Source organism: Tenebrio molitor, chromosome 8 (genome assembly GCF_963966145.1).
Source record: "Tenebrio molitor chromosome 8, icTenMoli1.1, whole genome shotgun sequence".
NCBI classification, from domain to species: Eukaryota; Metazoa; Arthropoda; class Insecta; order Coleoptera; family Tenebrionidae; genus Tenebrio; species Tenebrio molitor.
In genome coordinates, this window is record NC_091053.1 from 11,450,720 (window position 1) to 11,522,808 (window position 72,089).

Below are 72,089 nucleotides of genomic sequence, written 5' to 3' on the forward strand. Positions count from 1 at the left end.
TGATTAATAAGCGATAGTGACATGCAGCTGACCAACATAATACGAATTTAGCAATGCTCAATCCAACGTGAACGGTGTTTACCTGCATGTCATTATTTACAAAACATAATTACAGAGCCAAAATATAGTTACTATAGTACTAACGATGGTAAAAAAAATACACGTAAGAAAATTACCCCATATCAATTTTTTGAATCAATTATAGAAAAAAGTACTAGAACTTGTCCGACAAATGTTTTACTACTCAAATAGTAGAAGTTGTATCATAAATGATTAGAGTCAGCCCGTTATAAGAGTAAAAAATATTGTAAAAAGAGTTTAATCATTATAAAAAGGGATATCCAGTATTCACTGTCTGTATTATCATGTTCACTTTCACTGAATTCGTCAGAGTCACCAGTATTTACGGTGAAACTTAATTCGTCGAATGCTTGATCAAACATATGTTCTTTTTGTAAGTATTCCGCAACAATCTTGTCAACATGTTCGCAAATTTTTGACCTGCCTTCAGCAGTAATAGCTTCGAATCTTTTCTTGGTCAATTTCTCTACTTCCTTTGCCTTAAAACTTACATTTCGAGTTGCCACCCAATTTTTTACTAAGGTCCATATTTTTTCAATAGGATTTAGCTCCGAGTTATAGGGAGACAGCCGAAGAACACGATGTCCATGGCTTTCCAGTTCGGTGTTCAGCACGTATTCTCAATGTCTCGGTTTATTTTGCTTCATTAATTCGTATAATTCAGGCTTCGTTCTGTGTGAGTCGTGGGTAATATTCCGTCGTATCAACCAAGAAAAATCATTTCATTTTTTTTGGTAGCGGTTGTTGGGTCTATTGATTTTTACGTTACGATAGGATGCATTGTCTATAAGTAAAACACCTTGTCGAGGTAAATTTGGCAACAGCTTGGTTCTAACCCAGGTCATAAAATTAGTGATTCATTTCGTCGTGATAATCTCCCGACTTAGTACTTGTAATTTCAAAGAAAGATCAACCACTTCGTTTATTTTTATTGGAATTTACCTGAGCGAAACATTAGCAAAGCATTCGGGATGAAACCCGCATGAACCATTATCAGACGTTGTCCTTTGCCGATTGGCTTATTAAAATTAATTAATTAAATTATGAACCATCAGTCCATGTTTTTGCCGACCTGTGGCTAGAGTGAATATATTACTCGTCAGTGAAAATTAGTGGACGATTTTCATTAACATATTGCTGCAATTGTTTTAAATATATGATCCTTTGGTCTCGGGTTAAGAAGTTACAAGTTTAGGTTATACTTTGTACGAGCCTTTGAATAGCTCTTTAGGTTTGTCTCCTTGAAAAAATTACATCCTGTACATTTATTTTGGACGAAGAATAAATCCTTGTTTTCCATACAAACTTTTTATCGTTTTCTTATCGGAAAATATATGGTATGCTGTGCGATAACTCACTAATGTTTGACTAACTGTTTTTGCAATAAAATCATTGGGTATAAATATTAGTTGTTATTTCAATTAAATTCCCCTATTTCCATCCTACACGATACGCCAATGGATTCACGCGCAGGAAAAGGCCACGCCTCTTGATGACGTACATGTTCTTCTGAAATAATTCTACCTCTACGAATATTTTAGTTTGTGCACGTACTTTTTTAACAAATCATGGCATCCATGTTTGCAAATTTTTGTAAACTTTTCGATTACTCTAGTTTACAAATAATTATTTTTTTTATATACCTTTTATCAAAACCTTATTTTTATGTTTAGTTGTCTTCTATAAAACACAAATGATAGTCAAAATCTTTTTATCACCTCACAGTTTTTTGCTAAAAAAGATAATATTTCTGCTTCTCTGCACGAATACCTGCAATTTAAATTTCATTGTTTTAAGACATCTGGTATCAGAAAGTGTTCTAAATTGTACAAAATGACTAATAGTAGATCTGTAAGTTACCTTCTGATCATTTTTGTTGCATTTGTGGACAATTTATATTTGCAAAAAAAGGAAGACCTATATCAGAAGCACTGAAATCAGGATATCTGCATTAATTTGGTTTTGCAATAACAAATCAAGGGCAGAAATGGGTTTCACACGTTTTTTTGTAAAAGCTGCAGGATAACTCTAATACGATGGGTATCTGGAGAAAAAAAAAATCTTCGATTTGGAGTTCCAGTATTTTGGCGTGAGCCCGTGAATCACGAAAACAACTGTTATTTATGCATGACACGGATTTCAGGTATAAATTCCAAAAACAAACATAAAATTCCTTGTCCTGATGTTCTGTCTGTTACAAAGTCGATTCTACGTTCAGAAATCCTACCCCATCCTGTTTGTCTTTGAAAGAAAAAAATGCTTGGATATCCTTTAAAAATTTTGTCGAAGAATTTTTAAGAAATAAAAAAGATGACTAATATCGGGAAATTGTCCCTGAATTATTGCAAAATTATCAGCAGATGGGTGTAAATATGTCTCTTAAAATATATTTCCTTCACTCGCATTCGGACTTCTTTCCTGAAAACTTAGGTAACACGAGTGACGAGCAGGGCGAGCGGTTTCATCACGATGTGAAATTTTTTGGAGATCGGCACAAAGGCTTTTGAAATGAAAGTATGTTAAGGGATTACTGTTGGTCTGTTATAAGGAAAACTGATGCAGAATATTATAAGAAACAAAGTAAAATAGGTAATTTTTAATTTTCTTGATTTAGGAATTTCTCTTGTATTATTATTGTTAATGATTAAATAGTTCTTTAACCTGACGTGATAGAATTTTTTGAATATTTTTTCTGAACTCAGTGCCCCAAAATCTACAAGAAATTACAATTTTCAGCTAAGGTATATAAACCGTGTAAACCAGTGTTATTAGAGAAAATGTTAGTGATGCGTTAATTTCTGGGAGCAGTGTAGTTGCCATATTTATCCACAATCATTTTGAATCACCCAATAGCTTGGACAGACAGTTATGTTTTGAAAACTTCTGAAGTTTCAGGTTTTGCCGCTGAAATGGCTTGCAAACGCAAACATAGTAAATATAGTTCAATTATTTCGTGAAATTACATATTTAAAGATTTATAGTGCTATTCTCTAAAATTTCACTACATAATGTAAAAAGTTACAGTATGTAGCTAACAGAGCAATGTAAGAAACGTTCTTACAGAGATACATAAAATTCGTATTCTCTAAATACCTCTGTAAGCATTTGCCTTACAGAGCTATTTAATACATTTGAAAACTAGTGGAGCAAGCTTTTCCCAAGTGAACAATGCAAATTTTGTACCTTTCAAAAATGGAAAGTGTCAAAATGAACAATTACAAAACGAAAAAGGTGTCAAAATACAATTTCCGAGCAGTACGAAGAATATTCGAACTTAATGGAAACGGATGATATTTTTCGTTCTGGCGAAACATTTCCTCAAATTACATTTGGAAGTTGTTCAGGCCTTTAGCCCTACCACTGGTGGGGGTTACCACCCCCCAATTCAAACTCAAACTAGTTGTTAGTTATAGACTATACTCTACGGCACTTGTAATCGAGAAATAAACGAGAAGCATCCCGCAAAGAAGTATTTACTTTACTAATTTTAGAAGCGCAAAATGATATCGCAATAAATCTGGTCCTTTGAGATAACGCGAACAGAAGTCTTGATATAAGTTGTCCAAGAAATTAAATGCAATTGCAATTGGTACTGGTCCCGTTTTATCGCCAAAAGAATGGGCGTTGTTCATGTTTATCTTTGTGATAGTGAGTCGGTATAATCGATAGAACTAGGCAGAATTAACATGAAACCAAACGTCAAGATTACATGTACTGACATTTATGATGAATTATGAATTGATGACTTACAGAGGCTTTACAGTGCTTATGGTGACGATTTGTCTCACTATAAATTTATAGCGACTGTAAGCTATAGAATGTATGTTACAGAGACAATTTCCCTTACAGAATACCATTTTGTGTTACAGACTGTAGCTTATAAAGTTATAGAGTTACAGTGGGCGACTTTTGCTTAGAGAATAGCACCATTAGCCTCTGAAACCTTACGCCCTTGGTGCAAAGAAGCCGTCGATTTCATTAATATCATCGGAAATCGACTTATTGCGGAATCAGGCGATTCAAAATCAAGGAAATTTCTTTTCGAGGGGATTTCCCTTGCTATTCAACGTGAAAACGCTGCAAGCATTTGGGGCATTTTTCTAGATTTCGCATTATTATCGGAAATTTGTGTATTGTAAAACAAAAATGTTATGTACTTGGAATTTATTTATTTTTTAAATTACCTATTTTGAAACAAATACAGACATGGCTTTTTCTCTAATGAATGATACATTTTTATTGAGGACAATTATTGAAAAATTTTGCTGAATTGAGAAGAAAAAGAAAAAAGCAAAATTAAGTTATTAAGTAGTGTTTATTTACGAACATGTGTGCAAAAAATCTTGTCTAGATTACTTCGTATAATTGAGCCTCTTTTAAATAATTTTCCGTTGCTTCCAACAAGAATGTGAAGTCTCTCTGAAAGAAGGTAACAATCACTTTTAACAATTCTTACAAAATGAAAATAATTCGTAATTAACTCTCGAGCGATCATTTTCGAGTGTACTCCTACAAACTGTTTTTTTTTTTAAATGTGGCGTCGAACTTGGCGTTGGAGAGTCGATTGAGAACGCACCACTCGTGTAAAAGCGTAAGATTTAAACAGCTGATCCGAGACCCTTAACCCGTATTGTGTGTTCACAATCGACTCTTCAACGCCAACTTTGACGCTAAATTTTAAAAAACACCCGTTACTCCTAGGCCAGGTCGCATAAAGCTTAGTTAACATCGTGTCAGCTAACAACGCGTCAAGTCGGAAATACGCCCATTTAATTGGCTGAGTCAAATCCAATGTTAAATATCCCTCAATCAGATCGCTTGACATTGTGTTAACTTTAACAACGAACTTGACATCGCTTTATCCAACCGGGCCCTAGAGGATTAATAGAGTGCTAGGTTAATAGATCTTAAAAAATATTTACTTCACTGATTCCAAAGTCTTGACTCTGATTTCGAACCATTCTCACAGAAGTAGGAACATCACAAACTCCTTCGACTTCCATTTTTGTAATATTATACAGCATGGCGATGTACAAACCTGAATCTTTGATGCCCTTACTGAAACAAATACAATTGCCAAAAACGTTACGACAGTGTCAATCATATTTACTCACTGGCTCATCACCAAGATTGAATTCGCATTTTTTAAAATTGTGTTAGTTTCGTTACAAAACTTGACGAAATCTGGGACGTTTTCAGGGCGAGTAGCCACTGATGACCAGTTTTTCATGACGATTATTTCAATTATTTTCTGAAAATTAAAATTGATCAAAACATATTTAATAGAATACCAACGCAGTACAGTTTTGTCACCGATTGTTATTTGTACCGTTATCCAGTCGTAAGATTCGAATATTTTGGAATCTCGGTGTACGAGATTTATGTTTTTTGAAAGTGTAATTTGCAAGATGTTTCTGTCGGGCCACGTACGATTTGAAGGCATTTTATTCACTGATATTATAACGGAGATATTTTTATTTGCAACCAAATTCCAGAACTGGAAAAGAGTGTCAGGTGTTGGTTCTTTGGTTAGGTATCGTAAACTTTCCAGGAGATCTGAAACCATCAATGGTCACTACACCGAAACATGCAAATACATCGTCGTAGTCGAGAATGTATGGTGCAATAAAATGTAATTCTTTGCCAACTAAAATATAAGATAAATGACATTTTATGATTCGAGATTTTGGAATTATTGTGCTACCAGATTTGTTGCCTGTTTCGTACTTTATGGTATCAAGCCATTGTGTTTCTTGAATATATTTGAAGTACTTGCGGGTTTGTTGTTCACTGAATAATATGGGTGTACTTGCCCGAAACGAATCACATTTGAAATTGCTGTCAATTTTAAGACAATTTTCAAAAATGACGAAATGAGCTAACAGGTAATAGTTGATGTTGTTGATTAGATTTTGGTCACATTTGGCCAATCTATGACTGGTTCTGAAAATATCGACTGTACCATCTCGATTGGCAGTTCTTAAACAAATGTCGCACAGCAAAGCGAAACCAGTTCCTTCCAGACCCGTGCTGTAAGAACATCGAGAAGTAAAAGATTACGAAAATTTTGATCAAAATTACCTGCACTGAACCAAGATGGGAGATTTGGAATTCAAAGGAATTTTAGACGTTGTTTGGAAAAAGTGCATCAAAGATAAAGAAGAAAAAAGAGTAGAAGTGTTCGACCACGAACAATCAATACAAAACGATCTGAAATAAAAGTGTAAAATTGTACGTTTAAAATAAGGATTGACCCACATGTCGCGATGTCTTCTTGGAGGTAAGAATAAACTTTAGGCATTCGTAATTGGAGAAAGAATCGCAAGAAATGAAGGTGAGGGAAAATTTGTGAGGTCGTAAGTCTTCTTCTTTTACGTGCCAGTAGTTCTCAGCAGTTTCCTATAAATATTAAGCGTGAAGAATTTGACTTAGCAGTATGGATAATCACCTGATTGTCTTCGCAAGGGTTATCAAGAAGAATGATATGTTTGATATTTTCTTTCCAGATCAGTTTCCAGAATAAAGCAAATTTATCTGGTTCGGGTACGTTGGCAGACAGATGGGATTTCATCACGTGCTGGCCCTATGCATTAAAATCAGAAAATCTTCAGATGACTCTAAACACAATTTCTTACGTCGATATATTCTGTGTCTAAGTAGTCTATCAAAATATCATCAATTATGGTTTCGTAGATCATATCTGTATTGAGAATTTCCTAAAAATGTAATAAATTCAATTGCTCTCAGCATTGTTGAAAAAGCTCTGTGACAAGGTTTCTGTACAGAAATTAATTTTCAGACAGATTAAACATTTACCTTATGTTGACGTACGAGTTCACCATTTCTGAGCGAATTTTTAACATAATCGGGATACTTGGTTATTTTGACGGGTTTCGAATAAGTTTCAGTCTTTCGTTCGCAATTCTCCCTATTGCTTGACTTCTACAAAAATAAATTGCAGACACTTTTGCTCAAATTGAAGAATTCGTAACTTACGGACTTGGCTATAAATGTTCTAAATGCAATTGTGATGGGAATAATAAGTAACAGCGACAATAGACCCAGTATGCTTAAATCTTTTTTGTAATATCTAGTTGTTAAAGGTGGCTTTCCGGACTGTTTGTCACCATGTAAACAACCTCATAACGGCCGGAGTCCGTTATAGGTGTCCGTTATGAGCGGGAGCGGCCGTTATGAATGACTAAATAACTATAGCAACGTAGATCTAAACTTTATTTTTCAACTTTTTTACAATTGGTACAATAATTAATGTTTAATGTTATGGGACACACCTTGAATTAATCGAAATCCGTATGCCACTAGCAGATGTAGACGAGATCGAAGATGATGCTTCAGAATTTTAACACCAACACAAGCGCGATTTTGCAGGGAATAACGATGACTTCACTTGCTCTGCGGCCATCCGGACATCGGGAATATCTTGATCGCGATTTTTTATTCATTTCAGTCGTTTATTTTCAACGGAAAGTTAAGTGTTGAACAAATCTGACAAACAGCAGTAAATGGAGACAAGATCGAAGATGATGCTTCACTAACACAAGCGCGATTTTGCAGGCAATAACGATGACCTCACTTCCGGACATCGGGAATATCTTGATTGCGATTTTTTATTGATTTCATTCACTTATTTTCAACGGAAAGTTAAGCGTTGAACAAACCTGACAAACAACATTGAAACAATTTTTTTCACAAACAACGGTTGACATGACGACGTCCTCCGCACACTTATTAATCATTTGGTTTTTTCGATGGCGTTGAAAAAAATGTATTTCAAAAAGATAATTTTGAACGAATCGTAGAGATATTACAAAAACTATTGTACAATACACGTCCGTTAGGGCCTTTACAGCCTCGCCAGTATTATTCGACTCACTCTGCGAGCTCGTCTCACAAAATCTCTGGCTCGGCAGTAAAGGCTATCCTAACGGACTTCTACTGTAAAATACTATTAATATGTAAATGGATTGGCCCAAAGTGAGAACTTGATAAGAGTACAGCTTGTAGCTACTTTTATTCATATAAGTGTTGGTTAATAAGATTGTGACGTTGTAAGTGGTTGCTGGTTTTAAAGATAAACTCGAGCTCTTATTACAATCACTTATCGGATAATTATCCTGGCCGATTTTAAAGTGCAGAAAACTTTTTAGTTGGCATCGGTATAAAATCCTGAATTTGGATAAGTTTACGTGGTGATTCTCTTGTAATAGCGTTAACGGTTTTACGTTGCCATGGTTGTTGAAGTTTTCATCCAATGAAAATAAAAATAATTCATATTTATTTGTATCATCTGTGTTGGTACTTTTGATCGGTGAGATCTCTATGTTTATTGCATTATTTAAAGTGGAAATTTTTGGTTCAGTGCTGAACAAAGGCAGAGCAGGAGGGCTAATGTCAGTCGTAACTAATTCTTCGCCATTGTAACCATTAAATGCTCTGATTTTAATTCTGAGACGAGTCGATTTTGCTAAACGTTTTTCTCCTATCTGTAAAGTAATTAATAAAAGCAAGGTGAATAACAAAACGATTCGACTTACTTTATATTGGTAGAAAGACTTGTAATTTGTAACAGGAAAGCTGTCACTAATATTTTTTTTTGTACAATTAGAAAAAAGAACTGAGATATTAAAAAAAGTAATTAGTCCACTGGTTTCAGTGGGATGATCCCATGTTAGTTCAAGATCGTTTTGAAGATTCCAGTGGATGATAAGTTTATTTGGCTTTTTGGATGGTTCTAAAATTGGGAATGAAATAAAAATAGTTTTAAACTTAATAAATAGTTAGTGACTAGAAGTTCTCCTTATTGAATAACACAATTCTATTTTTTCAAGTACTATCTAAATAGTTATTTTTCTAATTCAGTTGCGAAAAGTAACCATTGTGATATGTCATTTTAGTTTTCAAACGTGCTTCATTTAATAACTAGTCAAAAAAGTGACATTATATAATCACTAGTGTTAAAAAGTGACATTAGTATTATTATCCCGGAAAATTATTGAAATAGCAGATTTAAACGGGATTTTAATTAGAATGTGTGCTTTTAGTAACTAAATTAGAAAAAATCTTGTATGAAACACGTAGCATAAAAAGACGCTCATTTTGCAACTCGTTGCATAAATAGCTATTGTACAACTAGTTATGAAAGTCATACTTTTTTTCACGAATTTGCAGATTGATTAACGAGAGCGTAGCCCGAGTTAATCAAGCAAATGAGTGAAAAAAAAGACTTTCATAATGTGTTGTACACACAATTTTTTTGCATATCGATGTAATTTGAGAAATTTGGTCTAAAAGGATTTAAGAAAAATTGCAACAAAAAAATAGGTATGCTTTGACAATCATCTCCAAGGAGGTGGAATAAAATGATGCAAAAAAGTACTACTTTCACTACGATTTTTCCTGTAAAAAAGTGCCACTTGCACTACGATTTTGGTGTATCATTACGATATGCAAAAAAAAATTGTATTCTATTCAAGTGCTATCTAAAAAAATATTGTATACTGCACCGATTTTAGTGGTTCCTTCAACTGCAGATACCTGACCAAACCATTTTAGATTTTCATTTTTAGCTTGCACCTAGAACGGCAATTTTTTTATTATAGCAACAAGATTTGTAATACAAATCTCACTTCTATGGAATAGTCCTTTCTTTTTTCCAACTGACTTAGCGTAATGCATTGATATTTTGGCCAAAGTGTGCAAGGTAAATATTTTATAGTTCTCATTTCCTCTTTATTATAATTATTATGTACTTCTTTATAAGTAACTTTGTAAAGGTCCAACTTCCCCGTCGGAGGATACGGTGGCTTCCATCGAATTGATATGGAGCTCTCATTTTTTGAAAAAATCGTTAGATCATTTACGACATACGGAGGTTCTGATAAGGTTTGAAATGATTTTGATCTCACAGTTTTTGCACAAATGTTGTTTCGACAAAATTTTATGTTCAAATTATAATTCGAATAAGAACTAAGATGAGATAAACAGAATTTGTTTTCAAAATCATATTCTGTCTCTTGCTCAACAGGATTTTTACACCATTCATTGGAACAGCTCTTTTTGATCCTAATTTGTAACGGACCTCTAATACTGCTACAGTCCGTCGAAAAATAATGCAGTGATACAGAGCGAGCCTCGATTTTCCAGCTTAATTCAGGAATTTCATCATCAGATATTGTATCTGTAAAACAGTGCATTTATTGAATAGTTTAAAAATTATTAACTCCATCGACGTGACGCAAATGTGTGTGGAGTTAGGGTCACTGGAGGTCCTCCAATGTTTCTGTTCCAAGCTGAGACCGAAAATAAATATTCCGCATACGGAACTAAATTAGATACTGTGATATCAGTCTCTTTCCCGCTTATATGTTTTATTGGAAATGTTTTATTGGAAATGTTTTATCATTTGAAGTCTTACAGCTTTTATGCGACACAAGCTGAAATTAATTATTTTCAATTAATAATCCAAACTTTTTTGATAAGTACCTGGTAAGTAACAACATATTTTACAAATTGACCGTTGAAACTTTCAGGTGATTGCCATTTTAAACGAACACTCGAATCTCATATGTTCAATATTATAAGATCTCGTATTACACCTGGAACTGCATAAAAAATTAATGTCATTAGAATTAATGTTGCATTTGCCTCCTTCAGTTGTCTGTACAGGTGTGTTAAGTATTGTTTTATTTTGTTGGACAATAATTGTGTAATCATTAAAACAAAAAGTATCATCTTCTAATCGAAGTGGAAATATTCTATTTTGTTGTTGGATGTTGGATTTCATCGGTTTCAGATGAAATGACTCTTTTGTGTCAATTAAACTGATGGTGAAATTACAAAATTGAGTAATAATCTTAAACATAAAGCATCATTTACCTTGGAGTTGAACGTTACTCTTATGCTGGTATTGTACGTACTCGATATAAAATCGTGGTCTGTGATCTCTTCAAAAAAAACTTTTCATTTAGTAAAATACTTCAGAAATAATTTTATACAGTACCGTAACATTTGGTTGTAAACGCGGCGTGGGGTAAATTCTCGTCGATAATAGGTTTTTTATCAATTGTGGTGATAACGCTTCTCACAATGTATTCCGTATTCGGCTCTAAATGTTGAAGTATAATAATTGCAGACTTATTGAAAGGATTGCGTTGATCGGAAGCCATCCACTCACTATTTTCTCTAGCTTTCTACAAAAACAAATAAAATCTTTAAAATGTAAGAAACAGAGAAAACAAACATCCGACTCTGTACTCTACGTAATAAACATCAGGTGGGTCTTTGTAGTTCTTATTGGCCAATTCGAAATTTTTTACTTTCACTGTAGCTTCACTGTATTCGATATCACTCATTACAGGAGGTTCACTGAAAACTGGGACCGGTGCTGTTTACGGGATAAAATGTAGATGCGATACTTAAGTAAAAAGTGGTTGACGTACGTATGTCACATTTAGCACCAACGTAGTTATCGGAACACGAATCACATTTGCCGCTGACGAGATCACAGGAGTGTTTGGAACAATGCCCGCACCTTTTTTTACAATTAATGCCATTGAATCCTGAATCACAACCTAAAAAATAATTTAACGTAAGTTGAGAGACCGTATTCACTTCTACTAGAGACACAAGTGGGATCTTTCCATCCAGCGGAACACGAACAATTGATTTGTGTTCCATCTTTTTCGCAAACTTTGAGCTGACCATAGGTTTTATCCAGAAATAATGAACAAGGAACGCAATTTCTGGTGATCGTGTCGTCAAAACAATTATTTTCTAAAATCGTTAAGACAGAAAATTCGATTAATAATACGTTTTTATAAATTGTTCGACTGACCGGTTGGTTTCGCGTCACCGTCTAATGAAATAACATCGTCGTCTTCGTTAGAAATAAGTTGACATTTTAATTTTCGCGTTGATTTGATCATGCGATGCTCTGAAAATAATCTGCTTTTTAATTTTCACACGTTTTATTAGTTGTTTTACCGGTATTATGACATTCCCTAATATTTGGATCGATATACCAAAATAAATCCTTTTCGTTATTAGCTATTGTAGAAATTAAGAGAACCGCTGATTTGGGCTTCACGTTATCCACAAACAGCTTAATTTCTGTCCACTTGTCCTTATTGAAGAAATTGTTACAATATTTAAATATCTTAACTAAACCCGTTGTTGTTACCTACCTGAGGTGAGTATGTTTCTTCTTTTAAAACATGTCTTTCATTACTTTCCTCGCTTAGTGTTAATGTTATCTTACAATTGGAACACATTTTTACGAACAATGACAGACAGACAACTCCATTTTTCGGTTGTGTGACTACTGTTGTACTGTATTTAGTATTTTGATTGGTATAGAAATATGGAACTAAATATTAAACTTGATGTTAACTAATTCTGTGTTGCCGTTTTATCACGTTGTATTAATTTTTATTTACCTCTGTGAATTTTCCAAAGACCAGCGACGGTACCTTTACTATGAATCATCATGTGAGTTACGTTGTAAACGTCTTCACTATCACCATATTCTATTATAGCGTCTTTATTACTTAGTCGTCTGAAAGACAGTGTATTATCTGTTTTCGACAGTTCGAAATGACGCCATTCCTTATTAGTTAAGTACCTACTGTCACTGTTGTAATGCTGAAAATCTAGTGTAGTATGATTGTCACATATAATTTTCATGGAGATACCATTATTGTTTGGATCGGCATTTCGCAAGATTTGTGTACTTCTATATTGCTACGAAGGGATATGGTCTCACGTGCACAATTTCGTAGTATTGTTTTAGATCCTCCAAATCCCATCAGTAGAAACCAATAACAATTTGACTGTTCTACTTTATCTCCATCGCAAAGAAAAATATGGGCTTCTATTGAAATACGAATCGATAATAGGATTTGGAATTTTTTTAAAATTTATTCTCCACAATGTAAAACTGCAACGTACCATTCTCGTCTTCGACTGTTTCGTATATGGGTATTGCTATGTATTGAAAATAAAAATATTAATGGAAGTGAAATAAGAAATTAAAGTCAGTTACTCTCCCATCGTCGATCCAAAATTCATTCATTATTTCTGTTCACATAAGTCCAATTAGAATCACCTTTAATACCCAATCGGAACAAAGGTGAATATGGAATAAATTGTGAAACTAAAATAAATGAACCACTGGAGTTATGATTTAATAGTAAAATGCAACAAGATTTACAAACGGCATTTTAGACACGAGTTTGATTAGGCACGAGCGGAGCGAGTGTTTAATAAATGAGTGTTTAGAGAAGTTTATAAACGCGTTAGGCGTTACATACTATACTTTTTCTACGAACAAATGAACAATGCAAATATAACACGTAACTTCTTTATTCAACGTTAATTTAAACATAAAATTCGAATCTCATAATCATAAAGGTCATTTGACAAGAATGGCAACTAACTTCATTTTGAGATTTTTGCTATTAAAAAAACCAGAGCGTGATTAAAAAGCCCGTTGCTAACTTCACCTCGTGACTAAAACGCACAAAGCCACAGCTTGTCAAGGTGTATTTAAAATATCATTTAGCGTCATGGAAACATGCGATAATGGTGTTTTAAACATAGGAGCAGAAAATAGTAGTTTATTTGACGAGTTCTTGTGTAGGTAAATTGGGTTTTGTTGGCACGAGTGCACCAGTTTAAAACGCGACTGAAATGAGCGTTTTAAAGCCCCACGAGTGCCAAAAAAACCCAATTGACACACGAACAAGTTGAATACAATGTTTTTTTGTTCGAGGAGCCCCTTAAAGGCTCAAAATCGCTTAAAATCTTTAAAATTTGCTTGACGTTTCGTTTTGACAATTGGTGACATTTATCAAAATCCGAAAATTCTCAAATTCTGAGTGTCGAACAAAAAAAAAAAAAATTGAGGTAATTGTACAATACAGTACAATACAAAAAAAAAACGGGAAAAGGAAAATTTCCTAATGTAAATTTGGTTTTGTTCATTTGTCAATTAATTGTCGACTTGACAATACCTGTCAAATAATTTTTTAAAATGTCATAGAATTTTGACCATAATAACCTATCTCTCGTAAGAGAATGGAAAAATTGTAAAAATGTGTCAATTTTATTCTGACAGTTCCCGGTTTTTTGCAAGCAACTGTACATATTTTTTTTGTTAGTTATTTATTTAGTTAATATTCAGGTTGTAACCACTGTCAAATTGGAAAAACTCCCGTTCACATTAATTTTGACTATCGTTATTTACCCTTTTCAAAATCCTGTGTTTCTTCCTCATCAGCCAATCAACTTAAGGCATAAGTGCTGTTGGTAATGCAGTAATACTCATTTTTTTCCAAATTGTGAACAATAAAGAAACTGTTTTGGCAATTCGAACACACGACATGAATAACTAAAAGCAAGAAGAACACATTAACTCCGGTAGCTTCGAATTGCATGTTTCTGAATATTCTAACGCTTTCTAACTGACGCGAATTTCGCGAAATTTATAAAATCACAAACTATTTATTTGTGACAGCACTGTTACAATTGTGTTTACAAAAGTATCCACTGTTCAATTAAAAATTCATCAAGTAGGTAGCCTTTGAATGTCAACAAGTGACATTTTTGACTAAATTTATTTTATATGTAATGTGAATGTCAAGTTAATAAAAAAGTTAATAAAAAATTAGAGCAGGCTCTGGCTCTGGTAACATTGAATACAAAACCTCTTAATTTGACGAAAGTCACAGCGACGTGTAAACTGTAAATTTTAGGTTGGATGTGTTTTTTATGTTGAAAGCTTTAAATACACACCAAGACAATTTAAAAATAATTGTAATGTTGACTGAAAGTAGTCGATAAATTTTAAAACTCTACAATAAAAATTTCTCATCACATTTTCCAACATCATCAGAGTATTGTTCAATTTCATTACTTTATGTTGAATTGTTTGCTGTAGGGCGATAAAATTTGCGACAGGAGTTTGACTAACACAATTTTTTAGGTGAGGCCATACGAAAAAGTCACACGGTGTCAAATCACACGAGCGTAGAGGTCAAGGAATTTCTCCATTTCCACTAATTATGCGATCATGAAAACATTCGTTATTTTTATGAAAACCATCATGAGATAGAAAAAGCGAATGTTATTTACTTGTGAAAGCAGTTGATTTATCATAATTTCACAGGAAACGAAACGAAACAAAAAAAAAAGACGTTACACTTGCAAAACACAACTGACATCTGTCAAAGAAAGCATCATCCCTTTTTCGCTCTATCTTCTTTCATCAACAAGTTATAGCCAACTTGATGAACTTTTCATTTGAACACCCGTTATGAAAGCTATTTTAGGCGGCACGGTTATCATAGTAACCATGGAAATCTCGCCAACATAAATACCGTTCATGTTATTTTGGCACAATGGGAGGCCATGATTTACTTTTTTAATGTTGGACACGATGTTTGACTTCCGTCAATAAAGTGCCTGATATGCGGACCTATCAAAAAGAACATAAGATCCCGCGATGTCTAAATATTCTTCTATTGCGCACTAGTAAATTGACGCTATTCATAACTTCAAACTTAGAAAAACATTACCTAATTCAACAGACAGCTTTACCACTAAATTGAATGCAAAATTTCCATGACCTCCCATTATGCCAAAACAACGTGAATGCATTTTAAATCTATCTGAATAATTTTTATAACAAATAGAATAATAGTAGTTTATTTGACGAGTTGAATACGTTTTTTTGTTCGACGAGCCCCTTAAAGGCTCCAAATCGCTTAAAACCTTTAAAATTAGCTTGACGTTTCGTTTTGACAAGTTGTGGCATTTATCAAAATCCGTTCACATAGGAGAAAATTCTCAAATTCTGACAGTGTCGAACAAAAATAGCTATTTACGTTACAAGACCGGTAGTAACGTTTTTATGGATGAGCTAGTGAATTACAGGTCGAGCCCGATAGGGCGAGACTTGTAAACTAGCGAGGCCATAATGCGTCTACCGGTCGTGTGACGTACACGATTTTTTAGTATACTGAGACATTTATTTAAAAGAAAATAAATTTAAATAAAAAAATTGGCTTTGAAAAAGATTGCTATGCCTTGTTACTATGATAACAAACGATTCATCAAAATTCAGTCTGTCAAAGTTTTTCATGTGATTTCTTTCATTTGCGCTAACTTCCTTTAATAAAATAAATTCTCACAACCGAACCGAAGCAGAAGTCAAGTTTTCTTCCCAGACCACCTTTTGGAGAAGGTAGATAGTGCGCGATCAAACTTATTGCTCCAAAAATCATCGGGAAGATATTTCACAGAGTACAAGTTGTTCTACAATTATTGGAGAATACGAAATAAAGTTGTTTGGATTGATCAAAGGGTAATGCTTGTCTTTAGAAAACCATCTCAATGATGTAAGTAATTGTACATTTAATTTTTATATAAATAAAAACCAATAAATCTGACAAATTATTTGACATTTGCTACCGGCCGCGGTGGAAAGTAAAACGGACTAGACCATAAACATGTGTCTACCGGACTCGTCGTCAAGCAGGTAGACACTTACTACCAGCACAGTATACTAAAAATAATGTTTTGCGACACCATAGACTTAAGTTGTCATTATTTGACATTTTTCGGGATCTAAAATATGTCATTTTTTTATGATATGAAATGAAAAAAAAAAAAACAACTTTCTAAAAATAGTTGAGGCCAGCCGGCAAAACGGCGACGGCCACTTCTCTACCTGCTCTAAGACGAGAAGGTTGTTTTTTTTCATGCTCGTCTACTTCTGGACAAAGAACCTGATGCTCCGGGTAAACCGGCTGGATTACGAAACGGCTATCTTCTTCGACGGGGTGCATCTGCTACCCCGGCATTAAAACGGCATCGGTCAACAAATCTCGATACCGGCCCCGAAGATGGACTCGACAGTTCGACCGCTCCAGAGGACCGATGGTAACAATATAGTCCTCCAAAATAGCTAAGAGCTCATAAAATTTTAGGGGTTTAACGAGCCATTATAAAAATGTTAACTTATGTCAAATGATTTATTACGGGATTGACAAACCGCCCAAGTGAACAGCAGCAGGTAAAAGACCCTTTGAATTAGAAAGTTTTAAATCAACCTATCTATTAGCATTTAATAAATAAGTTTCAGTTTTGCAAAATGTATAATTTTAATTAAATTCATATACTCATAAATCGTTCAATTCATCATCACTGTCGTCTTCTTCATTAAGACGAATCTCTACGGGTAGTGTGAAATTTTGCGACGGGAGTCGGGTGCAAGAGGGTCTATGCAGTGGGCGGGTTCAACAACAGTAAATCACTGGATGTACACTAATAGTAAGAAGTACAAGCCAGACACAATTATTTTTTAAGATACATTTTGTTTCCTAGCTGGCTTAGCTTTTACAGTACGAAGTGATAATATTGGTTGGTCTTGACTAACTACCATATATTTTATTATGTACATACACAATACCTACATACATTATTACGTATAGAGTTCAAGGTACATTATCAAATTATACATTTTATTTTCTCCACTGAAAAAAATGAACTAACAAAAATCAATCAATCAGATTCAACCTGGCAAATAACATTTAAGTTCATTTAAGTAATATATAACAAGTGTTCAATTGAAATGTACATCAAGTTGGCTTTGACTTTATTTTTTAAAAGACAACAACATCGTAAATTAAGTTGGTCAGACAAAGATCAAAGCCAATTTGATGAACTTTTCAATTGAACACGTTTTATATCGGTCACAGCCTTTTTACCGACAGCCATTTCACCGACAGCCATTCTACCGACAGCCTTTTTACCGACAGGCCGTTTGACCGACAAGCTGTTTGACCGACAGGCCGTTTGACCGACAGCCTTTTGACCGACAAAAATTGCCGGCAGGCCGTTTGACCGACAAGCCGTTTGACCGACAGCCTTTTGACTGACAAAAATTGCCGACAGGCCGTTTGACCGACAGCTTATTGACCGACAAAAATTAAGATAATTTTTATAAAATATAAAAAACGCTTTAAACGAATACACAACACCAGTGACTTATATTGACACTAAGTCGTATTAAAACACTGCCATTTAATAATAAATTTAAATATATTTCGAATTATTTGTAAAATATATTTCGAATTATTTGTGAAATATATTTTTCAAATATAGGTATATACTTTAAATATTTATATGAAATGTTTAGAAATATCAAATTTATAACAATATCACAATTATAGATCACAATTATAATTACGGATTATACAGTTTGAAATTGAATATTGTGGGCCACACCTCGCAAATAATCAAGCACTGAATTATACGAATCTTTGTTGTTTACAATATTTTGGATTCTATCTTCTCGAGCCTTATCATTGTTACTGAGGCGAGACTCTGCCGGAATTCCACGGATAGATCTTTCGACTTCTATTTCCACGGTGTTTTGTTCTTTTTTGATTTCTTCAATAATTGTGTAAATGCCAACATGTGAATTTCCGACAAGCACTTCAAAACGTCGATGCCATGCTTCAACCTGTCATTAAAATGTTTGTTAAGATTTATATTAAACAAAATATATATGTACCTACCTTGTTTTGGGTTCGTGGAAGGCCAAGCTCCATGTTGTCCCAAACGGTCCACATTGCAGGTGGAAACATTGGCTCAAGACGAACATTACGTCGTCGTCGATTCAGTCGGCCTATTGCGTAGTTTTCTTCAAACCATGTGACCAGCTCAATTGCTTCTTGTGGAAATAACGCTTTAACTTGGTTAAAGGCGTTTTCCACTTCATGGTCAGGTAGAAAAGCAAGAGCAGAGAGATGTCGAACTGTTAAACTAAATGGTTCGTCAGTGCTGTATCGGACTTGCAAGCCTTCGATTTGTTGAAGCCTACGATAAATGGATTGTCCTAAATGGAAATGGCAAGCTTTGTTGCGCACTCCAGGAAATACATTTCTAATTGCATTCATGCTTCCGATTTCAAAATCGGTTAGGACAAAGTCAGGCTGCAAGTCTATCCGTTGCTCCCCTGCCAAAGAGTTTAATTCTTCAAACAGTTGTGTGTATAAATCAAGAGATTTTCTTGTCATCAGAGCATATGCAAGAGGAAGAATTCTTTAACAATCGACATTTCCAACAGGTGCGTGGATGGTGTACAACTGACGAAATAAATTTGGCGCAACTTTAAAAGTGCCATCCATTATCCAAAAAGCAGCATGCGACATTAGTTTCAAATTGTTGACGGTTACAAATAGAAGTATTTTGTCAGGTCCGTTATCAATTTGACGAACGAACAATTCACCACTAATCGAGTATTTGAAACTATCTGGCAAGATGAAGTCTTCCAATGTTTTGGGCTCAACTGGGGCGTCTTTCTTTTTTTTTTGCCGTTTAATTTGTTTCCTCTGTGCATTACTCGTTGGCAGAATTGCAGCAATATCCTGAGATACCTGTGATTTGGTAATCTGCATGATTATAGCAGGCTTGTCATTTGTCGTTTTAGCTGCTTCTTTCAGTTTGTTGCAAGCTTTGAGCAGAGAAACCCGTGATGCAATTGCTTCATGGGTGTGTTACCCAGATGTCCCAGTGAGAAAGTGCTGTCCATCAGTCAATTCTGTTTGTGCTGTGACCTTGCACTTGAATTTTCTTTTCTGATCACAATGCCAATAATGAACAATATTGTCTCGTGTTTTGTCCAAAGTGAAAAGAAAACCAGTGACAACGAGTTTGTCACCTCCTCGAGTCGACTTGACGGTTTCACATGGTTGATCTTGATTTCCAGACATGATATTTCAAATAGTAGTTGATTGGTCCTAATAAAATAAGCGTTAATTTAAATTGTCTTTTGTTTGAAAATAATTCCTAATTTTAAGAAGTTAAGCTCTGAATCGTAGTACACTTGTCACCAAAAAAAAGGGAAATTGACGTACACAAAAATTTGTTTTTGTATGTTTTTTAATCTGTTTAATTTGGGTTTTTTAAAGAGGTTAGAATTATCTGACATTGTCACCGAAATGATTAATCAAAATAGTTTAATTAGACTTGGTAAAATTAATATGCAACAATAAAAACGTATTTTTATTAGGTACAGTTTAGTTGAGGCATACTAAAACCGAAAAAGTAAAACCAAAAAAACGTTTGACAACTGTTTGACAATAATAAAACTGACATAAGCTGACAATTAATAATCTGATTTACATGATCAAATTTTAGATTTCCCATTTTTTTTTGGTGTTCAGTGTACTATCGGGTGTGAATTTTCCGTCAAAGTTGGCAAAGTCGATTGTGAGCGCACCACTTATCTGTCTGCAGAGTAAAAACGCAAACAACGCAAAAAGTGAGGTTAATTTTAAACAGCTGATCCGTGATCTGTAATCCGAGGTGCGTTCATAATCGACTCTTCAACGCCAACTTTGAGGGTAAATTTAAATGAACACCCAATATATGCACGGTGAAATAGAAATCCATCATAATATGTAAACCATAGTACCTACCATCGGTGGACATTAAAAGCACAAGGACAGGTGCAAGCCCGTTAAAATTTTTATTTGTTACTAAATTGTAAACGTCATTTATTCGAACTGTCACTTGACGTTGAAAAGTCATTTTAACTGGCTAGTAGCGTTTAATTGACAGCAGACCAGTTATGAATTTAACAAGTTAGTAGAGAAATTTGAAATTTGGAAAGGATAGTAGCGTTTTTAACATTTGAACATTTTTATTTCTTTGTTTCATACAAATTAAAATTAAACGTACAATTAGAATTTCCGCTAATGTCGAACATTCCTGAAGCGGAAGTGAATTCGCTCGTCATTGGACAATTAATTGTAGAACCTCCCGAAGTGGAAGCCACATCTGTTGAGTTTCGTCCAGGAAACATTTTTTTCGCAATTTCAGTTTTTTTATTGATAGAATCATCCACATAACCTTCCGCAATTCCACTACTTTTCCATCCTCCCACACGTTTTAGTGTCAAAATATCTCCACCTGCATCCACAACCATTGTTGCTGCTGATCGGCGAAATGAGTGACCTGTGTATAATTCAGGTTCTTGTAGCCCTAAGTATGTTGCAATTTTTTTCGGTACACCGCCAATAGTGTGCTGGCCAACATTGAGGGAAATACATTTGCCATTACGGTAGGTTAAAAAGAAACGTAATTGGTCTGCTTGACGAGGACGAAGAGCTGCATATTTTCTGTACAAAACACAAGGTTGAAAACTGCAGCCCTCATCTGTGATCGTAAATCTCCTTGTTGTTAAATTCTTTGTATTCCGTAAAGTGACGATAATATATTTCTCAACATCTTCTACGTCCTTCACCGTCAACGAGAGAAGCTCGTCACACCGGCAAGCACCAAAAATTCCAAAAATTGTAATCACTTTATATAACAACCAATAGTCATCAGGAGCTTCAACAAGAAATTTTTCCACTTGCTCTTTTGTTAAAACCCTTGCCTTCTTCGGCACGTAACGCTCATTCTTTCTCTTGAGAAAAGCAATTACCTTATGAAATCTACAAATGTCAAGTTAAAATATCACTTTTTTGACAACGTCTGTAATAGGAAAACAAACCTGCGAACTTCAGCATTTTCTTTAATTTCCAGGCAGCTTTTTAACATGGACCATTTCGACCACAAAGAATTGGGGCTAAATTTGTCTGATAGTTGGTGAAGATACACCAAAAGAACGTCTTCCGTTACACCAGTTACGTTATTGTTTTTCTGCCAATTTTTAAATTCTTCATATTCTCGTTCATATCTTGCTAAAGACTTCGCTGGCAGTAAACTGGAAGCCACGTTTATAGCTTCCTTTTTGATTTCTTCTGGCACGTTCATTTGAGAAAAAATCTTGACGGAAATAAACAATTTGAACAAACGGCGCGTTGTCATAGTAATTGTACTTCTAAGGTTTCTGAGTTTTGAGCAATAATTTGGAAGAAAACAGAATTTGATCATTTTTAATTTTATTTAGTTGTTTACAATTTAGTAACAAATAAAATATTATACAAGACACGCCAGGTAACTGGTTTTACTGGCTCAAGGAGGTAACTGACTCGTCTTCGACTCGTCAGTTATATCCTCCATTCGCCAGTAAAAACCATTTTACCTGGCTTGTAATGTAAAATACTATAACCGAGCTAGGAGCGTATTCTGTGATTTTTAAAGTGGCGTTAAAATTTTAGCGTCGTTTAAAATTTAAAATTTCAAGCTCTGATTGGTCATTGCTATGACAATTTAATTTAACGCCCTTTAAAATTTACCGGAGCAGTTACAGAATACGCCCCCTAGCCCGTTATGAGACTCTTTACCCGTAGCGGTAGAAATAAATAAACAGATGTTTACGATCAAATGTACCGTAAAAATTATGACGGGGTGAATAACGTTTATTTGTCAAAACCATCAAGTTAATGTTGAGTTTGTTTCATATTGAATGATATTGCTTGATTTCCCAATTAAATGGTAGGTAATTATTCACAGAATCGGTTTTTTTGTGGTCAAAACAGGTTATTTTTGAACGTCGGACAAATTAGATATTATTTTAATTTTACAAGAGAGTGATGTCAATGTTACAATATTATCCGTTTATTAAACTCCCGCATTATCGGTGTCAAATTTTTGTTTTTTTTTTGGAGTGTACACTTGATTTCAAAAAAATAGCGTACAAGTGCTGAGAGCGATTTTTGTAATATTTTCCTAGTTTAAATGGGCCGCTATAAAGTGTTTCTAGGCAATATGAATTTCATACGCTACCTTCCTTCTAGTTTAGTGATGATGATGATAGCTTTTGTCACTTTAATGTAACCATGGAAACAAAGCTAACATTACATGGGGAAATATTAGGTGTACGCTATTTTTCTGAAATCAAGTGTACCTATGGTGACATACCTTTTCAGTTGCCTGTACACAAAATCTAGTTATGAAAATGTCAACAAGAAAAGTTTGGTTATGTTAATGGAGTTAATTCTTTGCTTTCCAGACAATAATTAACAATAGCCTGCTTCTGTCTGGCCGTTAACAGTATTCTTTTACGTTTCATATCTTCTTTTTGTTCAGCCTTTTCGTGTAAGTAATACTTTGAATGAAAGAGAGCGAATTTATTAAACTTAACTTCAAATTTTTGCGCCAACGTTAAAGTAAAAATTGTTAGTCTCAGAACGACAGTGCGGCAACTTGCAAACACTTTGACAGTGCGGGAGTTTAAAAAACGGATAGTACTTAATCTGACAATTTGTGACTAAGCGAAAGTTTGATACACAATGAAAAATTTTTGAATGTCCCAGCTTTTAATGTCCTCTGATGGTATCTATTTTCAATAAGTGAATAAACTGAAAATGGTCAGAAGATCCTAGGGTTTTAATATTCTGATATACAGGGTGTTTTCGAAGTTGAGGGGTTCCTTTTAACATGTGATAGTATGCGTTGTTCTAAAGAGTTTTAGCCAAAATCACCTTAGTAAAATGTGTACGGCAATAAAGATACAATAAGTTAATTTTTGTGAAATTTTTGAAACCGGTCCTGCTCAAATTTGCGCTGATTTGTTAGAAATTTGAATTGACAAAAAAAAAATCAAATGATCATGGACGTTAATCAAAAATACTGTCAGAGTTGTCATCTAATTAGTCGAAATGGCTTTATTATTAGGAAAATAATGAGCTCACAATTATGTTGCAAATGTATGGGCAATATTATCACGTTATCAGAATGCAGCTGCGGGGTCCAGAGAGTAGGTACTGCAGAGCGATTTCCGGAAAGGTACCATCCTGGGCCAGGTTAGTTATTAATCTAGTACAGCGGAGAAATGGACAGGACCGGACTCAAAATTTTAGAAAACAATAAAAATATACAATCAATTTTCTCCGTTAATACAAACATTTTACTAAAAAGATTTAAACTAAAATTCTTAAGAATAATGTGTAGTACCTTGTGTTACAAGGAACGCCTCAACTTCGAAAACACCCTGTATTTCGATTTCAGCATGTATATTCGCTTTTAATTTGTTCTATGATTGGCTAGTTTTAATTTTCCTAATTTTAAAAGTCAGTTCAAACCGCTACTTACCTTAATGTACTGTTCTTTATATATTTTACACAAACTATCTTAATTATTGTTGTCGGTCGTAAGGCTGTCGGTAGAATGGTAGAATGAGAATTATTGAGAATGGCTGTCGGTAAAACGGCCTGTCGGTAAAATGGATTGTCGGTAAAAAGGGTGTCGGTAAAATGGCTGTCGGTAAACCGGCTGTCGGTAAAATGGCTTGTCGGCAAAAAGGGTGTCGGTAGAATGGCTGTCGGTAAACCGACTGTCGGTAAAACGACCTACACCCGTTTTATATAACAATAAAATAATTAGTTATTGAATACGTAACGTTTTCCAGACATTAGTACATATTACAATAATTAAAAATAAAGAAATTTCACAATGACCTAGAACATGAAGCAAATGCCGATATACAGTCTGGAAATTTTAACTGGACAAATTCACTCATGTTATGAAAACAGTTGATATTGACCAATAGTGTGCCGAATATCGCGAAAAAAACTAGTCATGGTCAGAAAATGCGTCGACAAAAGCTCCCTTCCGGTGAAAAACAACGTTGACAAGGCTTTTCTTTTTGTTGGTACCACAAATTAATGAACAAAATGTCAGAAAATTATTTTGACGTTTTCCGAAATGGATTTAAAAAATCATTTTAGAAACGACTCCAGCAGTGATATTTATTACAGTGTGAAAACAATTTGGAATACAACAGGTAAATTGTTGCAGGAAAAGTGCCACGATGAATATAAACTAACCTTTAATCCGTTTTGTGATGTTGTTCCGAATGTTTGTTTGAATTGTTCATTCGGGAATTTGTCTAGAAAAATATAACTCGACTTCCCATTTTTTTTCGGAAAATTTTGATTTTATTGGACTCAAAGTTTGTTGCTTTAAGCAAAGTCACTCGACCCTAACGGATCTCGTGGTTATTGCCAAGCAACAAACTTTTCGTCATAAAATCAAAATTTTCCGAAAAAATGGGAAGTCTTGTGATATTGCTTCTGAATAAAATTCATAACTTGGACATAGGTGATTTTTGTAAAAAATCCCGAAACCGAACGATTTTTGTTTTTTCCTGTCGAAATTTTGGCGCAATGGTTTTTGCATATCTGCTCCCGGAAGCTCGCAACCACCCCTAACTTTTTTTTCAAATGGAAGGGTATGCCAAGTGACACCTCGTTTGAAAGCCCACTTCGCAAAGAATACAACGCACTATTTGTTTCCTGAATATTTTCAAATCCTACGTCCTAAGAAATAAAAAAAAATCAATGCAACAAATGTTCAAAATGGACATCGTTTGTTTCTTGGCCAATTGTAAATCGATAATAACATGCATCCCTTACGTTTTATAACATTTCCGGTGGGTAATCCCACCTAATTTCATCCCTAAAACCGAACAGTATTGAAGAGCGTAAGCAATGTAGTAGACATGGAATTAGGCAAATCACACCGGAAATGTTACGAAACGTAAGGGATGGTTACTATCGTTTTGCAATTTGCCAAGAAAGAAACGGTGCCCATTTTGAGCATTTGTTGCATTAAATAGAATTCAACTTATAAATTGGTTTTTATTTTTTAGCAAGTACGCTTTGAAAATATTCAGGAAACAAATAGTGCGTTGTATTCCTTGGCGTACCCTTAGTTAGAAGTGGTTGCGCGCTTCCGGGAGGAGATATGCAATAACCATATGCGCCAAAATGTGGGCAAGGAAAAACAAAAATCGACCTGTTTCGGGATTTTTTACAAAAACCGCCTATGTCCAAGTTATTAATTTCATTCCAGTTAAAGTTTCCACACTGTATGTCAAGAAGATTCAAAAGGTGTTTCAGATCGTATTTCCGCTAAAACCGAAGGAAAAAAAAATAATTTCGTATTTCTTTTTGTTTATCCTTTATTGCTTGTAGGATATAAGGAGGATCTCGTATTTTCATATTTCTTGTATGCCTTGGATCTACTAATTCATGCAAAATACACTCTATATAAAATTGTACAAGTTTAGGTTCCATCTCAAATTTCCAGAAATTTATATCTTGTACTATTCTTTCAATTTTTAAATTATCGTTACCTGATATCCATAGAGCCAAAATAAACTAGGCAAGAATGAATAGGGAATTCCACGATTTTTCTTGGAAAGCAAAATAATTGCCCCATCCTCCCACGTATCCTTAAATACTAGGTATATAAATTTAAAATGTTACAGGTACTTGAAATATTACATTTAATGTGTACAGGGTGATTCTGAAATAAGTTTGAAAAAAAACCCGGTAATTGGTGATGATGAGAAGAAGTAATAGACAAAAAATTTTTCTTATAAAAGTTTCTTCGTTTTCGAGATACAAATGATTGAAAATTTGGTCAAAATTGCCAGTACGCTGCTGAGTTAAAGGTGATTACCTGATTATCTTGATAGTTTAGCAACAATAATAATCTGAGGTGCCCGTCAGTCACAAACGTAACCTTACTCCTCTCGATCATTTCGATAGAAACATTTACAAAACATTGTGCTTGCACCTACGCCTTTATTGTGGAGTTGATGTAACAATGGTTGCTAATGAAGTGAACAAATTCGGACAAATTTTCCCTATTCACGGGCGTTGAAAATACAAGGATATAGGGTAATTTCCTTCCTTTAGATTTCACCTCCAAAATTCATATAGGCAGAATAATTATGTGTCAAGGTGTCAACGATACTCCACATTTTTTTTCCAAACTTATTTCAGAATCTCCCTGTATATTAATATATTTCTAACACATTTAATTACAAATTTTAGACTGTATTTATAAAAAATTCAAAAAACGAAAAATTCCCTATTCATTTTTGCCTAGTTTACATGTTTTTCTTTTGGTTACATGTAACTGACCCTGAATTTGGTAATACCAAGCATGTTTCTTGTTTATGCTGTGATCATTTTTATTCCAAAAGTTAATTTTTTTCCCTCGATTGCCTCTTCTATCTTCATATTGAATGCCGAACTAAGGTATGATTATCTATTAGTCCGTCTGGTGTAGCCCCAAGAAATTAGAATTCTTCATCAATGAACATACCGCATTCTAAAATTTTGACTCCTAATTGTTTTTCCAACTGGCGCAACGCAGTTTGTTCGAAATGTTTTCGATGTTTTATGGAAGGAGTTTGAAGATTTTGATTGGAATATATTATATCACGTACCAAACTGACACAAGAACAAATGACGTGACCCATAATCTAACTTTTTAAAAGCCCAAATTCGCGGTAAAAAGATGTGTTCACAAGACAAAAGTTACTAAATGTAGTAACTTTAGTTTGTCATTACAAAAATGAATCTACTATAGATATTTATATATATAGCCTTCCCGCTGAAATGGAACAAATCAGCCCTGACAGTCTGCATTCGTGTCGGTGAGTGCCAAATAGTTGGCGGGGGGTAATTTCAGCATTTGCGTTGAATTTTATTGTTAATGTTTATTTGTTCTTGTTGTCTCAAAAAAATGGTTACGTAAGGTACCAATTTTTTCATTGATCGTTTACGCAGTAAGAAGGTCTAACAGAAAGAGAATAAAAGTGGGGGTTGTCATTAAAAAAAAATTTGTGATGACGTCTTGACGTCATTGCGCAAAAATCAATGACGTCATTTAAACAAATTGCACATCACAGGATGGCATCTTTCGAAATAAAATCGACCTGTCCGAGCGATTTTCTTAAAAATATCACATAACGCTATTATGATCAATGTACCTACAATGAATAAGATCATCTTTGTTTCTTGGTGTAGTAATGCTCAAGGCACAACTACCCCCAGAGTCAAACTTTTATTTTGAGTGTACATAACAGGCGGGCATTTGAAATTGTTAAACTAAACGCCAGGCGGCAGCACGTAGTAGAGACAATTTTACTGTTTGCAATGGTCTCGAAGTCCTATTAAAATTTGGTGCAATTTAATTTTTTTTTGTCTATATTTTTTTTTTGTTGCAAGATAAAACATTAAACTATGTCTCTCTAGTGTTGAAATTTGCATTTTTGGTTTATGTCCATCACAAATTTTAGGTCAAATATACAGAAAAATGTACAACTTCAAGACGTAAAACAACTTTCAAAATATTTTTTTTTTTTAAACAACACTAGAGAGACAAAGATTTAAGTTTTATCTTTCTGAATATATCATATTTTGATTGCAATAATTAACACAAATGGCTATTTTAATGGGACTTCGAACGCATGTTTTACTGCACCAATGCCACAGTAGGGATTGGTCTTAAGGTGTATAATAATTCCGGGATAAGGCTGACTTGACTGAAAACTGTTTTCTACGTCAATTGTGTGTCTTACGCAATTGCGCCATAATACACAATAAATTTTTGCAGTTCTGTGTCTTATTAATTCTATAACGCTGGACCCTAATCCCGGAGTGAAATTTGATTTTCGTACGCCATGCTTTAATTGGCTCCATATCAATTCTATGGGGTTTAGTACGCAATAATATAAACGTCTAGAACTATCAACAATATCGCCGAAAACGCACAAAATCGAAAGCTGTTATCACAGGGAATTCTAGATACAAAGTAAAGACACAAGACCGCAAGACAATTTATTTAAAACTTTCTAATGCAAAGGGTCTTGTTACCTGCGTCTCTTTACGCCTGTTGCACACGGACGGTTGTTTCACCGGCCGGTCGTTTTGCCGGTTGTTTGGGCGGTTTGTCAATCCCGTAATAAATCATTTGACATAAGTTAACATTTTTATAATGGCTCGTTAAACCCCTAAAATTTTATGAGCTCTTAGCTATTTTGGAGGACTATACACATCCTTAGTTTTTATTTTCTTGTTAAACGTGTCGGAAGATAGTTCTACTGTATTTGGTTATCACAACAAACTACCAAAATTAATAGTGAACGTGAAAAAGAAATGTTAATTGAATAATTATTGTGGAATCTGCCAAATGTACCAAAGACAAAGTGCTGAAAAGCGGTGAAACTTGCTGGAGATGTGCCATACGTTTCTGTAAACCAAAAGATTTTTACAACGGGTGTAGAATGTATGAACTTGTAAATAAAATAAGGAAAAAGAATTATTTGGTATGTTCAATGACAGGTAGCAATGGAGAGAAAGCCGAGGGCGTTGAATTCATGTTAAGGATGACCGGGGACCCGTCTGCGGCGCAACTTTATTGGGGTGTTGTTCTTAAAGTGTTTGCAGTCTAACCATCAATTATCATAGCTGTAACAACAGTGAGATTGGTGGAGTCAAAACTAGTCAAGTCGGGCGAATTGTCGAATTGTCGTACGTAGTCCCAAAATTCTTCCTTTTTTTTTTAAATCCCGCTACGTTCCAATATAATACTTTTGCTCCTTCCGTCCCTTTCGTACTTTGTTTCTCTTGTTCCCCTTTGTGCTTTCTTTCCGTTTTCCCTTTTTTTTTGTTCATCTACCTTCTTCTTTATCCTTTGTCCACTTCCGTTGTCTCCTTTTCCTCCATCCCATCTTCCTGCCTCTACTGAAAAACCTCTAGTCTCCCCTTTTCTTCATTCCATCTCATCTGTACCCCCTCTATGGTTATTTTCATGTACCCCACTTTTACATCTTTCCCTTCTCTTTTTTCTTCACTGGCGATGGCTCGTATTTTTTTCTGTATTTCTCTTTCTTTCTCTGTTGCCCTATTTCCTGTCAATTTTCCTTTCTGTTTCATTACCTTTTCTTTCCCACTCCACTCTTCCATTTGCACTAGTATTTGGTCCTTGTTTATGTTGTAGCAATCTTTAACTTTCGGTTCCCCTATGTTTTTTTTTATCAACTTTTGTACTTCCTCTCTGCTCTGCTGCTTGCTATTTCCTTCACTTCTCCATCCCGTTATCACTATGTTATTTTTTCTTCTTCTTCTTTCTTCATTCTCCATTTTCATTTCCAGCCGTGCTACTCTCTCAGACATGCTATTTTTCTCTTCCTCCCATTTCTTTTCTTTATTCTTAAATTCTTCCCTTAGTTGTTCTATTTCTCTCTTGACTTCTTGGTTCTCTTTTCTCAGCTCCTTTATTTACTCTGTAATTTCCCTTTTCATTTCCTCCAGCTTTTCCAATATCTTTTCCATTTCCCTGCCTGATTTCTTCTCCACTTCCGGGATTTTTGGTGACTTTTATGTCATGTTTCAACGAGAAAACTATTTTATTAATAAACGATTACAAAAACCAAGACGTTTACATTTGAAATGTATGCCAGCTGTCAATTATGTCAATAAAACAAACAGAAATACAATTCATAGTCTTGCCAATTTCATGAAAATTTTTTTATTGCCAACTGAAACAGTTATTGTTGCTCACCCGGTATTAATAATAATTAGATTTAATTCATAATAATTGAATTTATCAATATTATTAGCATCTACGACCGTACCGGGTGGGGCATCGTATACGCGCACGCGAGAAATCGCGATTTCTAATTAACTAAAATTGTCGAAATTTTATATACCTATAGTCGTTTTCAACGACATCCGTGCTGTCATTGTCATTTTTAATATGTTGGTGCAGATTATACATACAAATTCATAACCAGGATCAGAGTATAAGCAAACCCTAGTTAAAAAAATGTTAAACAAGAAATTGAGGTTATGGTAGAAGAAAATTACTATGCCGTCAAACATCAACAACAAATAATAAAACTCAGTCTTTAACATGGTGTGAAACATGGTTAAACCAGGTCATCCTCGGAATCCAAATCAGACAACATGTTTTCTTTGATTTGTTTGAAATTATAGAAAATAATTTGAATTTGTCAATTTGCCGCGTCAAGCTAATTTGCCAAATTAAAAAATTCAAAATTACTAAACTGAAACAGCAAGTAATGCCAACATACTGTCATAATGACAGCACGGATGTCACTGAAAACGACTATAACTAATTATTGATAAGGTACACTCTCGTGTCAAAAATGGATTACTCCCTAGAATTCGAACTTTTAGGGAAATAACGTTCTTCATGTTGTGTGTAACTAGAATTTTCAAAAGTTATTTTGAATGCCTAAGGTTGGTTACTTTGAATTGAGAGATTAAATCCAAATAAATATGCCGCCAGTAACCAAAATTGATTGTGAAACGAAAAATCATCTATCACTTAGCGAGAAATTAGTCATTTGCAACTGTTACAATTAATTTGCTGTCTTAAATTTTTGGGATATCTTTTGTTTGTCACCAGAAACCACATAGCCTCCAACCTAACCAAATTTATGGCAACCTAGTAACGAATATCCCTAAATCCTAGGGAGTAATCTATTTTTGACACGAGAGTATTTGAAAATTAAAAAAATATATTTTGTTAATAAATAAGGCCGTAACAGTTTTATTAGTTTTCTGAAATTAACTATTAATTTACCTATAAAGTTTTTACACTAAATGAATCTGTATCTGCTAGCGCATCAAACCCTGGTGGCACAATTACAAATTTTGACTTGGTTAGCTAAATAATTCGCTTTTTTATTTAAACGCAAACCAGACGCGTGATTTATGGCACAATGGTATAATTTCCCAACAAAAGGTATTGCCGACCGTTTTAAACCTTTTCGCCATAAAATTGACAGTTTCCATTGTCACCTAAATTTACAACACAAGAAGCAGGTTATAAATAATAATTATTTTGAAAGTTGAAATCTAAAACTGCGTTTAATTCAAAATCTAACTGGTGTTTTTTCCGCTAATTTCGTAAATAATTATAGGAAGTGAATCTGGGTAGGTTAGTATAAAAATCAGAATTTGACTTTTTGGTTGAAATTTACATTTTATTATATTTTTTATTATACCTGAATCATAATCCCTGTTTTTGACACTAAAATGCGTGTGAAAAAGGGCCTTTAAAACACTAAAGCTTTAAGGGTTGCTTAGGTAACAACAAATTCACCTACATTTTGAACAATGATAAATAAACATTTATAGAAAATTTATAATAGCAACGAAACAACAACAATTGATCATTTCTATATCAACGATTAATGACACAGATTATTTCGAAAAAGGTATTTCAATTTACTTTTTTTGTTATAATTTTCAGATTGTAGTGCAGGTATAATAAAAAATAGCGTATGATACACGTTTATAAGGCCCTTTAAAGCACTTGCGACGTTTTAAATTTGTCGCGCGTGCTTTAAAGGCTTCCTTATAAACTTGTATCATAATATACTATTTTGGCTTTGTTTGTAAGTGAAAAATTATCAAAAAATTATGACATGTACCTTACCAATAGCCAGGTAAGTGTGAACAATTTCGACATTATTTTTAAATTAGAAGTCGCGATTTCTCGCGTGCGCGTATACGATGCCCCACCCTGTATATTACTATGAACATTTCAATTCAGGTTTCATCCCATTTTTAACGTGTTTTAGAGTAAATATTGTCGTTGTCGAGTGCAGGTATAAACGAATATTGTTCGATTCGATTTTATTAAAATGATACAATAAAAAAAAATTCAAAGTAGTATATTTTTTGAGTTAATCCTCGTATCACTTTCCCAATTAAAATTTTATATACGCTAATATTGATAAATTTAATTATGTAGGGAAATTCAAATACTACCCGTTACGTCGAAATTTACAACAAATTAATATTTTTTAAGACTTTGCCCAAAGGAACACGAAAAATGTTATTCAATATTCGTGCGCTGTCAGTTTTCGGGTATTCGGCCTTTTTTGCATCACTTGGCTGACGCCTCGTGCTTCAAATTTCGGCCTCATACCTGAAAAGTGATCGCGTAAAAAGTAGGCACTTTTTGCACTAAAAATCGTTGTCAAAGTCCACGTTTAGAGAAACTGACGGAATCGTTCTCTAAAAATTTTAGAGCACGATTTTTCGCTTTTATGGCACAGAACTGTCAGAATACAACAATCGAATTTGTTGGAAACATTGTTTAGAAGTAGGTTGCTAAACGACGTGGTTCTCAAACGACTTTGGTTATTCATGAAATATTGAACCAATGATAATTATTTTATACAAATTTATGTTGAAATCGGTGTGATGATCTCACGATCGTACCTCGGTCGTATTTTAAACCCGTTCGTGCAATAAAGGATAACTTTTTACACTTATATCTTAAATAACTATTATGTATCAAGGGCATTTTGAAGATGTTTATGTCGAGGGCAACCAGTTTAAAAGGTCGAGGGCCCGAGGGTTTTTAAGTTGCCCGAGAACATAAACATCGAGTAATGCCCGTGGTGCATATAAATTTTTATATTTCACTTCATTTGAATTTGTGAACATTTAAAAAAAAATATAAATTTTGGATTTGATTTTGCTAAATTTCCTAGTTTGCGGTGGCTTGTATCTATTACGATTTGTTTGTTTTATTGTTTGTGAAAAAAAAAGCAGTAACAGTTGTGTTGAGAATGAACGAATAAATTCCGAAAAACATACTAGAACGAGCCGATAAAGCTAATGAGAACTTGTTGCCCAGAAAATCTCGTCTGCAGTATAAGGAATATCATAACTGAGACATCGATGCTAAAAAATGACTTACAAATTACGAAAGTCAGTGAAACAGTCCTAATGGGCTATTTTCAAGAATTGGTATGTATTTTGTACATTTTAAATGATTTTTGACAGTCTGTTCCTAAAATAAGCCGTTTAATTGGTACTGGCAACGGTGAAGCTGGAACCTGAATTTTCGGTAAAACTGATGCCTCCCACCTGAATGTTTCTTCATTTAAACATAGTGTAGATTTAGGAGATTGTTCAATTAGTGAATCTTCATTTACAAATTGTATTTTTACTTTAAATAAAATTGTAAATAATAAAATGGTTATATTTTTTGAATTGTATACAGGGTCTTTGCGAAGTTGAGGCGTTCTTCTAACATGTGATAGTATGCGTTGTTCTAAAGAGCTTTAGTCAAAATCACCTTTGTAAAATGTGTACGGCAATGAAGATACAATAAGTTCATTTTTTTGAAATTTTTGAAACCGGTCCTGCTCAAATTTACGCTGATTTGTTAGAAATTAGAATTGACCAAAAAAAAGAATGAAATGAGCATAGACGTTAATTAAAAATACTGTCAGAGTTGTCATCTAATTAGTCGGAATGGCTTTACCATTACGAAAATAATGAGCTCACAGATATGTTGCTAATGTATGAGCAATGCTATCAGAATGCAGCTGCGGCGTCCAGAGAGTACGCAGAGCGATTTCCAGAAAGACACCATACTGGGCCACGTCAGTTATTAATCTAATACAGCGGAGAAGTAGACAGAACCAGACTCAAAATTTTAGAAAACAATAAAAATATACATATTAATTATCTCCGTTAATACAAACATTTTACTAAGAAGATTTAGGCTAAAATTCTTAAGAATAATGTATTTATAGTATAGTCTATTTTTTAATTATAGTCCGATGAATCAATTAATAAGCAGAGCACCTGTTAATACTGCTATCTCTTTTCCTGTATTACCGACGAAGCGAGCTACACGTGGCAGAAAACGAGCTAAGAGAGTGAAGTGGAAAAGTAGTAAAGGTATAGAAAAATAAGAGAGATTAGCGAAGCAAGCAAGCAAGAGATCAGCGAAGCAAGGTAGGAAGAGGCGGAGCGGTGTGGGGAGGAAGGAAATACCCAAGAAGAGAAGGTTAAACAAACGGAAAACGGCGACATCTAGGAGGTAAAGAGCAAGCCTATGAGCGAGGGAAGCAGAAACCGTTCTTTTAGCCAAGGAAGGGGGGAGGCGTCCCAGGAAGACAAGAAAAAAAGGAAAAGAACGGGAAAAGGAAAGTCAGGAAGACAAGAAGAGGAGGAGGAGGAAGAGGTATTTGGGACAAGTAAAAAAACCGCAAGGTCACCGGAAGTGGAGAAGAAATTAGGCAGGGAAATGGAAAAGATATTGGAAAAGCTGGAGGAAGTGAAAAGGGAAATTACAGAGGAAATAAAGGAGCTGAGAAAAGAGAATCAAGATGTCAAGAGAGAAATAGAACAACTAAGGGAAGAATTTAAGAATAAAGAAAAGAAATGGGAGGAGGAGAAAAACAGCATGTCTGAGAGAGTAGCGTGGCTGGAAACGAAGATGGAGAATGAAGAAAGAAGAAGAAGGAAAAATAACATAGTGATAACGGGATGGAGAAGTGAGGGAAGTAGCAAGCAGCAGAGCAGAGAGGAAGTAGAAAAGTTTATAAAAGAAAACATAGGGGAAGCGAAAGTTAAAGATTGCTACAACATAAACAAGGACCAAATACTAGTGCAAATGGAAGAGTGGAGTGGGAAAGAGAAGGTAATGAAGCAGAAAGGAAAATTGAGAGGAAATAGGGCGACAGAGAAAATATTTATTGACAACGACCTCACAAAGAAGGAAAGGGAAATACAGAAAAAAATACGAGCCATCGCCAGAGAAGAAAGGAGACAAGGGAAAGGCCTAAAAGTTGGGTACATGAAAATAGCCATAGAGGGGGTGCAGATGAGATGGAATGAAGAAAAGGGGAGACTGGAGGTTTTTCAGTAGATGTAGGAAGAGGAGATGGAGGAAAGGGAGACAACGGAAATGGACAAAGGATAAAAAAAAGGGTAGATGGACAAAAAAAAGGGAAAACGGAAGGAAAGCACAAAGGGGAACAAGAGAAACAAGGTACGAAAGGGAGGAAAGGAGCAAAAGTATTATATTGGAACGTAGCGGGATTAAGAAAAAGAGGGGATGAATTTTGGGACTATGTACGACAATTCGAGGTAGTGGGACTGGTGGAGACTTGGGTGGAGAAACAGAGCTGGGAAAAAGTAGAAAGGACGCTACCGAAAGAATATAAATGGGAAGGACAATGGGCAAAAAGAGAAAGGAAAAGAGGAAGAGCTGCAGGGGGAATAATAACAGGGGTGAAGTTGGGAATTGAAGAGAAACAAAAAGAAAAGGGGGAAGAAGAGGGATACATGGAAAGAAACGTTCATATAGATAACGAATGGTGGAAAATAGTAACAGTATATAGCAAGGAGATGAGGAAAACAACAAGACGGGTCGAGAACACAATGAAGATGGACAGGGAAGAATGCATGCTGTTAGGGGGTGATTTTAACGGGAGAATTGGAGAGAGAGGAGCCAGAAATTGGGAAGAAGAGAAAGGGGATGGGAGAAGAAAAACGAAAGACAAAGTGGAAAATGCAGAGGGGAAGAGGCTGATAGAGTGTATAGAAGAGAATGGATGGGAAGTGCTGAACGGGAATAAACGAGGGGATGAGGAAGGGGAAGTGGCATACGTAGGCAGCAGGGGGGAAACAGTCATAGACTACGCAATAGTAAATGAGGCAGCATGGGAGAGAGTGAAAGAGTTCAAAGTGGGAGAAAGAGTGGACTCCGACCATCTCCCTCTAGAAATTACCATAGAGGGAACGAACCAAGAAGAAAAGGAAAAGGGAGAAATGAGAGAGGAGGAGAAGAAGGTGATAGTAAAAGTGTGGAGTGAACATGGAGTGAGAGAGTACAGGAGGAGACTGGAGGAAGCAACATTCAAGGAGCAGGAAATAGAGAAGATGGTGACAGAGCTAAAGGAAGTGATCGAGAAAGCGACGAAGAAAAAGGAGGTGATAGTAAGGGGAGCGAAAGGGGCAGGAAAGAAAAATGGATGGTGGGACAGAGAATGTGAGCAAGCAAAGAGGGAAGTGGTAAAGGCGTTGAGAGAATGGAGGAGGAACAAAATTGACAGAAGCAGATTCCTAGAAGCGAAAAGAAGATACAGAGAGAGATGTAGAGAGAAGAAGAAGCAGAAGACGGAAAGGGAGGAGAAAGAGATAAAAGAAATAAGAACAGAGAGGGAGGTGTGGAAATTCATAAACAGAGAGAGGAAGAAAAAAGAACCTGTGAGCGAGAAAATAACAATACAAGAATGGGAAGAGTACTTCGTGAAACTGCTGGAAGGGAGGAAAGAAGAAGGAAAGGTGGGAACACAAAGGAAAGAGAAGCAGACGGTGATGGAGGAAACAGAAATCACAGCGGAGGAGGTGGGAAGACACATAAGATACTTGAAAAAGAGAAAGGCACCGGGATGGGACGGGGTGCAAAATGAAGCGTGGATGTATGGGACTGAAAGAATGGTAGAGAGAATAGTGGAACTGATGAATGGGGTATGGAGAGGAGAGGGATTCCCGGAGGACTGGAGAGAAGGCGTAATCTGCCCAATTTTTAAAAAAGGCGAGAAAAATAGAGCGGAAAACTACCGAGGAATAACTCTCCTGAACACGGGGTATAAGTTGTATGCGTCTGTTTTGAGCGAAAGGATGAAGAGGGAAATCGAGGAAAAGGGAGTGTTGCCGGATAGTCAGGCAGGGTTCAGAAAGGGAAGGGGTACTGTGGACAATGTGTACATCCTGGATCATTTAGCAAGGAACGAATTGAGGAAGAAAGGGGGGAGGATGTACGCATTGTTCATAGACTTCAAGGCGGCGTTCGACAAGGTTGACAGAGTGAAAATGTTTGAATGTATGAGAGAAAGAGGAATAAGTGAATGGCTGGTGCGGAAGGTCGAGGAGATATATGCGAGAACGAGGAATAAGGTGAAGGTGAGAGAGAAAGAGGGCGAATGGTTTGAGACAACAAAGGGAGTGAGACAGGGCTGCCCGCTCAGTCCCCTGCTGTTCACGATATACGTAGCGGATGTGGACGAAATGTTGAAGAAAGCGCAGGCGGGGGAGTTGTAGTGGGTAGGGAGAAAGTATGGAGCCTGGCGTTTGCGGACGACATGGTGATTGTGGCAAAGAGTGAGAGAGAGATGAAAGAAATGATGAGGAACCTGGAAAAGTATGTGAGAAAGAAAAAGCTGGAAGTGAATGTAGAGAAGACGAAAATGATGGTGTTCAGCAAGAGAAAGAGGAAGAATGAGGAGAGCGAGTGGAAGTGGGAAGAAAGCAAGATAGAAAGAGTGAGCGAGTTTAAGTACCTGGGCTACACCTTCAACGAGAGAGCCACAGTCAGGGCGCAAGTGAGAGAGGTAGTGAGGAAGGCGAACAAGGTAGTTGGATGTGTGTGGGGAATAGGAGAGAGAATGTGGGGAGGCGAGTTCGGGAGGAGAATGATGATGTTCGAGAGCATGGTGGAGAGTGTGCTGATGTACGGAGCAGAGATATGGGGATGGAAGGAACGGGAGGAGGTGGAGAGGGTGCAAGAGAAATATTTGAGATGGGTGCTAGGAGTGGACAGAGAAACACCAGGGTACATAGTGAGGGAAGAGTGCAAGAGGAGCAAGCTGAGAGTAAAAGCGGGAAAGAGAGCGGCAAAGTTCGAGGACAGAATGGGCGGAAGGGAAGAATGCAGGATACTGACTGAGTGCTATAGAGAAAAGAAAAAGAACGCGGATGAGAAGGAGAGAGAGAAGTACTGTAGGAGGAACGGGTATGCCAGCGAGGAAGTGGAAAGAATGAGAGCGGAAGGAAGATGGATGTGTGCGGAGCTGAGCGAGAGGGACAGAGATACGGACAAGCAGGAGAGAAGGGAGAGAATCAGAGAAGCGAGGTACAACAGGGAGTATGAAAGGTGCGTGACAGAGGATGTTCCGGTGTATCTGGGGAGAGAGAGCACGAAAGAAAGGAAAATGATGGCGAGATTTAGATGTGGGAACGAAGAGAGAGAAAACAAGTACTGGATGGAGGAGGAGGAAAGAATGTGCAGGATGTGCCGTGAGGAGAGAGAGACGATCGAGCACATGTGGAGAGGATGCGGTGAAATGAGAGAAAGGGAGGAAAAGGAACGGGGAGAAATACTGAACGAAGACGGAAGAGAGATAGGATGGATGAAAGAGGTATGGAAGAGGAGGGAAAGGATAGAGAAGGAGAGGGGTGGGGAATAAAAGAAAATGTAGGTTAATTTAAAAAAAGAAAAAGAATGATTTGGAATTGTAAGTTTATTTAGAACTGTGTAAAGTATAGGAATCCTTTAAAGCCCGTAGGGTAAAATAAAGTAAAGTAGTAAAGTAGTATCTCTTTTCAACATAATGTAAAACAAGCTATTGGATTTTTGTACGTATTTTATTAAGTCCGTGCCACTATGCATCTCGCTTTGACATGTGCGATTAGAGCAAGACGCGAGTTGTACGTTTATTCCACTAGCGACGTCAAATTTTTAGCTTAGGTCGTAACTACATTTGTGATCATTTTGTTTAATTTTGCTTGAAATTTTCGCCGTATGATGCCAAGGAAAAGCTACGCAACTCTTTCCTGAACAGCACCCACTGGCAGAAGCGGACCATTATTATCTTATTAGCGTGTAAGGTCATTGACCTTACGTGGCATTGCCGAAACAAAATCTAGAAAGAAAGAAAGACAGTGCAAACCTAGTTGTTTAAGTTGTTTTAGTGTCGGTTTCAACAACTTTTAATATATTTTTTGTAATATCTAGTTGTTAAAGGTGGATATCCGGACTGTTTGTCACCATGTAAACAACCTCATAACGGCCGGAGTCCGTTAAGGGTGTCCGTTATGAGCGGGAGCGGCCGTTATGAATGACCAAATAACTATAGCAACGTAGATCTAAACTTTATTTTTCAACTTTTTTACAATTGATACAATAATTAATGTTTAATGTTATGGGACACCTTGAATTAATCGAAATCCGTAAGTCACTAGCAGATGTAGACGAGATCGAAGATGATGCTTCAGAATTTTAACACCGACACAAGCGCGATTTTGCAGGGAATAACGATGACCTCACTTGCTCTGCGGCCATCCGGACATCGGGAATATCTTGATCGCGGGGAATATCTTGATCGCGATTTTTTATTGATTTCAGTCGTTTATTTTCAACGGAAAGTGTTGAACAAATCTGACAAACAGCAGCAAATGGAGACAAGATCGAAGATGATGCTTCACTAACACAAGCGCGATTTTGCAGGCAATAACGGTGACCTCACTTCAGGACATCGGGAATATCTTGATTGCGGTTTTTTATTGATTTCATTCACTTATTTTCAACGGAAAGTTAAGCGTTGAACAAATCTGACAAACAACATTGAAACAATTTTTTTTCACAAACAACGGTCGACATGACGACGTCCTCCGCACACTTATTAATCATTCGGTTTTTTCGATGGCGTTGAAAATAATGTATTTCAAAAAGATAATTGTGAACGAATCGTAGAGATATTACAAAAACTATTGTACAATACACGTCCGTTAGGGCCTTTACAGCCTCGCCAGTATTATTCGACTCGCTCTGCGAGCTCGTCTCACAAAATTTCTGGCTCGGCAGTAAAGGCTATCCTAACGGACTTCTACTGTAAAATACTATTACCTATTAGTTGATAAATAGTTATCAAATATTGGTAGCACCAAACACTGCTGTCGAATGTCGAAAGCAGACGCAGGTCATGTCGATTTCTTGATTCGGACTAAGCTCATCGGACTATAATTAAAAAAATGGACTATATCTCGTGTTACAAGGAACGCCTTAACTTCGAAAACATCCTGTATATAACTGCGAATGAGAGGGCATAATAAGCGGGCATTATGATTTATACGCCCTAGGGCATTATGGCCTACTTTATATATCTCGTTGTCAAGGTATAAAAAACAAATAATGATTCAGTGAAATATAATAGTTATTTATGTATTAAGGGCATAATCAGGAGATTATGGCACGAGGGAATGTTTAAAGCCCGAGGAACGAGGGCTTTTAAATTCCCGAGGGCCATAATCGACAATTATGCCCCTGGTACATTACAACGTTTTATTCTACAGGATGTTTATAAATGTCTGTGATCGCGGTTTGCCATGAAATTAGATTCATACAAATGGTAACCAGTACTATAATAAATTTGAGGTTAAGTGTAATCTGACAACAAACGTCAGTGCAAAATGTCAATGCCATCAATGTTTTACCCTTTTACCAATAAAGTGATAGCCGTAGTATAAGTGGTAGGTAAACGTGAAATAGACTTATCCATTTCAGGCAGATTTGATTTCAGTCAAGTCTGTCTTAAGTCAGGTTGAAAAAGAATGAAGGTTAGAGGAGGAACCATCTCTAAAAAAACCAGGATTCATCTGGTCCGGATGATAGCACCCTAGAAGAGCTTAGGGTTACCAGATGAACATACGAATGGTCAGAAAAGCAAACGAGAGCAGAGGAGCAGATCAGTGGATTTACACTGAAGTGCCAATCTCCGCAAAGAAATGTTTGGATTATCTTCAATTCTTTCGCGGATATCTTCCACAATGTCTTGAGCAACTGGTGGCCTACCTGAAGACTTGCTTTTTACGACGCTCCAAGTTTCCTGAATGCGTTCTAAAGTTCGTCTGATTTTCTGACGTAGACAATGATCGTCACAATGGTAATCTGGAAATCTGATGCGGAATTGATCGAGACAAGGCTCGACAGAGTATGCTCAGACACCATCGTTATCTATACCGTTCCTAAAATAAGCCTCTTAAATGAATTTATTTTGTTCAAATTCCATCTTTCACAATCTGTCTACTTGACGTATAATTATTTTGACATGCATTGCTAGTCAAGTTCACGATTTTGTAGAGAATTAGCTTTTTTCAAAGGCAACGTGATAACAGACATTTATACTCGTAAACACGCTGTATTTTATAATTTCTGAAAGATTCAAACAAATATTTAGTATTCCTTAAAGGAAATCAACTAAAAGTTGTGTCCATGCAAATTTAGTTAGCTATTTTGATGTTGTTAGGGTTACTGTGTATATAATGTATGATTTTCTGTAATAAAATAATGTTTGATACCATTGTTTGAATAATTAAACCAACCGTTGCTTGGTAGATTTTTGACAGATCTGTGCCATAAAGGCCAATTTATGCCCTCATGTGGGGGCGTATAAAGATGACTATTGACTAAAATAGAATAAAACAATTTATTTTTTGGCCTCCTGTGATGGAAACTTTGCAAACACGCACTGTTCGCGTCACATGAAACTTTGTCTTTACAGCAACTGTGCGACGGTGAATCTTTCCCACATACTATGCGGCAAAGTAAATAATCCTTGTTTTTAACCTTTAAGAAACGTAGAAGAAATACACAATTTTAACTTACTGAAGCTGAGTTTCAGGAGAACAATATGTATACATTTTGAATTCAATTAGTTTAGAAAATAGAATCCAAAAGAAATGAAAATAGCAGCGCCATCTGTCGGTTCTGTCTTACATTTAACAATTCTTAGGTGCGTTCCATTAAAATTCGAAAAGTAGTAATTGTTTTTAACATTTTAAATTGAAAACGTCAGCCAAAAAGCATTATACATACCTTGTGTAGTGATGCAACGGAAGTGTCATAACAGAAGCAGAAGCGGAAACAGATGTCAAAAGTAAATTTTTGCAGAAGCGGAAACAGAAGCGAATGCGGAAGCGGAAGTATAAATACTATAAAAAATAACAATTTTTTATAATTTTTTATTAAATTAATATTCGAAATTTATTAATGGCAAATTATATTTCACAAACAATAATTTAGCTGCTTTTTCTCCGCGCAGTCTATTTCTATGTTCTTCATATACGAGACCAGCTCCACTAAATAGTTGCTCACTGGCTACGCTACTGGGCGGAGCTGATAAATACTGCCGCACTAGTGGCACGATATGATGGTACTTATGCCCATTTGATTGCCACCACTTTACTGGATCTTGTTGCAGCGGTAATCTTTTCTCTTTTTGGTATTCTAGTATATTTGACTGCAACACCAAACGCAGATTGTCGCTATTGTCATCGGTAGTTGTTGGGTCTAGTTGGTCTTCATTCGTGTTTAACAAGGACTCTAACGTTTGTAATGCACAACTTGTTGAAAACTCAATTTGAATTCGGGCCCTTTTGGGGCTAGAAGGAGTAGAAGGTCTGCAATCATCTTCTTGATTTGCGTTTGTATCTTTGGTTCTGATCATTATCAAATTAAGTATTTTGGACTCAACTTGCTCCGTGACGACATTATTGAAAAATTTTGATTTATATCGCGGGTCTAAGTATGTCGCAATTGTGTACCTATCGTCTTTCATCAGGTCTCCAAATCTCGTACTTGAATTCAATTCATCGCGTAACTTTCTTGTAAAATTTTGGAATTGTTCTGAAGTATCAGGTTTAGTTTCTTCTTGTTGTAAAGTGGTCATAAGAACTTCAATTAATGGTATAACTGATGAAATGCTGACTTGAGAATTACTCAAGTTTCTAGTAATTTCTTCGAATGGTTGCATTATTTGTACAAATTTTTGAACATTTATCCAGTCTTCAGGGGAGATCATCGCGATTGGATTTGCGCTTAGGTACAAAACGAGCGAATCCTTGAGCTTTGCAAATCGTTCCATCATGTAGAATGTACTATTCCAGCGTGTTGGGCAATCCTGAATAACAAAGAGAGCAGGTTAATTAAGGCGTTCCTTTTGAATTTTTGTTAGCTCGTCTCGTGCGACTAAGGAATGATTGAAATGAGTTACAATTTTTTTCAATTTGACAATAAGTTCCTGGAGCCACTCTTGTGAATCAATACCTGCTCGAATGCAAAGTTGGATCTGATGAATTGCACAATTCACATTCTCAAAGCCTGACAACTGCATTGCTTTAATCATGTTAGATCCACGATCACGGACCATACAGTGCACTGCTTGACGATTTATGCCCCATTCTTGAAGTATCTTTTCAAATTTTGTCGATATTACATCACCTGTATGACGCCCGTGCATGACTTCACATTTCAGAATTATAGAGATTTTACGAAAATCATTTAAAATTCCATGAGCGGTCAAACTAAGTAACGAAACTCCAGAATGAAGATCAGACCATAAGTCAGTTGTGAAAGATAATTTTTCAAATTCAGCAAGTAAATCTTTGATTTTCTTTGCCAATTTATTGTACAAATAATCACACAAATGCGAAGAAAAAAAATCACGTCCTCTCAACTTATATTTTGGAAGAGCAGCATTCACTACTCTGCGAAAACCAGTACCCTCGACAAAATTAAACGATAAATTCTGGAGGGCGATCATTTCGGCAATCATACGATCCATTTGTTGAGATTTGTGATGTGATGAATCCCAATAATCATTAAAGTGCAGACTTTGTTGTAATGTAAGTTGCTTTTTAGCGTTTTCGGCCGGAGTTAAAGAAACCTAGAACAACGCTACGGTAAAAATAAGAACCTCAAAAAATCAAATACGAACACAAAAGTAAAAAAATTAAGTACGTACTATTAATTGTTCAATTTATTATATGACGATCTCTTATATTCTATTTGTAATTATTAAATTTACACTAAATTATTAGTCTATCCCACCTCCACCCGGCGGCACGGCAATTTTGCCGGAGTACATACACTATTACGGATATTACTATCAAGTAATAGTGCAGTGCTTATCAACATAATTACCGGCGTCTTGCCTCCACATTTTGACTTTGTTGTGTATTATGTTCTGTGTCAATGTTAAGGAACTTCCTCACGATGTGACATGAGTATAATAATATACCTTTTTGAATTTCAACTACCAATGTGTTATCTAAATCCAGAATTTTTAAATTTTTAAAAAGAGATTGCGGTACTATTCCCGTTGCTGAAATTACAAGTGGTAAAATCGAAATTTTTTCTAAACACCAAAGATTTCTCATAGCAACGGCCAGCTCTAAATATTTATTAATTTTTGTGTTATATGTCTGTGTTATATTATGTGAATTTGGAACAGCTATATCTAAAAGATATGCTTGCTTTTGTTGTTTATTTAAAATTATAATGTCTGGTCTGTTATGCTTAATATGAATGTCAGTTAAAATTGTTCTATCAAAATATAACTTGTAACTGTCATTTTCCAAACAACTTTCTGGTGTATAACTATAATGTGGTTGTGGTTGTGGTTGTGGTGAATATATCGTGTCGTTTTTTATATTCGCTTTGAGCCAAAACGGTGCAAGAAGAAATAATGTGTTCAATTGTTTCCCCTTCAGTTCCGCAAATCCTACATTTATCAATTATCGATTGTAAACCGCATATGTGTTTTTTATAATTTCTTGTATTTATAACACGATCTTGTATTGCAAATATAAAACCCTCCGTCTCAGGGTGAATATTTGATTTCTTAAGCCATGCATGAGATGCCTGAATATTAACTTCTGGTTGTTCCAGTTCTTTAAAGTATCTCCCATGTAAAGACTTCTGTTTTATATTTGCTATTGTGTCAGGTATATTTGGCTTAACAATGTCTGAAATTATATTATCACTTAAATTTAAAGGTGTGTAGCCTTTATCGGCTGAAACCAAAGCATTGAAAAAGGTGTTATCACGAGCTCTATTGAGGAAATAATTTTTTAGTGAAGCAATTTGATTTTTTAGCAGTATTTCTAGATTTGAAAAACCCCTACCACCGTTTTCGCGTGGTAAATTAAATCTTTCAATAGCAGATTTAGGATGGTGTTTACTAAATTTTGTAAAAAGAACTCTAGTTTTAATGTTTATGTTCTGTAAATTAGTTTTGGACCATTTTATAACACCGAAAGAATAGGTCAGTAATGGAACAGCATATGTATTAACTGCTTTAATTAAATTATTACCGTTTAATTTTGATTTTAAAATAGATTTAATTCTTAAATAAAATTGTTTTTCTAAATTTTCTTTTATAATTGAGTGTTGAATATGATTTGATTGATTAATACCTAAATATTTATAAAATTCTCCTTTATTTAAATTTTTAATGATTTCTCCTTCTTGAGTTATATATTCTAAATGTTCGTAATGACCGCGACATATTGATTGCATTTTACACTTATCAATACCAAAACTCATCCCAATATCATTTGAGAAATTTTCAGTTATTGTTAGTAAAGATAAAATGTGATTCTTTTTTGATGCATAAAGTTTTACGTCATCCATATAGAGAAGGTGATTTAATTTGGATAGTGTGGTATTATTAAGTCTAATATTGAAACCATATCCAGTGCTATTTAATAGATTTGTCAAAGGATTAATGGCTAGACAAAACCATAAAGGACTTAAAGAATCTCCTTGATAAATCCCCCGTTTAATTTGAATAGGCTCGGATTTTAATTTAGTATTGTTTATTGATAAATTTAAAGTAGTTCTCCAAAATGTCATAACATGAGATAAAAAGTTAATCAAATCCAAATTAATTTTATAAATTTTAAGAATTTTAATTAACCATGAATGTGGTACTGAATCATAGGCTTTTTTGTAGTCTATGAATGCGGTATAAATATTTCTATTATTTTTTCTAGCTTGTTCCATTATTACCGTATCTATTATGAGTTGTTCTTTACAACCAAAACACTCTTTAACACAACCTTTTTGTTCTTCATTAAGTATATTTAATTTTTGACAATGGTCGTAAATTATTACTTTAATGCAAGATGTCATAATTTTATAAATTGTAGGCAGACATGTGATTGGCCTATATTTTGATGGATTTTTAGTATCGGAATCTTTTGGTTTCAGATATGTTATACCATGGGCCAAAAACTCTGGAAATGTGTTAGGTTCCCTAATAAATCCGTTAAAGTGATCAAGTAAGCATTTATGAATACAAGTAAATTTTTTTAACCAAAAGTTATGAATTTGGTCACCTCCAGGGGATTTCCAATTATGTGAACTATTAATATTTTTAACTAAAATTTCAAGGCTAATTTAAATATGATGTCGATTATTACTATCTGGTATATCATTTTCTAAATGAGGAATCCATTCTGCCTGATTATTAAATTGAACTTCATTTGACCATGTTTGATCAGAATTCTTTAATTTCGTTTATATTTGGTGTACCATTATTAGTTTGAGTTTTATTATTTGCTAAATTTTTGTAAAACAACTTCTCATTATTTCTAAATAGTTTGTTTTCAAATTTCCGTTGTTTATTATTTTTATATCTTTTGAGTCGTTTAGAATAAATATGTAACTTTTGTAATAAAGTGTCTTTGATTTCTATTAATGTTTTATTACATTCATTATATTTTAAACAATGTATTCGGTTGTTATTTAAAATGGATTGAATACAATTATTTAGATGATTAGAATTTATACCCTTTAAATATTGAGTTATTCTACCTAAATCTCGTCTGATATTATTAATACGTTTATTTAGTCTTTGTTCCCATTTTGGTAATTCTTTCGTTTTTATATTATTTGTCTGGCCAATTTCTTTTGATCCATTTAATCTGATAATTGTTAAAGCTCCACTATATATAATACTGTGTAATTTTTTAAAACTTGTCGTGTTATTTACAAATTTAGGTAAAATGAATTGGTTTAAAATTTCAATCATTGCAAAGAATTTTTTGGAGCTTTGTTGTTTAGGTAATAGTGGTCTATTAAATGGTTCTATATGTTCAAATTCGTTCAGAGTTCTATTAAATTCATCTTCAATTTGTTCTTTAAAATTTTGATGGTAGTAAAAATTTTTATTAATAACATGTATATCATTATAACTCAAGTCTAAATTATGTATGTCTGTTTGTATGGTGTTTGGTGAATCGATAATTGGACAGAAACAGTCATTATGATTAGATAAACTTTGTAAACTGTGCGGTTCAACAGAATTTTGGAGTAAATTATTAGAAACTTCATTATTGTCAGAATAATTAATTGACAATTCTAACTTTACATCATTTTTGATCTTTTCTAAAATTGCCGAAGGGATATAGTTTTTCTTCATAATGGCTCTCCTCTGGTCAGCTAAATTTTGAATATTAACAGGAAACTGGGGGTACTTACTTTGGAACGCTTTAAATAAATCAAGCCTGTAAGTACTCACAACATCCTGTAGTTTCGTGATCCGAAAATATTCCCGTATAATGAAAATATTCATTTCCATAGTCCATTTTTTGCGTTTTCTAACTTCTGTAGCATAGTAATATAGTAGTCAAATAATCAATACTTAATTACTTATCAACTAAATATCTCACAAAACAACCAAGACGAAAATTATTGAGATAAAACAGCTTTGCATCAGCAGTACCTATATTATAAATTATAAGCACTTATATAAATATTAACTTACCTCTTGTTTTTTGGCTTTCAATGAAACTTTAACAGATTCATCTATCTTCTCAAACTCTGCAAACTTCTCGGCATGTAATGATTTTAAATGACTCTTCAATGCGGTAGTCGTGCGCCCTTTTCGCGAATATACTTTGTCACAGATTTTGCATTTGGCACTTGAATCGTTAATCTCAACAAAATAGTTCCAAATAGGGCTTGATTTTGGTTTCATTGTTTCACTTTTAACTTATGTTACAGTTACAACACAAAATATTAAATAAGAGATAAGTACAATATAGTAAATTACTATTCACTATTACTATTAGTAATACACTTGTAAGCAAGAAAACGCTTTTTAGTTTTTACGTAGTCGGAGAGAGATCACAGCGTAGCTCAATAACTAATAAGTAATAAGAAAGAAATGAAAACAATCAGGTGAATCAGATCAGACAAGTCGCAAGTACAGACAGGCTCGCTAGGCGCCCCACCTCGCCCGCGCACCCCGTGCCAATAATCACGCCATTTCTGGAAAGTTTCGATAAAGTTCCGATACAAAAATGCGGAAGCAGAAACAGAAGCGGATGTGAAAAAGTGTGCAGAACTTCCGCAGTTGCGGAAGCAGAAGCAGAGGTCTGTTGCAACACTAACCTTGTCTGTGAAAACCTTTTGCAGCGCTTAGTTTATGAAACACTCCGCTGCGCGTTGTGCTTCAAATTAAACTTCGCGCTGCAAAATGTAACTTCCCACACTCGATTGTAAATAGCTATTACATTTTGGTCATAAAGAAATTAGAAACTATTGCAAATTTATTCTTCTTGGTTTATTAAGCTATGTTAGTAGTTAAGTGAGGCCGATCCTGGCTCACTGAAGCTCGCAAAAATTTCAATTGTGTGTTGACCTAAAACACATCGAAGGGCACAGGCGTGTACACTCGACCGATTTAGAAAAGCCCAGGCCCTCCGGCCAGGCATGCATTATTTGTTTGTCCAGTAGTATTTTGCCTAAAGAGACCAGAGCAGCAGGTAGTACCGTAGTGTACCCAGTCTTATTTGCATAAATACCGTGAATGAAGACCAAAAATATTCACTTCCTTCGGCAGCGAAACTACCAGCTTCAGCACATAAAATTTCATTTTTGCTCGTAATAACATTTTTAAAAAATTTAATTGATTTGATTGGAAAGATTAAGTATATATTATTGTTCATATTTTTAGCAGTTTTTAACTGAAAATCGTTTGAAAAATGTAAATTTAAATTGTTAGAAATATCTCCCTGTCTATTAATACCTAATACGATTATAAAAAAAAATAGTTACACTGAATGTCAACATTTTTTTTAATTTAACTGAGCCTGTGCCTTGACGAGCGAGAGTTTATTTCAAATTCAAAAAAGATTTCTGATGATTTTTCATTCAAATGAATTCGCGGAAGAAAGGTCCGAGAAGTGAAGTGAAGATAATCTTAACTACGATTTGGTGTCAAATTATTATATAGCTCCATATGGGCACATTTTAGGGTGGTACAGAGTGGTTTTATACTTAATTTTGAAATTGATAATTGTTTATTAAAAAAATTTCGCTATAGTGCTTAATTTCCTTTAAATCACATATTAAAACGATTGAACATAAGAGAGAACTCTAAACGTCAACATGTTTACACAACCTCTAATTTGCACTGCGGCTGCGATCTAATTTAAAGATCATAACCTAATTATTATTAATTTAAATGATCTCTCGGTATTTAAAATGAACATTAAACATTAAAGATGCCTAATTTGGTAAAAAAAATATATATATTCAGGTGTATGTGAAATACGTGTGTTAATTTTAATCAGTGGAAGAACTCGCCAATTCATGAAACTTTTCTCTATAACATTTTTACGAAAAAGCATTACAAATTGATTTAAAATTTGGAATAAATTAGCCATCAAAGTGTATACCCGCCTATGTGTAAGGGCGAAAATTTTCTGTTGTGATAGAAACGAAGCCTTATTAAAAAATTACATTGTTATAGAAAAAACTAAATACATGATTAAAATTTAAATTCTCATGGTTACAAAAAGTAGAAACTATACTAAGGACAACATAACATTTTATCTGCCCCCCCCATTTCATTTTCTTAGTTACCAATCAAATAGGTTGTTAAGACGATCTGATTTACACAGTAAAAATTTCTGACATTCGAATTGACATTTTATTTTTTAGAACCTAAAACAATAATTGTGAACTTGACAGCAAAATTCTAACCTCAACTTTTTTACGTGGCAAATGTGATGAAAAAGTATACAGATTGAATCTGGCTTTGATTCTGATTGGTCAATTTTAGTGGGCGGAGCAGATAAAAAGTTATAACGGCAATACTATAGTTAATCACACAAAACAACTCCTTTGGTAAAAATTGAGGGGTAAAAAATCTTGGAACACTTTTGCGAATTTTGCAAAATGTAAAGAAAAGTTTCATAAATTGGCGAGTTCTTTCACTGGTTAAAATTAACACACGTATTTCAGAATTACTTAATTCGTAATAGTCAACTGTCAACATTCTCTTTGTGTTGGATAGTTTTTGACAAAAAACCCACAATTTACTGTTAGTCTAATTGTTCAACGAAGACTAATTGTTTTATTACAAAGCACGTCGTTAATAAAAAAATCTGCAAATATTTCTAGCAAATTAAATTCTTGAATGATTAAATGGTTAAAAACTGTTAAAAATATAAATAATCTTTTCAATGAAATCAATTAAATTAAAAAAAAATACTTGAAAACAATAAAATTTTTAGTATGTACAGCGTGATCAACAATGACTGAGTCTGTTGGCAATGAAACAATTGAAAAGTAGTCTCGTAATTGGCACTGACCGGATTTTTTAACTTCAGATGACATTAAAAACGTTTTTGGTTATGCCGGTTATGTTTATACTATTACAAAAATGAACCTTTGATTGTAAATTTCAAATTCACCAAATTTCATTGTTACCAACAGATTCAATAATTCTTGATCACACCGTATTTTTATTAGTAAGTAGTGTATTATGAGCAAAAATGAAATTTTATGTACTGAGGCCGCTAGTTTCGGTGCCGAACGAAGTGAATATTTTTGGTCCTCAGTTGCAAATAAGACTGGTAAGACGGGCACTACCTGCTCCTTTGGTCTCCTTAGGCTAAATACAACTAGACAAACAAATAATGCATATCTTGCCGGAGGGCCTGGGCTTTTCTAAATCGGTCGAGTGTACTAGAAATCACGGCCGCCATTTTGAAAAAAATGTGTAATTGTAAATATGTTACTGTTTAGTTATGGTTTATGCTTTGACTTTTCCTTTCACTTAGTTTTCACTCTTAGTTTTCTTACGCGTTCTTGCGGCTGTGTATTTAAAGAATTTTTTTGTTCGACACTGTCAGAATTTGAGAATTTTCTCCTGTGTAAACGGATTCTGATAAATGTCACAACTTGTCAAAACGAAAGGTCAATTTAATTTTAAAGATTTTAAACGATTTGGAGCCTTTTCCAAACTCAAAGCCCAGACCCAGCTCAAGCTTACTGTCCTTTTTGCTTCTTAATAGGAGTTGTATACTAATAAATTTGTAAATTTAACCTATGTGGAACGTAGATTATTTTATGTGATTACTCCACTTATCTTAGAGATAGCGTTAGGATACGTATCGTCACTGTGAAATAGAATTAATACTGTAGATACTGCCGCAAGTCAGAGTTGTTTAGGTCAGAGATAAGTAATAATGGAGGAATATTTTGTGAGAGATGAACAAAAATGTGCAATAAATGCATCATTTAACGAATCTGACGGAACAATTAATGCTAAAGTGGTGTCTTTGAAGAAATGGGTTGATGAGTGCCCTCATTTGCCTGTGGAAACTATAGGTATGTTGTCAAAATAACACGTATGTGTGTGATATGCGTTTTCAGATGAAGATTTCTTGAAGATAATGTTACTGAAAGGTAAGTTTAAGGAAGAGAAGGTTAAAGAAAATATCAAAAATTATTTCAAATATCTATACAAGCATTCTGAATTTTTTACTGGATTGGCGGATATAATACCTTCGAAAGAAGTTGGGTACGTTTTGAATGAATTTTAAACCTATATCTTTTAAAAAAGTAGCTAACGAATATGTTACGATCTCTCAATAAATTTGCATTTTCATTTTCTAAAATTGTTTCAAAATACCTACATTGAATCTTCTTCTTTCTAGATTAGCTGTTGTTTCACCCATCGTAACTCCTTCATGGGAAAGAATTGGCATTTTGAAAGTGAACTTTGCTAATATAGAAGGAACTTTCGAATTTTCTAAATGTTTTTCTGTCGGCATAGCTACAGCTATGATCATGTTCAACTACGATTACACTCCTACTCTGCGTTTAATTTTAGATTACGAAGGTTTTACAATAAGGCATTTTTTTCAAACAGGCGTTCTACAACTTTTCAAGCTCATGAGTATTTACCAAGTATGTACGTAACTAAAGATCCATTACATAGTATAATGACCTGTGCATGTTTTGACTGCAGAACATTCTAAAAATGAGGATATCTGGAATAGAAATCATCAACCCACCGTTTCTATTCCGTACTGTATTAAACATACTTAAAGCTGTCTTAAGTTCGAAGTTATATTCGAGGGTAGCTATATCATGAAAACTCTACGTGTATATTACTATGTACTGATTGTGTTTTTGTAGATAACTTTACATGAAAATCTGAATTCTCTCCATGAAAATGTCCCAAAACAATACCTCCCGAGTGATTATGGAGGCGAACTACAAAGTATAGAAGAACTGCTAAGTACTGTTGAGCCTAATTGATTTTTCATATTTTCGATAATGTTTTTTTAATTTTTAGAACTTTGGGATAAAACATTTGTACAAAAAAAGTCTTTCCTTAGGAAAATTGAACAAGTTAGTCAAACCAATCCTCCAGCTAATTAGTTGCTATCGTGTCATAATTCATTAAAGGTTTTTCTTCTGTATTTAATTCGAAATTGAAGAAATAATTATGTAAATTTATTTTTGTTGCGGGTTTTATATAATAATGTACAGTTGGCTTCAAAAAAAACGGGAAATGAAATTTGACCTAATGTGAACTGAAAATTTAATTTGTCAATTTATGTCAATTTGTGTCTGTTTGACAGTAGTATTTCTGACACATAAGTGCAGTTTTTTAACCTAAATTCTAAAAGGCCGTTTCAAACTATAAAAATTTAATAAAATCTGACAGAATTTTTTCTGACACTTCCCGTTTTTTTTGAAGCCAACCGTACTATTCCGGACACGGAATCTTGGCCAACATTTTTTTGACATGTCTAAAAAAAATTATGTAAACCAATCATTAGTGTCATTAAAAAATTACAATTATAAAAAATCACTTTGAAGTTTTTCTTGTGACATCAAAAAAGCATGGAAATGGCATTATCGAGTCAATAGTTGGGTTATATTCAATAAAGACCAGTTTACACATATTTGTCAGTTAAATGTCAGTTGTGGCCAAGATTCCATGTCCGGAATAGTACCTAGGTGCTTGAGTTTTAATAAAAGAATAGCTTTTTCACCGAATATGTCTTGAACGTAGAATTTTTAGATATATTTCTCCAAACTGGGTAAATAAGTGATTCAAAATTATTGTGGATAAATATGGCAACTATGGCTCATTATCACTTCTGAAATATCCTGTATAATGTATTCCAACTTTAAAAAAACGATGCTTGGCCAGGACAATCTGACAGATTTCATCCTGTATATCTGAATAAAAGTTTGGTTAGGAATTTTGAAAATTTTGAAGGCACAGTGTTGCCATACTTATGTTCCGCTTTTTTGCGAATCGATTGAAACTGTATTACAAGAGATTAATAGAGAACCGAGCATTTTTTATTAAAAATAGCAATTGAAAAAAAATCCAAATCAAAATGTAAACATCTGGTGGAGGCTTTAGCCGTTGAATGAGTTTCAAGAACGCTTGCTTTAGTTTAACAAGCAGAAAACGGATAAGTTCTCCAAAATGGAATCACTTTTTTTAAAAGACATCTACACTTTAACCTCCTCTATTATTTCATCTTCAGAATTATCTTCATCATTAGATTCCGAATCATCTTCTAATGTTTAGGCCACAAATAATTTCGTTCAGATCTCTTTGAAAAAATGGTTCCACTTTTCTGATTTTCCTCTTTTTGTAGTTCTAGTATCTTCCAGACCCTTTTTTGTAATTATGCAATATATAACAGATCTTCCCACCTATAAATTCATTAATCATTATACAGTTCAGGATTTCATGGAATACAAATTCATTGTTCTCACATTGAAGATATCCATCAATCTGTTCTAGCCCTTCAACACACCACGTTTTGTCTCGACAAACACAACTTTTGGCATTATGCACTTGTAGTAAACCCTTTAAATTATTACTTTGTGTTGTCTAATTTAAAATAAATTGGAAAAACGTCAAAATGACATTTATTGATAACTTTATTTACATTTTGTTTTAGAATCATCTTGCAACATAGCCCTTCAAATTTAGTTACAAAAGATTTACAGCCAAAATGAAATGAAATATAACTACTACTTTCCTCAATACTGCCAATTTAACAAAATTAAAGCATGGCAACCTATCGTTTTTTTAAAGATGGAATAGATTATAGATTTGTCAAGAAGAAATTACTCACTAGGATTTAGGGATATTCGTTACTAGGTTAGCATTAATTTGGTTAGGTTGGAGGCTACGTGGTTTCTGGTCACAAACAAAATATATCGTAACCATGTCAAAAATTAAGGCAGCGAATTTCCTTGCAACAGTTGCAAATGGTTCATTTCTCGCTAACTGTTTTTTCGTTTCACAGTTTTGGTTTCTGGCGGCACGTTTAGTTAAACTTGCACAAAGAATCTCAAAATTGATAATTAATATTAATAACCAACTTTAGGCATTCAAAATGACTTTTGAAAATTCTAGTTACATAAAACATGAAAAACGTAATTTCCCTAAAAGTTCGAATCCTAGGGAGTTAAACTCCATTCTTTATCTTGGTGAGTGGTCTTTGGGAAATTTTCAGTCGTCAAGTTGAATTTAGGGATTTTTGAAAGTTCCAATGGAAAAGTGCGTTGGTAGACTCCAGCCGTTTAGTGAAGATACATTAGGTGGGGGAAACCTGCGCGATCCAAATATTCCAGTGCCGTAGAAAAACCAGTGCGTCCCATAGAAGAATAGAAGTGGTTTATACAGGGTGTCCCAGAACTGGCTCCCCAGAGAAAAAAGGGAGCCTTAGGGCGAATATATTAACGTGTATTTTGAAGAAAAAAAGTCCTATCTCAAATGATAACTGAGAAAAGACATTCTGAAGTTGACCAATTAGAGTTGAGCATCATTAAGGTGGAGTAATCGCAATTTTGCGTTGCCTAGGTTTCCTTTTTATCCGTAAACCTCTATAATTCTGTCCATTAGATTTGGTCCACTACATTTATTAGAATTATTGTTTACGTCAGTTTGACATTCGTTATACAATTTCGCTGCGATATTTAATTCAAGTGTATCATTTAACATGTATTCTTCCTCTGAGTACGTAGATATGATTCTTACTTTTGCGCGATGTGGGAACAATGCACGTGAATTAGTAAGGTTGTACCGTGAACAATTTCCACAAAGATAAAGTCATCCGGATCATAAAACAATCCTGAAATTAATCGCTCGGGGTCGAGAAACGGGTCAGATGCAGCCAGTTCGAAGAAGAAGTTGGGGGTGCTCCAAGAAATGTAAGGACTGTCGAACACGAGGAAGTCGTATTAAATGTCTTTGAGGAAGACGGCACCCGGAGTATTCGAACAGTTTCTCGTGAAATGGGTTTATCCAAGAGTTCGGTGCAGAGAGTTCCAGCTGATAATAGGAGGCATCCGTACCACTATACAGGAGTACAACATCTTCTGCCAGAGGATTATCCAATTAGGTGAGAGTTTTATCTATGATTAATAAACCAAAACGATGCTCCACACTTCTTGCACGAATACTGTTTTCTGATGAGTCGCTATTTTGCCGGTAAGGTTGTTCCAATTATCACAACCTTCATATTTGGGCAGAGGAAAATCCAAGAGAATTATTTCCGAGAGGTTTTCAACATAGGCTTTCTGTTAATTTGTGGACTGGGCTATTGGGCGATCATTTGGCAAGTATAAGCGTGGTGGATCCTTCCATTTGTTAAAATTCCGAATCCCCGGCTCTAGATTGGACCGTTTGATTTCCCCGCAAGATTAACGGGGGCAAGATACACTCAGTTCATTGGCACGGAGCTACCTGATTTACTTGAAATTGTACCTTTTGCTTATCGCATAAATGACTGGTTCCAACATTTTAGCAGAAACGTTCGGGAAATTTTGGATAACCAATATCCACAGCGCTAAATCGGTCGAGGAGGACCGCATCACTGGCCTGCCAGGTCTCCAGATCTGAATCATTTATCGGCGGCCCATAAATTCAGAGGCTGAACTGAGAGTTCGAATTCAGGAGGCTTTGTTTCAGTTACTGAAGAAATAATAACTAACGCTACTACAAGAAGTTTGTTACGTAGAGCAAAATTGTGCATACAAATGAATGGTGGTCATTTCGAACATTGTTGCCTATTTAAATAAATGGTTCTTTTTAGAATCGCCATTTTTATTGTTTAATTTCGAATTTTGCAATTGTCAAGTCCTGATGTTGATGACAGATAAACGTCAACGAATTTTTATATCGGAAAACGTCAAAATTCCAGTTGCCCAAACATTTTATTGATTTGTGCGATATCAGAGATTTTTTGTTGTTGTTTAGCAACAGATCGGATTTTTTAGTAACACCTGAGGACGAGCTTCCGGGATTGGTGAAGTTAAAAACTTTATAACTCGGTAATTTGAGCTAGCAGAAAATTTATTTTAGTCAATTTGGAGTCTCTTTTGTTGTCGGCACATGCCTGTTTTCTCTGGGGAGCCAGTTCTGGGACACCCTGTATAAAAACATGTATAGTTAAACAATTTATATTAAGTTTGATGCACAATTAAGTATTGTATTCGTTGCTAGTGATTTAAAAACGGGTGATATAAATAATCGTCGTCTGCGCTGATAATAACAAGTCGTGCCATTCGATGTGAAATGGCCACCAGAAGCACTTGGATCGCGAATGAATGCAAACTGTAATACCTACGAAAGCACAGACCATCAACAGAATTAAGACTTTCAAAACCCGTATAAAACATGGGAGACACTGACAACACTAGCGCTGCTCTAGCGTTAGGCCAAACTAAGTTACCGAATTTACTCGTTAATCCGATCGGGAATTTCCGTTTAAAAAAGAAGGTTGATTTGAATATTAATTAATAATCGGGCCTATTCTGTAACTCGTCTGTTAATTTTAACCATCCGCTAATAAATTAATTTTTAACAACCGGTTATCTACAAATAACCAAAATTCTGTAAGACAAATTATTAACGGATAGGTTAAAAAGCATTATTTTAGCGGCTAGGTTATTTTGAAGGCACGGAAGCGTACAAATACATATGGCAACGTCGCAAATCACTGTCAGCTGGAGGAACAACAGTCATAATTATTTGCAAAATTATACCTAACCTCAACTAATAGTTGTAGACTACATTGGTATGGGCACAGACTACTCAAAAATTGGTACCACTTTTACGACAACCCTCGTTAAGCGGCAATAAACCACTCAAGGAATCAAAAGATGCACTTTAGGTATCAACTCAAATATGTTACAGCTTGCCTATTGTAGCTTGAGCTGTGAGAGATGCGCAAAGTTGAATAAAAAGGTCAGCTAAAGGGGTCCTGGAAGCGGCAAAGAAATCGACAAAATTAGTGAAGGGGCTGTAAGACCACTGCGCATCTGGTTCTTACAGCTCAAACTACAATGAGAAAGCTGTACAGGGTGATTCATCTTTTACCGCCGGTGGCAAAATTACCCTTAAGAATTGAGAAAAATTTATGGAATTGACAGATTTGATTTGTCGAAAACTTTACTTACGAGTACATTTGTCGCCTTCATTCCAGTTCATGCACCAAAAGAATATTCATTGCGAATGCCATTATAATTTGGGACCGTTTTGACGTAAGTTAATTTTTAACGGCTGGGTATGACCACCCGCTAAAAATTAGCAATTTGAGTTAAATTTTAACAACTTTTGGTTAAAATTTTGGCTTAGAGAATAGCGCAATGGGTTAAAATATTTTAACCGTTGTTTTAACGTTTAACTTTTAACCAAGTGTCTTACAGAATAGGCCTGATTGTCATTAGTAATTTTGAATTTTCTAATTACTGTCAAGGTTTAGTCAATAAATTTTATGAATTGTTCTACAAAATAAATTACTCCAAACCAGTATCTTGAGATAATTTTTCGTTATCTTTTTCTTTTTGAAAAAGTACGAAATATGGTTTTTCAGATCGCAATTTTTATTTTATTTATTTGGATATGGGAAAAATTAAACATAAATGCTTTGTAAACAACAAGATCTCGGCGATTTTAAATTTCCAAAATTAGAAGAACAAAGGAAACGATGGATAGAAGCTTTAGGTAAATGTTGCACCACCCTTCAAAACAGATAATGCCTTTATTTGCGAGAAACATTTTAGCAACAATTTCTTTACTCAAAAACCAAAACTCCATAAATACGCCCTGCCGTCGATTTTCCTTCGTGAAGACAAACAAACTTCAATAAACAATGTTAGACCAGCTGAACAAATTGAAAATTCTACGATTACTGAAAATCCCACTGTAGAGAATCGAATCCTTCCTGTTATGCCCAAGGCCCAAAATGGACACCCAACAAAATCTTCTAGTGTGTTACCAAATACTTGAATGCAAGAAAGTTAGTAGTCTTACTTCAAAAGGTAGAAACATTTATTATATGGACCGATATCAGCGAAAAACAATTTCAAAATTAAAAAGTCTTTTGCACGATTTTAAAATTATCTCCAGAAATTTTAAAAGTTAACGCAAAATCAAATTATTGAACTAGATTTACCCTTCAATTCCGTTTCACTCGTCTTTTAAACTAGCCCACTCATGCCCAAAAAATCCTAATTTACACACAAACTCGTTTAATGAACTACTAATTTGTTGTAAATGTTAGAATTTGTATTAAAATGTTCAATACTTAATTAGTCGTTTTTATTTTTTTTAAATAAGTATCAATTTAAATTAAATTGAAAAAAAATAGGCAACTAGGTATACAAAAACTAGTCAGATATGCAACTTGTTATTCATTAGTTTGGCCTAACGCTCGGGCAGCACCACTTGAGCGTGTCCCCGAAAATGTAATCCCTCTTGACAGTCTTACTATAGTTTAATTGTCTGTGTACGAAAGGTTCTCAACTAGAATAAATGTCGATCGTCAATTCGTCATTGATTGCCAAAATAACGTAACTACAATAAGAACTTCAATCATAATCGGTGCAAATCATTTTGTGATATTAATTTGTGTTCGCGAGAAACAGCTAGACATGGGAAGGGTTCGAAACTCGAATAAATATCAACCGTTAAGGTTGTACTATGGTCAAGAAAAAAATTACCTTACATTCAAAAAATCTGAAAAAATTACCAGCGCTTACAAATAATTCAAGCTTAATATAAGATTAATTTAAAAAAAATCTTCCGTCCAGTTTCTTAAAAAAATTAGAAAAACCATGTTTTTAACCACATTTTATTTTTTATATTAAAAATGGGATGATAAATCTTAATGAAAATCCAACATCAGGTTACAATAGCTTTTCTGTAGGTGTTCCATTTTTTTGAGTTATTTTGAATGTACAGTTTTTGCATAAAAAAATAAAAAAACGACGATTCGAAATCAAGCAAACATACATTAATTAAAACTAAAAACCCATTGTACAGTTTGTAAATATAATGAAAAGAAGATGTAAGTCAAATGATTGGCTGCAATAATGTTTTTTTCGTCAAAAAAAGCATTTTGAGATTATAATTTCAAAATGCGACACTACTAATGCAACACTGCACAGTAGCGTCCCCATAGCCTGGACGGATATCTCCTCAATTACTACCTCCAATATCATCAGCGCCATCTGCAAACTGATAGATTGGGTTTTTCCCAAAATACGTCCACTGGGTACTATTTATTGCTTTATGGCCCTTTGAATTCTAAACATTGTCATTGAGGACAAGGACATAATGGGGCCAAAACAACTTTCTATGAAAAAAGGAATGGCTAACATAAAATCCCAAGGCGCCTATCAGTTTGGACCCGAGTTTTTTTAAAAGTCTGTAAACAAAAAACACCTGGGCAACGACTGAAAAACCAAGTAAAAAATCACACTTGTCTTTTGAAAGAAATACTTCTAAAAAAAATCAAGGCAAGGCATTACGGTTTATCCTGTGTCAAACCTGATATGCAAGAAAGCGAAGCCAATTTTTTAATTGATAAACAAATAAAACTTTTAAATGTGTCTTTTTATGAGCAGAAAATTATTCAAAAAAAAACCTAAAGAGTAATGCGACGATTGGTTCGCAGAAAGAAAATGACCAAAAGCTGAAACTCAACAAAAAACATTTCTTTTTTCAAATTCTGGGACAATTATTTGTGACCCAACGCAAATACTGCGATTTTATAGTTTGGACTCCAAAAGGAATCAACGTTGAAACTGTTGAAACGATAGTGGTAGGTGATCAATTTATGAAAAATATCCTTCCAAAATAAAAACATTTTTATTTTAAAAGCACTGTTCAATCTTTAGATACCTTCCTCTACCACGCGTTAGCGGTCCCGGACCCATCCGGCTACCTGGAAATGTATAAAAATACCAAATATTTTGTGGAGTGCAGAACTCCAGAGTTTAAAACTTGTAAATATGAATTCATTCTCTGTTTATTTGTCACGTGTTCAAAAACGCTTGAAGCACTAGCCCCGAACTGGTCGACAGCAGACACGAACGTAATATGAAATTACGAGATTCAAATTAATTTTTTGATTATTGAAACTTAAATGTCATCATTTTTTGATGCTTGTAGAAAAAAATTATAAATAGTTAAAGTTTATTCATTTTCAATATACCGGATGATCAAAAAGGACTGTTTGAGTTGGCAATACAATTAAGAGAATTTTGTTATTCGGCTGTTTGCAATACTGGAACCGGATACGTCTTTTGACGTGGAATCAACAGCGACAAAATTGTAGGTTATGTATGCATAAAAATCAACGGTACAAAAAAACAATTCAGCCCGAATTCTCTGCCGTAAATGTCGATTTTAAGTGACCCAATTGAAAAACAATTTTACGTTAAAAACTAAATTAAATATTTTGGAGTAAAATTTGTCATTTTCTCGAAAAAAATGTTATGTAAGGCAACAATTTTTTCATCGTTTAGGTAGTAGGAAGGTCTATCAAAAAGAGAAGAAAAAAGTGGAGGTTGTAATTTAAAAAATTTAATTATAAATTAAAAAAACAATCATGACGTCATTGTGCAAAAATACATGACGTCATAAGTAAAATTTTTATGTCATAAGGTGGCTAATTAAAAAATAAAATTGACTTGTCCGAGCGTTTTGCCTGAAAATATTAAATAACGTTATTATAAATTTTGTTCCTTGGTTTATCACCACACTGTAGGTATATGAAAAAAATACGATTAAGTAATTAAGTAACGATATCCTGGAGGCCACAGGCAGGGTTATAAAGAGAAAATGCCTCACTTTAAAGACAAAATAAAGTGTTCATTGGTGTTGTAAAAAGTAAATGGTCAAACTTTGAGGAAGATGCCAGTTTACCGAATGGTTGAGGAGATTTTTGCCATAAGCTGACAAATCCACTTTTAATTTAAATTGACCTATTTAAAATGTTATCTTCAATCTCTTTCAAATATCTGAAGGGAAAGTACGGAAAATTTTGAAAGATTTTGAAAATTTGCCGAGGAGTACACGAGGAATTAAAGAGAAACATGAAAGTTTTTGGAGTTGCACAGTAAGAAAGATCTACAAATCAAAAATTATCATTGGAATTCTCAGAACGAATATTTTACTTTAGATAAAAGACTAGCTAATTGTTGTTAAAAATACATCCACGTTCGTCTAAATAATATTTTTTATTTTCTGTTTAATGTATCATCTTAATAGTAATAAATTATATTAGTAGGTTGTATTAAAAATCTTTAAATTGGTGCAGAAAAAAATACCTATATCAAAATATAATTTAGATTTCTCTGGAGCGAGTGTAAGTGGGCCAACTGAAGCTGGACGGGGCTCGTATACCTGTTAACAGGATTATACCCACAGTAAAAATATAAATTATACCCATAGCTTCGGGCGAAAAGGAGGTGAAGGGAAGCGGTCGAGTTTGAATCCACCTACCGGTCAATAGACATAACAACAATTGTGCTTGGACATCACCCTTCTTATTTCTATAAGGAAATTGAAATCTGTAAAGGGAAGGATAGAAGGTTGGTGTGTTGCCTATACGCCAACTATCAGAGTGTGAAACTTCAGAGCCATCTTGCGTTGGTGAAACGTAATATTTTTGGGCATTGTACAACCTTAATCAGTCATTGATTGTCAAAATAACAAATACACTAAGAACTTCAATCACAATCAGTGCAAAATCAATTTGTGTTCGCTAGAAACAGCTAGACATTTAAATCTTGACAATTCGAATAAATTTTTCCTTCTGTAATTTCTGTAATCACAGACAATTAAACTATAGTAAGACGTCGCATTGCTACCCAATTTTTGGAAACACGATTCCAGCGCGGCGCGAGCAGTTGGCCGAACTAATTTTATAAAGCATGCTTGATGGAGTTGTTTAAATTATGTAATAATTTTGTCCTCATTTAATATTAATTTCAAATGTAAAATGTCTTTAAAATGCACAACGTTTTATTAATTATAAGAAAAATTAACAATAAATGAATTAAATTAAAAACTAGAACCAAAACTAAAATTAAATATTCAGAAAATCCCCATTTTCTTCGTAAGTAACATGTCTTTGACGATTTTTTTTTAAATTCTCTTCTTACGTCCTGCAGTTTTTTTTTATAAATGATCAAATTGATTGATGCATCCAACAATTTTGTTTTAATTTCCAGAAAATGGCTTTTACAAATAAACCATGAAAATTAATTTTTCGTTCTAAGGCGATACGTAATTTCTTTCCAATACTTCTTTTATTCAAAAATACACTTAGATCGTAAATTTTGGCAACACAACACACAACTCTTCTGTTATACATATATACATAGTGGGTCGATAAAAACGGTACCAATTTTGTACGCTCATATTTTCCTGAGTTATTATCTGTTTTTAATGAGTAATATTCCAGTGAAAAGCTCAATATTTATAGAAAAGGTTGTTGTCAAGAACTCAAAAATTGTGCGTCACAACATGAAGACATGCAAAAATTCTCTCAATTATAAGTTTTACAGATATGGTTCAATATGCTCCCCATTATTATTAGCTACCATTTGCAATCGTCTTCACTAGTGATTGATGGAGCAACATCAACATCGCACCGAGTGGCACAAACAATCATATACCTTGAGCTGAAGGCTCCTGAACAATTAACGGAATGCTGGAATCAGCTACCTCAGAGACAAATATGTAGCTTCTGCAATTGGGGACGGACAAAGACGATTACAAATGATAGCTAATAAAAATGGAGGGCATATTGATTGAACCATATCTGGAAACTCATAAACTCATAATCTTCAAAACCAGAATTTTTGCATGTCTTCATGTTATGACGCACAACTTTTGAATTAGGACTATCTCTGCACAGCAAGAGGCCTTCATCTTTTCTATAAATATTGGGTTTTTCACTGGTATATTAATCATTTAAAAAACTTAATAACTCAGGAAGATATGAACGAACAAAATTTGTACCGTGTTTTTCGGCCCACTGTGTATTTTTGTTGTCTGTGTGTCTTACTATAGTTTAATTAATTGTCTGTGTGTCTTACTATAGTTTAATTGTCTGTGTCTGTAATACTATTACAGTTTCCCATAACGCGCGAGGTGGTGACATCTACCGATATTTTGCCGGCAAACGCCAAACACCCTTATTTCCTAATAATGGACTGGTCGAACGAAATAGCGTTGTTGCGCATCCCCACGCAATGTACTATCGCGGCCAAAATACTTTGGTCGTCACTTTTTGACACTTCAAATGTAAATCAAGTATTAATGTCAATATACATGACAATTTCAAATTATTCTTGTCAAAAATATGTCACCTTCAGTTTCTGATAAATATAGAATCGCCTTACTTGCTTCTGAAGGTTGTCTAAACCGCGACCACGTTGACCTTTTGCTTTTGAACCCTGCCTCCGCAGCTGGGATTTACCCCATCCGTATGACACTGATAGATTAAAATAATTTTGACAGTAGTAAAAAATAAGGTTAAACATTCTAAAGTTTGCTTTACAAATGAATGTCATTTATGTCAAAATGTTCTAGACCGGCCACACACTTTCCCGTCAAATTTGGTCCGGTTTATGGTTTAAGGCGATGTCACTCGACCCGTTTCTGCCTAGTTTTTACTGTATTTCAAATCAAAATTACGGCGATACGGTTTGAGCTACGAATTTCAATTTTTTTTATGTGAAAGTTTAACGTATAATAATGTTCCGTAACTTATTCATATCTGCAATAAGCGTCTGTTTTCCTGCAAAAAAAAATTCGAAAAACGTGAAAATAACGATTACTTTGACTACATAATTTATGCAGAAGTACTGAAGTATTTGTGATTTTAACAAGTTAGGGAACATTTTGTAACTTTTTACTAACATTTCTTGAAATAAAAAATCAAATATATTTTTAATTGGCTTTACAATTTTGTGTTAAAAATCACCAAGTTTAAGAGGAGATTTCGTTACTAGAGATTCACCATCCTTCATTTTCTTTCTCACTTTCTCCCTCTCCCTCTCGGTGCGATCGGAAGTGAGCCAGGGTGTTGGACTTTGGACTGGCGGCACTTTCGCACTTTATGGACAGACATGTGTAAACGATTACTTTGAAATTTACCAGATCGAGAACGGACACCACCCACCATGAATATTAATATTTTTATTTTCGTCTTCAAGCCCAGTTCAACTTCAATCGTTTTCATTGAATGTTGTAATTTTCAGTTTGCTGATTTGTAGTGTTGTTTTTGTTTGTGTTGTTATATATAAAACTATAAAAAAGTGCGCTTAGCGATGGGTAAAACATCTAAAATTCCACTTTCCAAACCAAGAAAAAGTAGACGAAAAATGGGCAAATTATTTAGGTAATAAGGTGTCACAAATAAAACGAAAATCTAATATTAAAAGCTTTTCATATTATGTATTATAGAAACCACTGTTTGCAAAGAAAAAATGTGTTCGAAGAAAATAAAGGTCTAACCGCCAGTACTTCTACATCTCTAATTTCTCCTCAAAGACAATATGACACTTTTCGGACAGCGGATGATAGTTCTGCACCTATGTCTGCACAATCCACATCATGTTATGATAAAAAATATTGCTTTGAAAGCGACGAAAACGAAAAAGAAATTGGTAATGATTTTGAAAAGAAAAATGACAATTATATAAGGTATTACATATATATTTTAATTAAACGTTAATACTCGTAGTTGTAATTTGATCATTATTATATTTTCAGAACAGAAAATGAAAAAGTGGAAGGTAGACGCCTAATAAATGTATCCCATTTTTTTGAACAATGCATGTCTTTTCCTCACTGCGGCTTATTTTCTTGTTCATCAAAACATGTAAAGTTAGTTAAAGAAGTAAGAAAAGGTTTCATTTCGAAATTTGTTTTGCAATGTACAGTGTGTAAAGTTGAACATATGGTGGAGAGTGATAAAAATGACGGCAAACTGAATGCTAATGGTGCTGCAGTCATGGGAACTATAAATGTTGGTTGTGGATTTTCTCAATTAAATGAATTAGCAGGTTGTCTGAATATGCCGGGTATGTCATATAATCTATACCAGAAAATTGAGAACAATCTGAATGAAATCTTTGAAGAAGAGTGTTGGCAGTCAATGATAGGGGCTGGTAGAGAAGAAGCGAAAATAGCAATAGAATCTGGCAATGTAGACGAAAATAATGTACCACTTATCACTGTTATTGCGGATGGCGCATGGTGTAAAAGATCCTATCGAACTAATTATAATACAAAATCTGGAGCAGCTTGCATAGTCGGTGAAAAAATAGGAAAAATTCTCTTCTTGGGAATACGTAATAAGTACTGTGCTATGTGCAGTAAAAATCAAGAAAAATCCCATTTATGTTTCAAAAACTGGGACGGATCAAGTTCGGCCATGGAGAGTGACATTATTTTAGAAGGATATAAACTTAGTACGGAAATGCATGGAGTAAAGTATGCATTTCTTGTAGGTGATGGTGATTCTAGTGTATACAAAAAAATTCTAGAATCAAAACCTTACGGTACTTTTATGGTACAGAAAATAGAGTGTGCAAATCATTTTCTAAGAAATTATGCCGGAGTACATACCGGGTGGGGCATCGTATACGCGCACGCGAGAAATCGCGACTTCTAATTAAATAAAATTATCGAAATTTTTCAGACTTACCTGGCTATTGGTAAGGTACATTTCATAATTTTTTGATAATTTTTCACTTACAAACAAAGCCAAAAAAAATTAAAATGTAAATTTCAACCAAAAAGTCAAATTCTGATTTTTATACTAACCTACCCAGATTCACTTCCTATAATGATTTACGAAATCTACGGAAAAAATACCAATTAGTATTAGATTTTGAATTAAACGCAGTTTTACATTTCAACTTTCAAAATCATTTTTATTTATGACCTGCTACTTGTGCTGTCGTAAATTTAGGTGACAATGGAAACTGTCAATTTTATGGCAAAAAGGTTTAAAACGGTCGGCTATCCCTTTGTTGGGAAATTATACCATTGTGCCGTAAATCACCCGTCTGGTTTACGTTTAAATAAAAAAGCGAATTATTTAGCTAACCAAGTCAAAATTTGTAATTGTGCCACCAGGGTTTGATGGGCTAGCAGATACAGATTCATTTAGTGTAAAAACTTTATAGGTAAATTAACTAACGCTACTATTCCCGTAGCTGAAATTATAAGTGGTAAAATCAAATTTTTTTCTAAATACCAAAGATTTCTTATAGCAACGGAGAGCTCTAAATATTTATTAATTTTTGTGTTATATGTCTGTGTTATATTATGTGAATTTGGAACAGTTATAATATCTAAAAGATATCCTTGCTTTTGTTGTTTATTTAAAATAATAATGTCTGGTCTGTTATGAATGCCAGTTAAAACTGTTCCATCAAAATATAATTTGTAATTGATTATACCGGGTGATTCAGTTTGGTATTCGCGGCCCTACATCTTTTTTGTTTTAAGAAAAAAGTATAGCAAACCATATATATTTGTAAATCGCTTGTGAAACTACAATAAATGATGTTGTCAAATCTTCTCTAGGATGACATATGTCAAAGTTAAGACAGTGAACTTTTTTTTTAAATAGTACACTATACATTTCTTAGCCTATTCTTGTAAAGCTTTTTTTTCTACATTTGAATGTGTAAAAAAAGTTGACACTTACATCAGAAAAAAATCGAGAAAAATAATAAAATATGATTTAATTTATTCGAAAGCGTTATTTTCTAAAAAGAGCTAGTAAGCCAAACATTTGTAAATTCGCATTATGTTGGTTCCCTGCATGTCACTATTTACAAGACAACCACGTAGCCAAAAAATAAAATGATTTGACCTTGTTTGTTTTCAAGCCTCGGGTGCGCCTCGGCCAGAAAACTGAGACTCGGACGAAATATCAAATCCATACTGAATTTACTATGCTAAATTCGCGTTCTGTTGGTTCCCTGCATCTCACTATTTTAAGAATTACATAGCCAAAAAATAAAATTATTTGACATCCTGAATTTACTTTATTCGAATATTATAATTTACACTTATTCGAATTTTACATAGTCAGCTATTCAAATATTCGAATAATTCGAATACGATTCCCAAGACTCATTATGACTGTCATTCATGCACTATCAAAATTCAACTACATATTTTCATCGTGTATGCATTCAAAGCGGTATAGTCAGGAAGAAGTTAGGTTTTGAAGCCAGATGTTATATCATAGTTAGTTATTTAAATGTAGGTTATAACATAACTATTTATTTAAATGTAGGTACTTTAATAATTGACGCTATTAATGTCAAAATTCAATTGTCTCCATGGCTAACTAGCTCTTTTTAGAAAATAACACTTTCGAATAAATTAAATCATATTTTATTTTTTTTCTCGATTTTTTCTTATTGCAAGTGTCAACTTTTTTTACACATTCAAATGTAGAAAAAAAAGCTTTACAAGAATAGACTAAGAAATGTATAAGGTACTATTTAAAAAAAAAATAGTTGACTGTCTTAACTTTGACAAATGTCATCGTAGAGAAGATTTGACAACATCGTCTATTGTAGTTTCATAAGCGATTTACAAATATGTATGGTTTGTTATACTTCTTTCTTAAAATAAAAAAGATATAGGGCCGCGAATACCAATCTGAATCACCCGGTATAATTATATAAATATAAATTGTGATTGATACTATTATTCTACAATCCCACCTCCACCCGGCGGCACGGCAATTTTGCCGGAGTACATACACTATTACGGATATTACTATCAAGTAATAGTGCAGTGCTTATCAACATAATTACCGGCGTCTTGCCTCCGCATTTTGACTTTGTTGTGTATTATGTTCTGTGTCAATGTTAAGGAACTTCCTCACGATGTGACATGAGTATAATAATATACCTTTTTGAATTTCAACTACCAATGTGTTATCTAAATCCAGAATTTTTAAATTTTTAAAAAGAGATTGCGGTACTATTCCCGTTGCTGAAATTACAAGTGGTAAAATCGAAATTTTTTCTAAACACCAAAGATTTCTCATAGCAACGGACAGCTCTAAATATTTATTAATTTTTGTGTTATATGTCTGTGTTATATTATGTGAATTTGGAACAGCTATATCTAAAAGATATGCTTGCTTTTGTTGTTTATTTAAAATTATAATGTCTGGTCTGTTATGCTTAATATGAATGTCTATTCTTATTATTTGTATTTATAATTATTGTAATATTCTAAATTTCTTCAACGTCTATCGTATTTCTCTAACCTAATACATTATCAGGTACCTAGTTGTTTATTATTTTACAGTAGCGTTCCACCTACCCAACGGCTATCGGCAACTTTCAAGGAAACCTCTATTTTGTGTGGTTTTTTCCTAACGTTGTTCGTTCTCGGTCGTTCGGTGCAGAGGGTTGTCAAGCGAAAATTAAAAACTTGGTCTTTTTCAGACGAGTGAAATCACCCCCAAACTTCTTTGCAATATTGCCCGGCACGGGACGGCAATAATGTTCGGTCGGATTGACCCGATTGACCGACGACGGATGCCGATAATTTTCATAGCAGGAACGGTTAAATTTAAGAATCGATGTGTACGGCTTATATATTTACATTTCGCGACATAAGATTGTGAGATTTGGACATGAATGTTTAACGAAGATGCTGAATCTGAATGACAGCGATGACAGTTAATATTTGATTTACACGACACACAAATTTGGTGGAAAAAGTAAAACTTACAAAGCTACCCATGGCTTGCTTGATCGCATCGACCACTCACCAAGATAAAGAATGGAGTATATTTCTTGTTGACACTACTGTACTATTGCGATCATTAAATTTTGGACATCATTTTTCTCTCATAAGAAAAATTAGGTATTCTAAATCATGCTTTATTGAAATTGTCACACATGAACATGATTGATGAAATTGTCAAATTTATCTACAATTTGTCAATATGAGTGATGACAAAATATTAAGTTTATTTATTTCTTTTCTATTTTTAATTAGATAATTAAAATCTCGTTCTATTCCATTTGTCTTATTTTTAAAACTTCTTGAATGTTTTGTCGGTAAATCTGACATTCACATTTTCAAAATTGACACAACAATCAAAATTAAGGTTATTAATACCGTGCCTTCAAATAAATTCGGAATTAGAGTAGGCTGTGATTTATATATTTTGTCTATTAACGGTTGGTAATAGACGTTTAAACACGTGTACTGTGCTGTCCAAGGTCACTGCTATGCCTTCCATGTTACCAACTTCATAATAAAATCGGAGCCAACTCTAATTCCGAATTTATTTGAAGGCACGGTACATAAAGGTCGTTTTAGAATGACAGCACGATGACACTAGTGTCCAAAATTTATTGATCGCAATAGTACGTGTTGAAATAAGTGGCACAACGAGCTCACACTTTTTGTAATTTGTAATGTCGTAGCAATATCCGAATGAAATCTAACAAATTCGTTTCAACAGTTGAATAATTATCCCTAATTGTGTTATAAGTGATTTCCAATGGCACAAAACAGTAATTGCATCTCTTATTCAAAATAATTAATTTTATGTGGATTGGAAGCTACTTTAGTAGGTGGACAGATTCGTTACCAACTGCTTAAGGGGAAGAATACGCCAGTGGTGAGAGCCAAATTAAGGCGATTTTTGTTGACAAATTGTGGCCAAACTAATCAATAAATTTTCCTGAAAAAAATATATGCCATAAAACTAGTGTAGATTGAAGGCTCTTGATATTCAAAATGTTCAAGACGGTCTTAGTTTTTCCAAAAAAAAATAAGAAAACGCCTAATAATTTGCCTTACTTTAGAATATTTTTCTGAACAGGACTTTATTCAGATGAGAACAAGAATAATCAAGATGTATCGATTGATGTGTTGTTGAAGTGTTTGTGAAATTTCAAATTTGTTGAGTAATTACAATCGTTGTAATTCCTTGACAAAATTTGATTGTACAACGGAGTGAAAACGCAGCCATCAGCATTCTATCCTTCGCGTGTTGTCTCCGTCAAAGGCCTGGCGCCTCGACTGTGTTGGACGGGGTTGCACTCGAATGTTTATTGCATCCTGGAATTTGCGTTCAGGTAGAGGGTAGAGTAGTAAAACTAGGAGCGTAATGAAATTTACAAAAAAAAAGTGGCTGCATCAACGTTCTGCATTTACTTTTAGCTTGATTTGATAGAGCATTGACTGTGAACAGTTGATATTCGTAATAAAGCGTAATAATAACACTTCAGAAATTTTTCCTCGAATTATCACTGTCATTTTCTCCTCCTTCCTCGAATTTTGCTAAACTCATTTTTGATCCACAGTAAAATTTTTGTTGTTTTCAACTAAGTTAACTAACGCTAACGTCATAAAGACTACGTATAAATTAAAAAAATTGTGTAAATAGGTGAAAATAAAATTTTCTTTCGTGGAATTGTCATGCCGAATACAACTCGGTGCAGTACTAAATTACGGGAAATTTTGCTCCACATTTTACTCGTATTTGTTTCTTAGACAATTTGTCGTCGAAACAAATATTCGTATAATGAGATCGAAAATTTCCGGCAATTTCGTACCCTCTCGTTGTATGTATTAGTACTGAAAATCGCACGACACTTAAAAATAGCCAATAGAAAAACAGAATTCGGTGTCGTTTCTATAACAATATAGCAATTTCCTGGAAATTTTTTGCACCTAGCTAACTCAACATGAAATTAATAAGTGGAAATTTTTTCAGCCAATCAAAATAATTTATTTATTAAAAATCTCATTTTTTTTCCGTTGTCAAGGATAATTCTGTTATACAACTTGACTTTTTTTGTCAGAAATTTATAATTTAAGAAGCATAATGTCCCTGTCGTTGCGATTTTCTTACCGAATATGCCCTCGTGCATTGACTAATATCCGGAAATTTTATTCTCATGCATTTCCAAAACGTATTAATTAGCCCGAGTGGCACACGATTCGAAAACATTTTTGGAAATAATCAATGCACTTGGGATATTATAAGTGAAAATTGCATGACACTATGGAAGAACCAATCTGAATTTAGTATTTAATAAGATTACCATAGCAACACAAAAAAATTCCGAAAATGTTTTGACAACCCTAAAATTAATAAATAAGTGGAAATTTTTTTCACAACAAAAACTAACCCCTGATTTTTAAATTTCTCTCTTTGCTTTAATAAATTTGAGTT

The 72,089-nt window shown here is 34.4% G+C and overlaps 4 protein-coding genes and 1 long non-coding RNA gene across 7 annotated transcripts; 2 read left to right on the forward strand and 3 right to left on the reverse strand.

Moving 5' to 3' along the window:
- Window positions 1-4,270: 4,270 nt before the first annotated feature.
- Window positions 4,271-6,756, reverse strand: LOC138137403 (uncharacterized). The gene is made up of 6 exons (XR_011161719.1): window positions 6,530-6,756; window positions 6,340-6,480; window positions 6,163-6,291; window positions 5,196-6,111; window positions 5,004-5,139; window positions 4,271-4,500 (listed from the first exon to the last, which is right to left on the reverse strand). It is a non-coding gene; the product is annotated as an uncharacterized lncRNA (long non-coding RNA).
- Window positions 6,757-7,297: 541 nt separating this feature from the next.
- On the reverse strand, window positions 7,298-14,557 carry LOC138137305 (uncharacterized). Its single transcript, XM_069056616.1, has 16 exons — window positions 14,345-14,557; window positions 13,142-13,252; window positions 12,792-13,083; window positions 12,537-12,741; window positions 12,285-12,466; window positions 12,085-12,223; window positions 11,936-12,034; window positions 11,541-11,874; window positions 11,349-11,485; window positions 11,102-11,291; window positions 10,978-11,045; window positions 10,585-10,703; window positions 9,729-10,535; window positions 9,606-9,675; window positions 8,637-8,833; window positions 7,298-8,585 (listed from the first exon to the last, which is right to left on the reverse strand). Exons 8-12 carry the CDS (start codon window positions 11,803-11,805, stop codon window positions 10,692-10,694), a joined length of 672 nt encoding a protein of 223 aa, XP_068912717.1. The 5' UTR covers window positions 11,806-11,874; window positions 11,936-12,034; window positions 12,085-12,223; window positions 12,285-12,466; window positions 12,537-12,741; window positions 12,792-13,083; window positions 13,142-13,252; window positions 14,345-14,557; the 3' UTR covers window positions 7,298-8,585; window positions 8,637-8,833; window positions 9,606-9,675; window positions 9,729-10,535; window positions 10,585-10,691.
- A 6,216-nt stretch (window positions 14,558-20,773) lies between these two features.
- Window positions 20,774-22,222, reverse strand: LOC138137115 (tyrosine recombinase XerC-like). Its single transcript, XM_069056400.1, has 2 exons — window positions 21,665-22,222; window positions 20,774-21,605 (listed from the first exon to the last, which is right to left on the reverse strand). Exons 1-2 carry the CDS (start codon window positions 22,045-22,047, stop codon window positions 20,810-20,812), a joined length of 1,179 nt encoding a protein of 392 aa, XP_068912501.1. The 5' UTR covers window positions 22,048-22,222; the 3' UTR covers window positions 20,774-20,809.
- Window positions 22,223-37,786: 15,564 nt separating this feature from the next.
- On the forward strand, window positions 37,787-38,890 carry LOC138137047 (golgin subfamily A member 6-like protein 25). The gene has a single exon (XM_069056343.1). The coding sequence runs from the start codon at window positions 37,787-37,789 to the stop codon at window positions 38,888-38,890; it is 1,104 nt and encodes a 367-aa protein (XP_068912444.1).
- Window positions 38,891-51,630: 12,740 nt separating this feature from the next.
- LOC138136690 (alpha-tocopherol transfer protein-like) lies at window positions 51,631-56,597 on the forward strand. 3 transcript variants are annotated; one of them, XR_011161392.1, is made up of 7 exons: window positions 51,631-51,888; window positions 51,934-52,081; window positions 52,218-52,474; window positions 52,532-52,642; window positions 52,702-52,804; window positions 52,862-55,946; window positions 56,041-56,594. XR_011161392.1 is itself a non-coding variant. In XM_069055969.1 (6 exons), exons 1-6 carry the CDS (start codon window positions 51,747-51,749, stop codon window positions 52,945-52,947), a joined length of 843 nt encoding a protein of 280 aa, XP_068912070.1. In that variant the 5' UTR covers window positions 51,674-51,746; the 3' UTR covers window positions 52,948-53,571. The 3 variants fall into 3 exon arrangements, 1 of the variants encoding a protein (XP_068912070.1); XR_011161391.1 differs by having other exon boundaries at window positions 51,633-52,081; window positions 52,218-52,470; window positions 56,041-56,597; XM_069055969.1 differs by lacking the exon at window positions 56,041-56,594 and having other exon boundaries at window positions 51,674-51,888; window positions 52,218-52,470; window positions 52,862-53,571.
- Window positions 56,598-72,089: the final 15,492 nt, after the last annotated feature.

Bases quoted from the DNA above. Each gene is read 5' to 3' on its own strand.
- LOC138137305 (XM_069056616.1), bottom strand. From the start codon at position 11,805: ATGGTCAGCTCAAAGTTTGCGAAAAAGATGGAACACAAATCAATTGTT. The intron at 11,292-11,348 runs GTCGGATGTTTG...TTGTTTTTGTAG, and splicing joins TTTATTACGTAGAGTACAGA to AAAGCTAGAGAAAATAGTGA. The intron at 11,046-11,101 runs GTACTGTATAAA...TTTTTTTTGAAG, and splicing joins GTTTACAACCAAATGTTACG to AGATCACAGACCACGATTTT.
- LOC138137115 (XM_069056400.1), bottom strand. From the start codon at position 22,047: ATGATCAAATTCTGTTTTCTTCCAAATTATTGCTCAAAACTCAGAAAC. The intron at 21,606-21,664 runs GTTTGTTTTCCT...TGACATTTGTAG, and splicing joins GAAAATGCTGAAGTTCGCAG to ATTTCATAAGGTAATTGCTT.
- LOC138137047 (XM_069056343.1), top strand. From the start codon at position 37,787: ATGGTGATTGTGGCAAAGAGTGAGAGAGAGATGAAAGAAATGATGAGG.
- LOC138136690 (XM_069055969.1), top strand. From the start codon at position 51,747: ATGGAGGAATATTTTGTGAGAGATGAACAAAAATGTGCAATAAATGCA. The intron at 52,471-52,531 runs GTATGTACGTAA...TTTTGACTGCAG, and splicing joins AGCTCATGAGTATTTACCAA to AACATTCTAAAAATGAGGAT. The intron at 52,643-52,701 runs GTAGCTATATCA...GTGTTTTTGTAG, and splicing joins GTTCGAAGTTATATTCGAGG to ATAACTTTACATGAAAATCT.